The following is a 71,707-nucleotide window of genomic DNA, read 5'->3' on the forward strand; positions in this document are numbered from 1 at the left end:
TTAAGTACAGATTTGCAGTGTTGTGCCAATTTCTGCTGTACAGCAAAGTGACCCAGTCATGCATACACACACATTTCCCTTTCTCAAATCACCCCCATCATGTTCTCGATATATATTTTATTTTACTTATTTTTATTTCTTTTTAGAGCCGTACCCGCGGCACATAGAAGTTCCCAGACTAGGGGCTGAATAGGAGCTGCAGCTGCCAGCCTACACCCCAGCCACAGCAATGCCAGATCTGAGCCGCATCTGCGACCTACACCACAGCTCATGGCAACACCAGATCCTTAACCCACTGAGCGAGGCCAGGGATCAAACCCGCATCCTCATCAATACAGGTCAGGCTCTTAACCCACTGAGCCACGATGGGAACTCCTCAATCTATATCTTAAAGATATTTACGTGTTCATTTTGGTGCCTTTCAAGCCCTGAAAGTCTGGTCTTCTAGCTGCTCTGGAATGCAAAGGAATGAAATGTTTCATTTGCTACCCAAGTTAAGAGCTTGGAGGACAGGGCAACGAAACTGTGGACCCCAGAGAGAATGCGGCCGGGCGCAAAAGCCCCTTTTTCCAGAGAACTTACTCTTAAGCAATCAAAGGAGAGCACCGGGCAGCCTGGCCAGAGGCCGGCCACCTGGCCCCGCATCCTGCCTGAGTCACCAGGTAAACAGCTCAGGTTGCTGCGAGCACTCAGCCCCTGCACGGCTGTCTCACTCCACTGTTCACGGCTCTTAGGTGTAGAGAGTTCCTCCCGGGTTGGGCGTGTTTTCAGCCCCACCTGGGTGCCTCCAGGTGGTCAGGAGGAAACGCTGCGTGGAAGGGAAACAGACCTTCGGCCGATGGGAATGTGGGTGCCCAGGCAGCTTGAGCCGTGCGAGGCGCTCCTCCGAGCCCTTGCAGTGGGTCGGCTTGCTTCCTACCGGGAAAGCGTGATTGAAAGCATCCTGCTGTGTTCAGTTATAGCCTTTGGAGGCTGCCAGCAAAGGGCTCCATCACCAGAGGGACTCCAGAACCGGGGCCAACACGGGAGGACAAGCCCGGGGGAGGCCATCCTGCAAACCCAGGTGGGTGAGGGCGAGACTGAGCTGGAGGCAGATGAGTTTCTTTATGACCCCGTGGCCAAGCTGGACACATGCCCCTGCTCACGGACTCTTCAAAAGGCAGCCACCTTTTGTGAGAAGGAGAGGATGCTTGGCCTGCCTGTGTTTGCAGGGCCAGTGGTCCTGCCCTGATGCCCCGGGAGGGCTGCCCTGGCCCCTGGCCCCTGGCTGCAAGTCCTTGGTCCAGGCCCAGCCGATGAGAACAGGAAGCAGTGCCTGCGAGCCAAGAGCTGAATGCTTTCAAAAATTAGACCAGACAGGAGGCAGGAGCACGGGTCTGCTTCGAGAGCGGCGGCAAACAAAGCCTTGGCTGCCCGCCAGGGAGGAGCTGACATCTCCATGGATCCTGGAAAGCCCGGTGGCTGCTGGGGACCCATGAGGGTTGCCCATGGGAGGCAGGAGGGCGGCTGGTCCAGGGGGTGGGGGTGAGATGGGCAACCCTTCTCCTCCCTCCTCTGCAGGGACGGCCAGGGCCCAGACGAAGAGCCCAGGCTGGGTTTGGTGTTTGGGATAAACCCCATCAGGGCACAGCGCCCCGAAAGGCAGAGGATGGAGGGGAGACCCCGGCAGCAACTCCCGAGCGCTGCCAGCAGGTGCTCCCGGCCAGACAGGGCCTTGCTCACGAGAAGGTTCTCTTACCATGCAGGCCACAGGATCCTTTAGGGAGGGCCTGGCTGAGTCTTAGCCCAAGCTTCCGTTCCTCCTTCGAAGGAGCCAGAGGGGCGTGAACACATCCCAGAGGGTGAAAGGGCTTCGCCACACAGGCCCTTCCCTGGGGCCTGTCGCTTGCCTGATGCCTTTGCAAATTAACTGGCCTCTCTGGCTTTTTTAGGGGAAGCCTGTTCCTGCCCCCCCAGGACCATTCAGCCATAAACCAAATCTCTAATCTTGCGACGTCGCTGTGGGCATGACAGTTTCTGGGCACCCTCTGGCGTCACTGAAGGGTGGGGTGGGGTATCGTGTGAAAACACAGCGAGACATAGCAACTTTATTAAAACTGTATCTTTGATTATTTTAACAGGAGGTGCCAATCTCCTCCTCAGCCTGCCTGGTTGTGCGCGTGCCCCGTGAGGACAAGGACCGCGACTCGTGTGTGTTTTGCTTGCTGTGGACAGCGTGGACATTCATAGCCGCTGTCACTGAGGGTGACCATAACTAAGATCACAGCAACCTGGTGACAAGAATTTTATCCAGGGAGAAGGCACACAGCCTGGCAGTGTCGATGGCATTTCATCAAATGCGCCATCTAAACGTGGGGCGATGATGCGTCGCCATGGAGAACTTAGCGTGGGGCCAGCTCACCCGGCCTGTGCGTCCAGTGGAAGCCCTGTGTGGGAGGGGCCAGCGACCAGGCAGCACCCGCGGCACCCTGCAGCTCAGACACCCGCCAGGTCACGGCAGGGCCCTCGGGCTGCAGACCACAGCATGTCAGCATCTGCTTACGTGGGGTAACCTTGCTCCTGGGCCCGGAGAACCTCAGGCCCCCGTATCTTGTCCCATGAAGGGGACCACTGGAGTTCCCCCAGCAGCTCGTTTGGGTCTCCAAGGAAACCAAGGTTTGAAACAGAACTGAGCAGTTCCCCAAAGAATCCAGGATCTGATCCTTCACTGGCAGCCCGTCCAGGGCTGGTGGGCACGCCCAGGCCCTCTGTTAGGAGATGTGCCAGCTCTGCTGGTGTCTGGTCACCCATATGCTGCCCCTTCCCATGGACTCTGCCTGTCTCCCAGAGGGACAGCCCTGCCATGCCTTTCTGTCACTTAACTGGAGACGCCCTACCAGCATGATCTTCTAAAGCCAGACGGTGGTTGGAATGGACCTGGGAGCCTGACCTTTCTTTCCTTCAAGTTTTTAGCTCTTTCCTTCAAATTCTTGAACATGACTTTGGTGCATACTTTCACCACAAAGTAAACCGGGTCACAGATAACCTTGTGGTCATTCTCTTTCTCCTGCTCACGTCCAGTGGGAAGGCGTGTCCCAGCGCTCAGAGAAGCCAGGACAGGAAACGGGACCAGGACTTACCAGCCTTCAGGCGAGGCAGTCCTGGGTGCTGTTGGCCTGGGCACCGGGGCAGCGACACCTCTGCCACCAGGACGCCCGCGGGAAGGGCTGGTTGACCTTGTGGGACCGACCGACCAACGCACTCCCATCCTCTCCGAGAAAGACAGCCACACAGTTCTGTTGTTTAAGGCTTCCAGAAGAAGCAACCTAAAATTCTTTCCATGACCATATTGGCATTTAATCATTCTCATTTTCATCCCTATTTCTCTCTCTTTCCAACCTAAAGAGTTCTTGCTCTTTTAAGACACCTTCCAAGGTCCAGCTTTCTGTAAGATGGTTTATTATTTCTGAGGAAGAAATGCTGGGCTATAAAAGCCCAGTGTGTGGCCACGGAGAAGGATGAAGACGGAGGAAGAAAGAGAAGTTTTCCGAAGCCAAGTGAATAAAAGGATGAGATGCTGAACCGTCTGCAGACGAGAGAGACCCTTGTGGTCCCTAAGGTGACATGAGGACTGAGGGAGAAGACACCACGAGCCGGGGAAGGAGCTCGAACGTCCTCAAATGACCCAGCAAGAGTTATGCACAGCGCTTTAATTTGTTCTCAGGCGCACATACTGTGTTAGACACCAAGCCTGAGCTTGTGATGCAAAGTAAAACAATCCAATTCCCCCGGCACAATGTATGGAAAAATCTCTTGAATTCGGTTTAAAAGATATCTAGTTCCCGGAGAGAAAATCCAGACTCTTGTGGTTATTTTCCCAATAGATTTAGGCACTGGGCGGTCATCCTGAGTATATGTGAAAATATTATTATTATTGTTCTATTTTGTTCCTATGGCTGCACCTGCAGCAAACAGAAGTTCCCAGGACAGGGGTTGAATCAGACCTGCATTTGCAACCTACAGTCCCACGGCTCAAGGCAACGAGCGATCCTTAACCCAGTGAGCGAAGCCAGGAATCAAACCTGTATCCTCATGGGGACGCGTCAGATCCCTAAACTGCTGAGCCACAACAGGAACTCATCTACGTAGAAACACTATTTCCAGTTGTCATTTTGTTAAATATGCTCCAGAGCACATTCTCATTTTTGAAAAGAATGCTATTTTTCACCCAGCACAGAAAAGGACATGGTGAAAAGGAAAAACCACAACCAACACAAAAACAAAGGTCCAACTTTCTACCCTTTGTATCTCAATCTTTCATCAAGTAGCTCCAAAGCTGCAGAAAACTCACTAACAAAAACAAATACACATGAGGAGTACAGTGGTAGACTTAATTCCGGTCTTGCAAATAATAATTATGTATCTACAGGCCGGCATCACAATCATCGCCCAGTTTTGGTGACTATGAAATGGGGCAGAGCTGGTGGGGGCTGGTGATTCTGGGGCCACCTGCATCATTTCAGCAAGGTACCCAAGGAAGAGAGCGCCTGTCTTTGTTGGCTATTATTACGGCAGGGTATGCTGTTTGGAGCTGTGACTACCATTTTATAAATACCAGGGGCAGGTCTGAGAGAGCACAGCTGAGAGCTTTAGGATGGCTCAGGGGCAAGAGGAAAAGCACTTTTGGGCCCCTGATCATGTCATTTAGCTGCCTAATGAACCTGACCCTGACCTTCCTGTTGCATCAGGTCGTAAATCCCTTTACTGTTGTGGTTCTCAAAGTGTGTTGCCAGACCAGCCATGGCGTCCCCTATGGAATTATTAGAAAGGAAAACTCTTGGGCTTCATCCCAGACCCACTGAAAAGGAAGTCTGAGAGTCGGTGCGGGGGTCTGGGTCTGAGTGCTCACGTGCCTCTGTTATCCCCAGTGTCTGGGAACCACTGGGACAAGCCCAGGAACTGTGTTCTCCATTACTTGCAGCTAAACATGTCTTAACTCCAACAGCCCCTGTGTTGTATTTGATGGGCTTTTTCTGGGAAACTCAATCAATTTGATGTTTTTGTTTTATTATATCGAAGTCATCTGAGAATTTCCAGTGTTGTGGATAGAAGGTCGGACAGATGAGAACATGTAGTATATCCTCTGAAAACGGTTTGGGGCCACTCAAGAGTTAAGGTACCTTTCTTTTCTTCCTTCCTCCCTCTCTTTCTCTCTCTCTCCCCCTTCCTTCCTTCCTTCCTTTTTTTTTTTTTTGGCCACGCCCACTGCACACCTAAGTTCCCTGGCCAGAGATCAAACCCGAGCTGCAGCAGTGACAACACCAGATCCTTAACCGCAAGGCCACCAGGGAGCTCCGGAGGTAAGTTTCTTGACGTATAAGACAAGTGGTAAAATCTGGGAGATTTCAGAATTTCTAGGTGAAAGACGAGGATTCTGAAATAAAAAGAAAACTTAGAAGGCACCGTTCAATGCAGAGGGACCAGCGCCCAGAAGAGAGCCGAACTTTCCCACATGCAGCGGGAAAGCCATGAGGAGCTCAGGGTTCAGGTGGATTCAAGGGAAACAGACGCAGCATGAAATCAAGGAGGTACCGGGGCAAGCAGGAAGGAGGTCCCCAGCTGCTGGGTGGGGTCCTCTGTCGCTGTGGGCTCAGGATGGGGACCAAGCTGGATGAGGCAAAGTATAACTGCAGCCTTTGCCAACTGTCAAAACCACACACAGAGACTTTCCTGCAGAGTTTTATCCTGCCGAGATCCCTGCCGAGCCAGGAATCGTCAACGCCCTGCTCGCTTAGCTGTATAAAGCAAAGAAGTGTGTGTGTGTGTGTGGGGGGGTGATGCGGAGAGTGGATTCGGCACATTTCTAAAGGAGCAAGTACCCCCCCCACCCCGTCTTCCCACTTGTGGGAAGTGGCAATGCCAAGTAAGTCAGATACCAGGACAGTTCAGTTAGATGCACAAAGCAAGGAATGGCCTGCTCACGCCAGCCCGCGGACCTGCCAAGTGGGATTTAACCTGAGACCTAGGGCTTCAGGAGGGCAGTGGGCCCGCAGGTCCCATGAAGATGCTAAAACACCAGGAGCCCACAGGAGCCAAGATGCCGCTTCCAAACTGACACCTGCTCTCCCCAAATCCACGCGGCGGGCGGGGCCTTCAGCCTTCACCTCGGGATACCCTGGAACCCAGCGTGCTCCTCCAAGGGCACAGGCTCGATTGCAGGGCACATTTCCAGCATCTTGGGAACTTTGAAACAACGTGTCTCCTTTGACCATCGACTTTTCTGGGTAAACACACTCGCCGATTCCTGCCCTCTGCGACCCCCCTGGAAGGACAGCCCTTTCATCACTGCAGGTTTCAGGGACATCAAGTGTTGCAGGTCATGCCTCCTGCTGGGGGCCTAACAGGAGCCTCAGAAGCATCCTCTGGGCACCGACGGGCAGACCGTCACCTCCAAGTTCCCAAACGCCACGCAGCACAGGCCGGTCTCACGATTTAAAAGCCATCATCTGAAAACAATCTTCCATGTTGCTGATTTTTTTGGTTCGAAAGAGATGACACCCATTTTTTGCATCGCTCTCATGTTGGGGGAGAGCGGATGCACAGAAAAATTGTCCCTAACAAGGAGGCACAGTCGTCCTTGAAAAAAAATCAATAGACATCATCTTCCTATCTTCTGCCTCCTGAACGGCACCTCTGGGCTCTGAGAACCCAACTGCCACCTGATGTGGGCCTGGCTCTATCCTTCCCAGGCCTGCACCCCGGGAGGCGGCCCCGCAGAGGGCACACGGGGCCACAGGTTCTGGGCTGTGCTTCTGCGTCTGACCCTGGGTCCGCTGCTCGGGGTCCCCGGGCCCTCAGGCAAGGCCATTGAGCTCCCTGGGCCTCAGGGTCCTCGTCTATAGATCGTGGTGGCCGGGCCCCCACTCCCGCCCCCCAGGCTGCTGGGAAGGGATGAGCGCGTGTACCACACAGGGAAGAGCATCGAACACACTGGCACGGAGCTCCGCCTGGTGACGTGAACACGGCACTCCTCTCTGTTTTCTTAACACCTCGACTTCTCTCACCTTCGAGCTTCGGCCGGTGTTGTCTGGTTTCCAGAACCCGCATGCTGAAGGAAGAGGCACCCGCGCTTCGAGAAGCCAGGTATCGACGTCACGACTCCCCGCAAGCAGAGGAGGGGCTGCAGGTGTCAAACTCATCATCCACACAGGAAAAAGCATCCTCTAGGCGGACTTCATTTCATAAATAATGTATTTTATTGTGTTGCATATGGCTATTAAGAAGAGCATGGTGAATACAGACTAAATACAACGCACGACTCTCGCTGTGAGTCTCCTCTCCAGCAGGGCCGTACTGGCCCGTATGTACAGCCAAGACAGTGGAAGACAGCAAAGGAAGTCCATGTCCTGTCATGTCCCAAGAGCCAGAAATATACTTCGCATCTCCATCTCCAGAAACCATACGTACCGAAAAAGAAAACACTGTTTAATAACTGTTAAAGTTTATATAGCAAAAAATATTTTAAATTTAAGGTAAGTCAGGCAAAATGTACAAAGACCCAATATACATTGTGAAGTTCTCACAAACGAAACATTTATACATTTTGGTTTCATTCTGTAAACTAAATTAAGAATGTAAATATTGCATATGCCTTTTTTTTTTTTTTTTTGAAATGTACAGGATAGAAGAAAATTGAGTCTATTACCAACTTTGTATTTCGCTTGTTTTAAAGTTGCAGGAGGACCACGACCCCTGGGGATGGAGGCAGGACCTCGCTGAGGAAGGGGAGCCACTTAAAGAGGAAGCGGCCCCGCCTTCCGCAGGGTCTGCATTCACACCCCAGCTACCCGGTTGGGGGCGGGGCGCCACCATCCCTCCCCCGTCTCCAAACTAAACCAAAACTTTAGGACAGCTTTATACATTTTAATAAAGTCTCTCTATATTACACGCTGAAAATGACCTTCAAACTAACATGGCATGGTCTATGCACTGTTGTGCTGTGTGATTCTAGAAAAGTCAAACTTTAAAAATGTCCCGGGGGGGGAAATCACTTTACATTCAACTTTGTCTTGCGATACAATCCCCTGTTCTAAAAGTTCACCACGGAAGGAGGAAGACGTTTGCATTGCGATTAAATAGATTTTTAAGACATTGAATTTTTTTTTTTTTGGTCTTCCTCTAGAAAAGCCTCATTTTATTAATGCATTCTTCTATAGTGATATATATCTATATATTTATCTATATTTTTCTCTCCAAAAAACAAAAAACCAAAAAGCCCAACTCATATCTCCAATGAATCTGTGTAATAATACCTCCGTAAGACTCTGAGAAGAGGCACTGGAGCCCCCCCACGTGTCAAGGGAGCAGAGATGGTGTGACATTCTGCTGGTCAAGGTCAGCAGTTTGCGGTGACACCTGCAATAATTACACAACACTGCTATTTTCAGAACACTGAAAACACATAAAACCAGGGTAGCCTTGTCGGGAATTTTTTTTTGACAAGTGACATGTACCGTGAGATTGTTTTTCTTCTTGTCTATGAATAACACAGGGGGCCAGGATGCCTCTTTGATCAGTTCCTTTCTTTTCCTTTCTTTTTTTTTTTTGGTTGCTGTTGTCGTTCAGGGCAGCCTCACGGGCCAATACAATGGCGTCAGAGTAAAGAGGACCCAATGTGTTAAAAAAAAATCTGCCAAACCCTTGACCATCCTTGAGCCGCTCGCATGCCTGTGAGAATTTTTGGTTAGAGAAATGCAAGCTCAAAATTAAGGGTAGCAAAGACATTTGAGCTTGTCAATAGGATCAAAGGCTTTTGCAATCGGAAGTACCTACAGAAACATCTACCGAGAGAAGATGAAACAGGTCTGTTAAAGGTAAAAAGAGCTATTCACCCCTTCCCAGGCCCCGCCCCCTCCCCCGCCCCCCCAATACAGTTGATGATTTTCCAAAGAAGGTTGCTTCAGTTACATATAATAATTATTATTTATTCACCCATCTTCAAAGTCCCATCTCAAATTTCATCTCTGTTGAGCAACGTCAGTCCCACACTGGGCTCTGTCTGAGTAAACACGCAGGTACCGAGGCCGGGCTCCGACAAGCAGCAGCGCGCGAGGCCTGTCAGATAAGGCTGATGACCACACCAGAAACCCAGTCGGCAGAGGTACCCCGAGGTCCTGCCGGCCCCCACGCCGATCCGGCTTCAGGCTTCACCTGGCACTGAGGTAGGACTGTGGTAGTTTGGAGCAGATGCCAATAAATACCAGATTTTACCACTTTAATGCGAATCGGGAGAATTTCCTAGCATGCTGAGGGATAACTCTGCTTTGCCAGAATCCAAGTCAGAAGAAATGACGACACTGGCCGCAACCGAGAAGGCCAGTGAAAACACCCAATTTTCCTGTGAATCACTCCTTCCGCTAATTTTGTCGAAAAACAAAAGAAAGCACAACACAAACAGCACGAGGATGAATGCCCCCCACGGGAGCGTGGGAGAGAGGCAGGTGCTTCCACGGCTAATCGTCACAGATGCTTCCAAGCGCAGTAACTGCTCAGATCCAAAAGAAAACTGTAAGCAGCTTCGGATTTGAAAAAAAAAAAAAAAATGCTGAGTGTCTTATTTTAACATTTTTCTCTGATGCCGGACGTCCTGGCGATGAAGTCAGACGGATCTTCACTCTGAAAGAGGAAGGAAAGAAGTCAGTGCACACAGAGCATCTTAGGGGGAGACACGGCCCCTCTTAGCCTGGGCTTATGATCTGTGTCACTTTGGGTAGCAAACTGTATTCATTCTGTTTTCCAGGAACAAGTATGATGGGTAAACTCCCATTCCATTTCCTTGGAAGCAGAGCACCTCGGTGGACAGAGCTGGGAGGTCCATACAGTGAGGTTCCCACTTTCAATGTGAGAAAACCATTCAGGACTCTACCCTGGGAGAGTGGCTGTGGGACCAGGTGCCAGCCACTGGTCCATTCTTCATGTGGACAGAGCGGGGAGGAACCACTGCCTTCCCCACGGGGCTGCCGAGAGAGTGAAACACAACCCGGGCCACAGCGTGCTGCCAACTACACAGATGATGCAAATGAGCTTTATGGTAAGAAAGTGGGAGAAGTAACACGTCCACACTTCGGCCCTCAGAAAGCCCTTCCCATCAGATAAGCTACCCTTTTCCCAAAACCATCCCAGATTTCAAAAGCTCCTGTTACACACCCTCTTCCTGAGCCAACAGGTGCCCTGGTGCTGAGCTGGCAGGACCCTCACCAGCTCCAAAGGCTTCCCGCCTTCCCTGCTGAAAGCTCAAACTTCCTTCACTTTTTCCCAATTCCCAGTGTTTTCAGCACACTTTTACTGGATGTGTTCCTTCCTTCTTCAGGGGACACACCAACTGGAGAGAGTGACATTTCACAGTCCACTGCCTTTTTTCGTTGTTTTCTAAAGGCCTCTGGGCCTTTTCTTTCTTTCTTTTTTTTAACGAAAACGGCAAGTTGCTCATCACTCCTCGCCGTGGTAACTCCTGGGTCTCACAGGTGCCGGGTGGGTCACGCCCGTCAGGGACAAGGACAGTCTCTTCCTTTGCAGTTGCAGTTACTTAACCTGCAATCCTTCAAAATCACTTAGCATCTGACCCAGGCTCTCACCATATTCCTGGGTTTACTTTTTTGTGAATCTATTTTTTTTTTTTTTTCTGTTCTTGAGTTCAGGGGACTAATCCCGGCAAGAGAGAGATTGCCAGCGAGTCCCAGCGCGGAGCGTGAGCTCCTCCTTGGCAGCGCCCAAAACAAGAGCCTGTGTAGACACATGCTGCCAACATGCAACATAAATCCTGCATCTTTTCGTGACTTTTTTCAAAAGTTCCCAACCATGTGACGTTTTGAGACAGTGCCACTTTTAATATTTTTATTTATTTCTATTTAATGATTTTTATTTTTTTTCCATTAAGCAGGTTTACAGTGTTCTGTCCATTTTCTACTGTACAGCAAGGGGACTCAGTCCACTGCTATTATTTTTTAAAAGGCTTATCCTTTAAAAAGGTTAACAGGGTAAACTGCGAAGCAAGGCAAATTCAGTGGGGCGCGGGGCCCAAAGTTCCTCCAGAGGAAAGATGTGTCTCCAGCTACGGCATTCGTGATTGTGATTTTCGGTGCTAAGAGGCACCGGGGAGGCGCTAAATGTCAGCATCCCTTAGATGCAGGCATTTTGCTAAAATCCACCTGGACTTGAGGTGGATCCACTCTGAATAAATCTGCCTCTGGCCACTCGGGCCCTGACGGCCAGAAGAACCCCGTGGCCAGAGGTAGTCAAGGCCCTTGCTGGGGGAGGGGGCGTCCACTTACAGGAAGATTTCTATTCCGAGTTTATTTTTACCCTAACGATGAGCTAAGTGTGGCTGAATGGCCTCACGTTCGCTTTCACCTCCGAGACTCTGAACACAGCTAAGCGGGTTCTTTAACCCTCAAACTCAAACACACGGACGTGTCCAAGGGGGTTTAATTATTGCTGAAAAACTCACTTTCCTTTACCATCTGCAAATTCGTGGGGCCATGGACATTTTTTCCCGTGTTTAAGGGTGTTTTATTGCCATGAAAGAACTCCTATCGTTAGAACTTCATGGGCTCCAATCAAGTTGAAGGTGTAATTTGATTCTTTTCAAGTGCGACGCAGTCTTCCCAACCCGCACTGCCAAGCGTGAGCATCGTGAAAGCAAAGAGCCGCTAAGAGGCGAGGAACCATCCCTCCCTCCATGCCTTTATGCACACGGGGGCCTTCTGCCCCACAACGTCCCATTCTGCTCGGGTGCAGGGCCTCTGCGAGACACCCTGAGAACCAGGACACTTCCAGAGCCGAGTCCCATGCCAGCTGTTTCCCTGGCAGGGAAGGGAAGCGAAGCAACCCTTTCAAACGCATGCTGCATTCTGCAAACACCTGTGTTCTGACGGATGAGCAGCTGTGATGCCAGAGCCACAGCAGTGACAACGCCAGATCCTTAGCCCGCTGAGCCACCGGGGAGCTCCAACAATTTAGTTTATGATCTCTGTTAATTCAACTGGAGCTAAAGAACAAATGATTCATTTTAGGACCCTCCACAGTGAATGTCGTTAGCATGGGAGACTTTCTCTGAACTGAGGAGGTGTCGAGGCAACACAGAGAGGAAATAAGGCCAGAATCAGCGTTGCTTGTGAACGGCGAACACAACACACACACACCTGTTCTGATTCTGCTCCTAGAGATCGTGCCTCTAAAAATAATGTAAACGTACTGATACACAGTGATTTGTCATATAGTTACACCCTGTGCTATCCCATAGCTTAGACAATGCTTTATAGAGAAACCCGTTCCCAGAAGCACCCATCTCGACTTACTTGACTAAAGCAAAAATTGGGCACAAAGACTGGAGTTGTTCCACACGGCATCTCCTGCAGGCCAGCTCTCCCCACCTTCTTCTCCTCGCTCTTGCCACATGTGACAAATGAAGTGCATGTGACAGACGCAGTCCCTCGAGTCCGTCACCTGACTCTCTGGGGACCAGCACTCACTCTGCCCCTTTCTCTTCCATTTAAAAGAGCAAACAGCATGCAAAATGAGCACCAGTGCTGTCGGCAAAGGCCCCGCACCTCTAATTTGTTCTGTTTTACAAAAATAAAGAAAGAAGGAAAGGAAAAAAGAAAGGGAGGGAGGAAAAGAAAAAGAAAACAAACGAATCACTGAAGAACAGTGCCTTTGAGGCAAGTGGGAAACCTCCCTTGCCACGAAGGCACGGCTATCGGAAGGAGGACATGTCACACCGCCGCTGAGCTGGCCTCCAGGATTCCAAACACATTAGTGGAACATGCAGTGAGCCTCAGGTTGAAAAGGTTTAGAAATCAATGGGGTAAATTTGCTCTGGCAAATAAACTCAAGCAGCGTATTCCGGAGGTCCATTCTGACGCACAACTTCTTCACGATTGCTCATCAGGAGAATTTGGGTTTGGATGTAGACAGAGTCCCATGTGGGACTCATGGGGATCCAGGGGGGGTCCACGTGGGCCCCACGTTGAGATCCCGTGGGCCCCCCTGGGGGAGTGTCTATATGGCTCAGGCAGGCCCCCCCCGGCCCCGGAGAAGGGAAGGGGCCGCCCCGCCTTTGGGAAGCAGTAGTGAAGGCAAAGGAGGGCAAACCCACACAGCAGGTGCCAATGACTTAATATGTTCAGGCCACTGTGAACGCGGAGCTCATGACAAAACGACACAGCACGCTTCCTACGGTTAAAATTTATACTCCAGCACCAACAACCAGAGATACAAGAAACAAACCCCTGGTGGGCCCAGACCCGTCCTTTGGGTCCACGGAGACTTTGCGCGTTAGACTCAGAACGACGGGAGAAAATAAACCCTTCAGTGACATGAGAAATTCCTAGAAAAGTAGACCTGATAATTCAGTATCTCCTTACTTGACTGAAAGCAAAAATACTCCTCGCGTATACCAAAGAAAAAAAAAAGGTAAGGTTGGGTGAGATAACAAACAAGCCAGGGATTCTAAGAAAAACGGTTAGTCTAACTCTTCAAGTGGAAGAAAATAACTTAAAAGGAAAACACAGAAGCACAGGCTCCTGAGGGCAAACGGGGCAGTGAGTGACTTTACCCACCCTGCCCGTGAAAGACTGAGAACCTCCTGAGATGAGCTCATCATGTCCACTGCCAATTAAAAGCATTTCGTCCTGGATGCCTGTGATTAAAGACATTGCCCAGCGTCAAGCTGCAACTTGATGTTAATGACACAACATGAAACAGGATGAGACAAGCAAGTCTGCACGGGAGGCGGGGGTTCATAAAAGGTCCCTTTCCTTCTTGAGCTCTTGTCTCATCCTTCACGGAAGACCTTGTCTTCATCACCAAAGAGCAGAGCGGTCAGAGTCCCAGACGACCGGCTCCCCCACCTCCAATCTCCCCCCACGGTCCTCGGTTCGCCCGCAGCGGCGGCGTGACCGTCGAAGAGCCCGCACCTACTTTCTGCTGTAACAAGGAAGCATTTGTTCGGTTTCGCTTTGTTGTTTGAAAGCCTGATGCATCATCCCGTCAGCTCCTCTCCCACAGCCCGAGTCTTCCGCTAGAGCTGCAGCGACCGACGTCGGGGGGCAGCATCAGGGATGGACTAGGCTTCAGCACAGACCCCGGGAGGCAGATTTCTCCTAAATTACGGCACGTGAGAGCATTTCTCGGTAAAAACCAGATGAGGGGGCCTGGGTGACGTGCCCCGTGCCTCGGAGCTGATCAGCAGGAAAGGACAGCCCTTCACATCTTCCAGAACTTTCTTCACCACGGCGCTGGGGCCATCACTGTCCACTTCTGCAGATAAAAGGCGGGAGGAGCTGCAGGCACGGAGAGGAGGCCTGGAACTCGCACTGGGGCCCTGGAGGTTAAACTTTTACGCGGTGCCATCCGCTGTTTATCAACTCCCCAGAGACACCAAACCTTGCAGACGGCGGATTCTGCTGGGAGCGTCCGCCTTCTCCTCTCGGTGGAGGAGCTGGATGGCGTGGGTCCTCAGACCCAGCACACGCCTGTTAGGGCCTTCAGGCAGCTTTGTTGAGTTAAGGTGAAATAAGGACCCACATTTCTCACAGGCAGAATATTGGAACACAGGAGTAGGACGGTCTGAGGCCCGGGAGAAAAGGAGACCTTTCCCCGTCCCCAAGGGAGTGGACTTTTAGGAGACAAACATAGCCAAGTCCAGCCAAATCCAGCCAAATAAAGTTTTATTGGGACACAGCCCTATTCCTGGCTGTTTGTCCCCTGAAGAGCAGGGCTGGGTGAGGGGGACAGACGCAGGTGCGCCCAGGACGCAGAAAGACAAGGAGGAGATGGAAAGCGGGCTGCACGCGTGAAAATGACATTTATTCCCAGGCGTGTGTTACCCTGGGGCTGGACACCCCCTTGGAACATCATCAGCAAGCTCGCGTGCTTCCGAGACGCAATGCCATCCACCTGGAGGCGGGTGCTATCCTGTTGCGGACCCGCCGAGGAGACGCAGGTCTTCCGATCATTCGTGCGGCCAGGGTTCCTTCCTTTTCCAGCGGACGGTGCACACGTAACACAAACGTACCCATGAAACTGAGTATTACGAGATAGATCCCACGGGACGGCTCCTTCAACTTCAACTGAAATACAGTTGTATTCATTAGAGCAGCAATTCAGAGTCGGAATCTTTCTCTTGGACCACTTGGGAATGTGACTCTGAGCCTTGTTTGTTGCCCTCTGAAACGGTATGAATATTTGGGCCAAGTGATACCACCTGTATTAAAACTGCAAATATCCTATGAACAGTATAATTCTTTCCTCAGATTTAACACATTTTTATATTTAAGAGTCTACACGGATAAAAAAATGTATTTATGTCAGCTCTAAAAACGTTTCCACTGCTTCGCTCTGAAGTTCTCACGTCTAATATTGCTGTTTTCCTCTACAGTTAAGGGACTACAGAATAACAATTTATTCAAAATATACCCATTCCCAAATATCCTATTGTTATGCATCATTTGAAATAAATCATTCCTTTGAATATTTAAATATTTGAGTTGCTGTTGGGTTCTTTTCATTTTATAATTTGATTCCTTTTTTTTGTTTTCATTATTGAAACTGAAAGACGTACTTTCTGGAAGTCTGAAATCATGCCAACTACAACTCACAGCCCTCGTAAAACATCACGGAATAGGAACCACACTTACGAGTACGGTTAAAAAGATATACCTGCAGGAATCTGAAATATAGTCTGGCGTTCACGTTTAATGATGACACAGTCATTGGGAAACGTATTAGAAGGAGGTGGCATGCAGTGCCTGTCTGTCATGACAGGAAGAAAAGAAAGAGGGGCACATTCTGAGCCACCACTACCACCAGGGACCTGAGCCGTCAGCTTCCCCTGCCCCGGGGGCCCTCTGACTGCGGGTGACCTCCCTCCCAAGGGTGACACCCCTAACCCGGGTGCCAGCTTCCTTCCTGGGGCTGGGGGGGAAGGATACTCCCTGTGCCAAGGGGCCCCGAGCCTTTGGGTCTGGATGGAGCACGTGCTGGAGGCTGAGGGCTGTGCTCTTCCTGCCGCACAGGCAGCCACCCATCCCCGCCCTCAGGGACAGTCCTGGGAGCTGAGGAGGGACGCAGGGCAATGGTCCCCACAGCTCAGGGACATGGGAGTGCGGACAGCCACTGGCAGCTGTGCCAGTGTGGGGGTCCCAGCCCGGCAGCCAGCACCCGCCAGACTGTCCCCTCTCACGGCAAGGGGAGCATCATTCTCCCGCCCGGATTCCTCACTGGACCGCGGGGAAACCACCCAAAGAGGATTTATGTGCAAAATTGACAAGGAAACAGCACCAACAAAGTGCACACGCACGCACGCACGCACGCAGACTGCTTCTTTGCACACAGAGAAGCACGTGCTGCCGGCGTGACCTGCACCTGCGGACCGAGCCCCGACTTCTTCACACACCTTTTCACGACGTGCGCGTGTCACCACGTGCTGCGCTGCAAACCGCAAAGCCCTAAGCCCGGGGGCCCTGCGCTGCCGGGAACCTCTGAGCACAGCTGCCGTCACGGCCTTGACTTCATTCAAAATTCCACTCGTGAATAACACCACCAAGGACCGCAACTTCAAGCAGCGAATAAACAAGCCCTGGCTGCACAAACACGAGGGCAAACAGCTCCCGGAAAAAGTGAATAAACTTGTTTTCATTGGACAGAGCAGAACAGAAGCCGAATTGTTCTGGGGCTAATTCTGGGCCATTTAAAGCTCACAGTTCTCAGGAGCCGCACAGAGCCGCACAGAGCGTGCCCAGGCCACGCGTGTGTCTGCATCCCCAGCACCAGGACACCCACGTCCCTCCCTTCTCACCCACCCTGCGATCCAATGCCGTCTGCTGGCCGAGCCCTGGCCCATGGGGCGGGCACAGGAGCCCTGATCTTTTGGGGTCACACACAGCAGTGCCCCAAAGTATAGAGGGACATTTTTTTTCTTTTTAGGGCGACACCCACGGCATAAGGAAAGGTCCTGGAGTCCTTCGGGAGTCTAATCAGAGCTGCAGCTGCTGGCCTACACGACAGCCTCAGCCACACCAGATGCTTAACCCACTGAGCGAGGCTACGGATGGAACCTGCATCCTCATGGATGCTCGGCAGGTTCTTAACCCACTGAGCCACAACGGGAACTCCTGGAGGGACATTTAAAATTCTCCAGTGAGAGTGATTTGCAGCCAAATGAAACACCACTGATTGAAATTTCAGAAATGAAAAGCGGAAAGGGCTAAGACCATCTTTATCAAGTTCATTTACTAACGAAATAACAGAAAGTAAGACAGTCCCAGCTGATGGCCGTGCCCTCCCAGGGCAGGGGGCCGGACAGGCGCCAGGCTCTGGGCCCGAGTCTGCAGATGCCCTGGCTCAGCTTCACCTTCCACCTCCAGTCCTTGCAGGCAGCCAGGGGAGGGTACCCTGGTTCAGCCCAAACACCAAAATGTCTTTCTATCGCTCAAATCCTGAGTCTCAGCTGGGTCAGCCTGCAGAAGAGAACTTGGGCGGCCTTGGCAGCAGCGAACCGGGGACTAGACTTCAGCACAAGCCCATCTGCTGGGAGGGAACACAGCCCAGGGGCCCCTCCTTGAGGGTCCAGGGGCCTCCAGGGGTCAGACCCAGAGCAGGGAGGGGGGACGGCTGCTGCCTCCCGGTGGGGAGGGCTTCATGCAGGTGGATGCGGGGGGCACCCAGTCCTGCCCAGCCAGCGACCCACAGGGGACACCACTGAGACCCCCAGGATCACAAACGCATCTCACCCTTCGCGAGAAGGCACAGTGCGGGGACAAAAGAGCCCGCCCCCTAAAGACAGCTCCCCAAACCTCGGCAGGTTGGGGGAGGAGTAATTCGGTGTGAAGACAACACTTCTTATGTTAAAAGGAGGGTGGGCTCCGAGTGCGGGTCACTCGAACCCACGCCCAGCCTCTTCTCAAGATTCGAAGATGAACCGAAGAAGACGGGCTCCCTCATCACCCTTCTAGTAACCCCGAATCCCCATGAGGACCAAGTCCAGGCTGAGCAGGTGACAATGACGCCTGGCACTTCACGCACAGGCCACCCCCAGGAGAGCATCTCGCAGACAGACGTTCCCCCCGCGCCTCCCCCCGACCCTTGTCACCCTCAGCAGCGTTACGATTTTGTGGCACTCGGTACAGAGGAGTTCATATAAAATAACGTCTTTCTCCAGCCTCCTTCGGGGGCGGCTGGCCAGTTTACAATTTCTCCTTGTTTTGAACGGAACATGCATGAGGCGTAGGCTGCAAAGTGACCTCAACACTGAGTAACCAAGACACGGAGTCATCTGGCTCATACGTTACACATTTTGCACAGATATGACAAGACTACGTGTGAATCAAGTTATTGACGAGTCTATGCGAGCCATCTGCTTGCAGGGCGGGGTGGCAGACACGGTGGGGGGGTGGGGGGAGGCAGAGCCCCCAGCTGCGTGTCCCCTCCAAGGCCCTGTGTGCTGGTCACAAGCCTCCCAACACATACACACTGCCTCCCGCCACCTGTCACTTCCTGCAGCAATTCCTTACACACCAAACTCCCAGAAATGACATTACAGCCAGAGAAACCAAGAAACCCACAAGCATAAGCATGGTTCCTAAAATACACACTTGACCGTGAAACCGGAAATTTGACACGGACGGTCTGGAAGAGGGAAGAGCATCCCCGGTGGGAAGGAATCCCCGCTAATACCATCAAGTAAATCCTGCGGACGAGACCGCCGCTTTTCTCTGTTCACATGGATGTGACCTTCTTTAAGAGACGTCGCTTCTACGTATTTCAGAAAAATTAAGTCAAATTAAGTCCATTTAACACATGTGTGTCTTCCTCGCAGACGGGCTGACGGGTGGGGAGGGGTTTTCACACACGATGCCCTGGCTTTTCTGGATTCTTAGACCCTTAGCTCCAACCTCACCGCCACGGCGCTTCCCTGTTGAGACTCAGTCTCCCTAAAATACATAGAGTGATGATGCTTTTCTATTGGGTCTCTTAGCTTCCAGATCAGCAGAAGAAGGAAATCACTTCGCTGCACTAGAGTCAATTACTGACTCTGGCACTCCTCACGAGAAAGCCCTGGGAGGGCGAGGTGGCACGACTGACCCAGTTTTTCAAAGGCAGGTGCTATGGTATGGAGAGGACAGAAGCAGTCAGCAGCAAGCCGACCCGCGCAAAGCTCCCCACGGCCCGGCAGAGGGTCCCCCACAAGGCCCACCGCTAGCCCCCTTCCCCCTTGGGTGGTCCCTTTAAAAAAGAAGGGAAGCAGCAAGAACCTTCCCTCCAAGGAGGTTCTGGGCGTGAAACACCATCTGGACACGTTTTTCAAATTGCAAAAGGTGCTTTACCATTGAGTCGGTGTGCTGAGAACGTAACTACGATGAGCACGTGTGCTCTGACGCCGCTGCCTTTGCTATGACAATGTCCTACTGCTGTCCCCACCTCAGTGACATCTCGGCACTGCCACCCCCCCCCCAAGGAAGCTTGTAAGTCTCTTCACTGCTTCTACATTATTTTTGAGACAGTCAAGAGCTGACATATATCTCACGAAGTAAAAAAAGACACTATGGCAAAATCACATGAAATATTTCAACACTGCATGTGATGCTCCAAAGAAACGGTCTTTTTCTTCTCTTAAATACGAACACAGTCTGCAGCACGGCTGAGCAGGCTCAACGCACCATGGGCACCGTTCATTCCTCCATCACTCACCACCGCCCTCCAGTCAACAACGCGGGTCTCCTGTTTCCAGAATACGCCAGCAACCTCCTGCCCCAGGACCTTTGCATGGCCAGCCAGCCATTCCTTTGTCCACGCGGGTTCTCCCCTAAACATCTACAGGACTTGTCGCCTCTCTCTCCCGGCTTTATCTTTGGAGCACTTGTTCCCACTGCCTCATGCTCTGACACATGTCAACATTACAGCTACTTCCTAGGTTTCAAGATTCAGTCCTTTTCTTGTTGGTTGGTTGGTTGGTTTTTTGTTTATTTGACATGCGCGTGGTTTTTTTGTTTGGGGTTTTTTTTTTTTTTTTTAGCTTGGAAGCCAAACCTCTCTCTCTTTCTAGCTTGTACTTTAATATTTCTCAAAAGGGTGAAAGAGGTTTAAAGTGTGCACATGTCACAGCTGGCCTGTTTCTACAATGAACACACAGGAAAAAAAGTGACCGATATGTTACATGTGAAAGCTGAGCCTGAACATTTTCTGCCTCTGTCCCTCGTGCCTCACAGCCCACCGCCTGCGGTCCTCCTTTAGGGAAAGTTCTTGGCATTTGTTTGTTTCCTCTGGTGGGGGGAATAAAAAACAGATAAAAAAACGCACTTTTGAAAAAGGCTCGGGGCCGCCTAGCATGTAGTAACAGGTGTATCTTAAGAAAACAGAGCCCTCCTTGGAGATGGTTAGGATGCCTGAAAACGAAGCCTACACTAGAAACACAACTGTGGCTCATTTATGAGAAAAATATAAACTAAAATCGAAACGTCCACTTTTCCCGGACGGCACCAGAGTTGTCTCACGTGTGCACCGACCAATGTGGAGGCAGAGGTCAGAGAGCAGGGCTGGGTGCCCAGAAAGCTTCTGGTTGGCAGATGACGGGGCGCATCCTTCCTCAGCAACAGGTGCGGTGCCCGAGGAAGACCAAGGTGCTGGAACAGGGGACCACTAACCTGGCAAGGTGACATTTCTGGAATGCAACAGAGGAGATAAACATAGGACCCCAAGAAATGCTGAGAGTCATGAGGCGAGGCTGCAGAGAGCCCCAGCAAAAGCAAGCCTGCGGTTTCTCAGAGAAGAAAATGACATGGAAATTCCACCTCATCAGGTGTGCCCCAACCGTGTGTGTGTGTGTGTGTGTGTGTGTGTGTGGTGTGTGTGTGTGTGTGTGTGTGTGTGTTGGATGGGGAACCAGGATTTTCCACAAGGGCACCTGTGGTTCCGGTAGGGACAGCCCATCCTGAATTCAAAAATGAATTCTGAGCAGCACAGACTCCAGCACTGCAAAGATGCATGGTTATCACCCAGAGTTATTCTAGGAACTGAATTAAATGCTCCATGCCTGGGAAACTTGGGTATTTTCCTGCAGTGCTTATTTCATTTGGAACCAGAACAACAAATAAATCAGCATGACCCACAAGCTAAACTGCCAATAACAATAACAAGTAAAAGGGAAGAATTAAGGTCAGTCTTTCCAATTGTGATGTGACCCTCTTACCAAAATGGCATTCTATCTGGAAGCTACTTAAATGTTCCATTGAAGATAAAACGTTCGTTCAAAAAATGTGTCAAGAGAAATTAAATTGAAAGAATGTCTCAAATTCACTAATGTTTATATACTTGTAGTTTATTAATATTTTGTATCGATTATTTCCACAGCGTTCATTACCGAAGTTTTAAGTTTTTGTTTACTCAACCAGTTAAAGGGAGTTCTCTGAAACTTAACTGCAATAAACATAAACTCCTGGTTTTATTTTATTTATTTATTTGTCTTTTCTAGGGCCGCACCTGTGGCATGTGGAGGTTCCCAGGCTAGAGGTCCAATCGGAGCCTACACCACAGCCACAGCAACACGGGATCCTTAATCCACTGAGCAAGGCTAGGGATCGAACCCACACCCTCATGGTTCCTAGTCAAATTCGTTAACCACTGAGCCACAGCAGCAACTCCAACTCCCGGTTTTATAATCTAAAGAAAGAGGAAATCTGGCTCTTGCAGTTTTGCAAACAATGCATTTCGTGTAAGCACACCTAAAGATGTTCAGTTACTAAACGTCTACTTGGCGAAGCAACGCCCTTAGTAGGAGTTTCCCCAAACTTATCTGCTACTTTAACGGGAAGAGCTCAGGAGAACTTTATAGATTTGTGCTCTCTTTCATATGCATAATATGAAAAGTGTTACTTTTAGGTCACTTTTATGCTGGAAAACAATTTTTAAAATTCCGACTTCATATAAAGAGTAAAACAGAAGCATGACAACAGCACAAATCACGTTAGTGATTTATTGTTTAACAAATACATCCAGGCTGCGGTGTGAGAAACCCACCAGCAGACTCTCCCTTCCTGGAAACTCGGCAGTTCTGGAGCTCTGGGGTCACCCTCCATCACTGACCTTCATGCAAAATCAAGCTGCACGACACCCTGCACCCCGTGCCCTGTGTGATCCTGCTTATTGCCTGCAGTTTCTAAAGCGCTATTTGCATAGTTTTTAAATTCAGGAAGAACATTCTGCCCTCTTTCCTAAACGTCTCCCCCACCTCACAATTCCCCCCACCCATCCAGCTCCCCATCCATCCATCCCCCATGTACCCCCATCCATCTATCCATCCACCGCCCATCCATCCATCCATCCATCCATCCATCCCCCCACCCATCCATCCACCCACTACTGGCTCCAGAAGCCCTGGAGGAGGAAAGAAGCAGGAGACCCACATGGGGCACTGGGCCTGGCCCGGCAGAGAAGGCGTGTGTCACTCATGTGATGCGTTGAAGTGGGGGCTTCTCCGACAGACCCGGGGATCTGCAGGTGGCAGGTGCTCGCTGACCTCAGTCTCGACTTTCCCAGGCTTCCCACCACCAGCCCGAGGCCAGGCACCAGTGCTCTGGCCCTCGGTCCGCCATGGAAGGCAAGTTTCCACAGAGGGATCCAGACCTCATCTGGGGAAAGACTGCTGGGTTTATGGACCAAGATGCCCTACACAGCACAACGGAGTGTTAATGCCTGCCGGCTTTTCCACGCAGCCGGGTAAGTGCTCCTTCCACAGCCAAAAAATACCCTAAGCCAGGGTTCTCGGCCCTCCGCTTTCCTCTCAACTTGAGAAGCAGTGGCATCGCCCAGTTTAGCCCTGACAGGAGGCAGCATGGGCGCCGTGTGTACCCTGGGCTGCTGGTGGACCGCGATGCTGGCTGGATCAGGGATGCGCACGGCTGGTAGTGGCAGGCGCGTGGCCCCGAGGCTGCCATCTGCTAGGAAGGCAGGACTCTCTCCCCGGATGCCGGAGAGACTGACAGCTCATGTAAACACACAGCTCTGAATCGCTCCCAAGAGCACGGGGCCGCAGAGTCCCAACCGTGCGTGTGTAGCTTGTCAACTGTAACGTGTGTTTACATCTTCCTGATGCCTTTTGAAGCAGGATTCTAGTGCCACCTCGGAAAGGTGGCACCTTCTGAAAAACCACTTCTCATCACAGAACAATGAAGTAACTTTGTTTCACAGGGAAAAAAAAAAAAAAAAAAAAAAAAAGCCCAAACAACCAGAAGGGCACTGGTGAAAGAACAAGAGCAGCTCCCAGCAGCCACTGATCAGTGAGTTATGGCCAGTGGGGCAAATTCTAAAATGGTTCGTTTTCAAATAAGCTCATCGTTAAATAGGATGATGACTCATTTCTTAGGAACCTGCAAATGGTTGAGAGGAGTATGTGCTATTTCACTGACAGAAGAACTGCAAGGCAGCACCCTCCGGCCGCACCTGCAAACACACACTGACGCATTAGATGCTGGAGGCTGACTCACCTCCAAAGAAAAAGGATTTCCATTTTCCCCGATCCTAGAGGCCTATGCGAATTATTCCAAGAATTTTCTTTCCTCTTTTTTTTTTTCTTTTTAACAAGTAAGCACATGATCTCAAACGTTTGCCAAGCCTTCGCTCTTCCATCGCATCCATCACCACAGCCCCCATGGGCGCCAGCAGCCTGTTTTTCTGACTTCCAACATGCTTTCTCGTTTCGGCGTCTGCAGGCCCCCGCTTCCGTCCACCAGCACACACCTCTGAGCCTCGGCACGAAGCCATTTCCTGAGACGCTCCGGAATGGGAAGAGCACAGCACTTCCACACTGAGTAAATCATTCCAGCCGGAACAGGCCGCATCGAGGGACCCAGTGATCCGTCAGAGCACAAAGGCTGCAGAGACAGAGCACGCCCTGTTCCTTCTTGATAATATTTACAAACATCTCCACCAACGAATTAAACCAGTGACCTTGGAAAAGACGCCCAACCTCCCCGGGCCTCTGTTTTCACAACCTTCCAACCAGTTACACGCAGCCCTGGTGTCCAGCTTCTCTCCCTCACAACGACCTTGCATTTTTTTTTTCCTGATTGTCATCACACCATGTGGAGAGAGAGTTCAAGTTTTCATGTTGGAGGGGCGACTCTTGTCACCTGTAATATACGGTTTCCTTTATCCAAACAGAGGTAGCGGGGAGGGGGGGGGAGGTGGGGGGAGCGAAGTGCTCCCCTCGGCGGGTCCCTCGAGGTCCAGGAAGCCAGCCTGGGAGCCCTCAGGACAGACAACCAACCAACACGTTGGGTCTCCTCCCAAACTCGTCAACACCACCAGCGCCCTGAAGACAGGATGGAAACCTGAGCTCTTCCGCCCAGCAGCTCTGGAAACCAGTTCGAACGACGAGGCAGCTTTGGTGGACGGTCCAGGCTTTCTACAGAGCCGTCCCCACCCCAGTCTGCACAAATAATGGGTGGAAGGAAAAAGAGAAATGAAGTCACTGCCACCAAAAGAAATAAAACCCCAGCTGCGAACCTCAGAGTTGCCTGAGGCGGACCTACAGTCAGACCCCAAGGTCCGGACTTTCACAGGAGCTCCCAAAACAGACAGAGAGTAGGGCTTAGAGCAAAAAGGGTCAAAGGTAAAAGAACACTGACCAGGGTCAGGTGGTTAAATAGCCTCTTTGTGTGGTTCAAGCCACCTCTACCCTTTGTGGCTCAGGGATTCCCAGGCAAGTCACTGAAACTCCAAGCTGAGGGTTCCTTATCCCAAAACTGGGGGCCCAGGCAGCCATGCCTCTGCTGCAGGGTTTTGGGGTGTTTTGTGATCCTCTACGTATGAAAACATCTTAACGGTATAAAATGAAGAAAAACACCTTTTGAATGTTGAACGCTTTTTGTGATCGAAAGGGGAGGGGGGTCGCAATTCATTATCTTTCGCTATTAAGCAGAATAATGGCTCTGTTTTCATCATCTCCAACTTTAGTCCTGCCCTTTCAAAATCATTCCCTGTCTGCCAAGTTTGCAGGCAGGTAGTTTACTTACAATGTGGAGTCAAAAGGTGGACAGATTTAAGTGACTCCTTGTGCTTAAACTTGCACAAAGTCCTATGTCACATTCATAAATATTGAAGATTATGCATTGATTCTATACAAAAGTATGTTATTCTGAAGACAGGCATATGAGTTTTAAGGTAACTACTGAAATCGCTAATATAAGGAACACTATCATCGCACTTATTTTTTCACGTTGAAAAAACTGGAATTTAATACGACCACATAAATCACTCAGGTATTTGTACCAATAGCATATGGACAGATTAAAGTAACAGTTAAACCAAGTTACGCTTAAGGTTATAAAGTGTTAACATGGTTGGAAAACACATTTTTATCCAATATTGGAGCCTGGCTTTAATTACGAAAAAAACCCACATAAAGCCTCTTGAAGCTTTTGGCTGGATGAGATGTTACAGAGCTACACGTGTAAACGCATACATGCATCACCCCAAATAGTATTTATTCATTTCTGGGGAATGTAACACCCTTTAAAATTGATACCACAAAGCCTCGTATTAACGAAATGCTATATGCATGTCCTCATTCTCCTTTAAGGTATAATTATGGAGCACACAATTTGACCAAATATTCCAATTTTCAGTAAAAGCGCCAGAAGCAAAGAATAGTTTCTAAACCTCGTCTTTGGGCATCGATTTGACAAACAGCATAAGAAAGTGATGGAAGGCACGTTTCGCCTGATTAACTTTTTACAAAGTCTGTGGACAGGTAAAAGCGACTTTAGACAAACTTCAACTTTCAGTCCCATCAAAAAGAATCAGAACCGCTAACCTGACTACTCTATCATTTGTAAACATGCAGCCTCTGACTTTTTTTTGTTTTTTGTCTTTTTAGGGCTGCACTTCGGCATATGGAGGTTCCCAGGCTAGGGGTCGAATCGAAGCTATAGCTACCAGCCTACACCACAGCCACAGCAATGCCAGATCCAAGCCACATCTGCGACCTACACCACAGCTCACAGCCGGATCCTTAACTCACTGAGCGAGGCCAGGGATCGAACCTGCGTCCTCATAGATACTAGTCAGGTTCGTTTCTGCTGAGCCAAATGAGAATTCCCAGCCTCTAACTTTTAACCCAATTCCATTTCAGCAGAATTCGATGAACTCAGTTCTAAGGCAATGAATGCCATTAAGTAAGAGCGCCAAGCACAGAAGCATCTTGTGTTGTTGGCACCCACGGGCAATGTGGGAATATCCAACATACACACCCAGTCTCTCCACTCAAACTTTCTTCTCCAATCAAATTAAAAAAGAACTTTCTTCTGTGCCTCTTACTTCGACGCACCGTTAATGTCCGTCTCTGCAGCGATCTAGAAAGACCTGGAATGATCTGGAGCAATCATCAACCTTGGCACCTCCTTGGTCTGGACTGAGGACTTCACCCATGCTTTTCAGAAAAAAAATCTACCCCTGATTCTGTCTACAATAACCAACCTTGAGCGACTCAGCCCCAGCCCTGGGGTCTTGAAGAACATGGTCAAATTAAGAAAACAAAACACAGAGAAAGCCCACCCTTTGAAATGCGGGTTCTCACCTGATCAAGAACAAGCTGATACCCAGGAATTTCAGAGGTTCAGGGAATTTTGTTCGGGGGGTGAAAAGGCCACGCCCACCTATGGAAACCCATATTCTGCGCATGTGCGCTGGAGATGAAGTCTGCAGAGTCCACCTGCTCAAGGGCCCCCTCAAAAAACAGGCGGGGAGGGTGGGGGCGCGGGGCTCCGGGGCTTCCTTCCCTCTGGGTTCGCCCCCTCCCCCAACTCAATGTACTTGGCAAAGCAGATAAAAGCTTAAAGGTGCATTTTCCCTTAAAAGTTGCTAAGGTGAAATGGGAACACTTGATTCTGTGCTACCCCGCCCCCAAACAAAACAAAACAAAACACAACAAAACAAAACACCTTTCCACTTGCCAAATCTGATACTAAAATTTAACCAGCTCTTGGAACTCTGCTTCTACAGAAAATGCGTTAGAGGGAATTTTAACAGGAAACCCATTATTCCCGTGCGGACACTTTCGCAAGTTCTTTTCAGTAAAAGAGATTCATTTTAATACTAGGAGTTCTAAAAGAAAATAAAGCATTAATTAGCTCTTAAAATCCCTTTTCTGGGGGTGGGGGCGGGGTGGGGGAATTGGCCTGAGGAAGAACAAAAGAATCAAACCTTTCAGGTTTTCCTACCCAGTCTGACAACCAGACAACTCAAAACAGTGCAGGAGGGACCCCTGTAATTACATCAAAACCTCGAAGAGTGACAACCCAGGCTGAACAATGGCAATTCAACACCACAAAGTTTAAGGGGTCTGTTTTTCTTACAATGCATCCCATATTCAAAGCCAACACTGTTGATTTAAAAAAAAAAAAATCTGCATTCTAGCTACAGATCTGCACTTTGGCAGCATCTCTTAATATATAAGTAAAGCACAAGAGGTGATCAGAAGTGTCGTCCTGATACAGTTTCAGGAATAGAATGTGTTTTCCCCTCTGTTATTTTACTGTGTGACCTCAAATACGACTGCATAACAATTGGTAATTATCTACAGGGAAAAAAAAAACAAAAAAAAAAACCTCAAGGTAAATAAAAAGGGCCAAAAACAGCGGTTCTTGGAGACTGGCGTGGAACCAGCAACCGAAGAGAAAGGGCCTGCATTTCTTAGGAAGGTGTTAGCTCCATTTCCGGTCAACTAGGAGCTTTGGTTTTGTTTTCTAATTTAAGAGCACCTGTTTCCAAAAGCATCTTTTCTGTATCCAGTCGCGGTTTGGGGAAGGGGGGGTATCAACAGCATCCCTGATTTTATCAGCATGTTTTTTAGAAGGGCTTTGCCGCTCCGGATGTTGACAACTCCTGGGCCTCCCCGTGGCCCTGGGACCCAGAAGAAACGGGTTATAATGACCTCACTCCACAGACAGAGAAAGTGACAAAGAGGGATTCAATGGCTTCCCTCCACTGACTTATGACTCAGAAGACCAGCAACTGGAAGCTGCATTCCTGTTCCCCGGGGAAGGGCTCCACAGCCTGGGCTTCCTTCTCCCAAGAACTATTTTTGTAAAGGTTTCTCTTTCAATAAAGGAAACAGAGCCCGTCACGTGACGTTCATTCACCAGCGCCTGTGTGTTTTCCTTAGCACCTTGGCTGCCTGTTCCCGGGCCCAAGATCACCTTGCGATGACAAGAGGCAGCCAACCACAGCGGACAGAAAAGCAGGCACCTCGGAAAACAAAGCGTGTGTGGCTTGTCGAGCGAGCTGACCGGGGTTCCAAAAAAGAGCCGAATCACTGGCTTTCCGACTTCAGCAGACAGTCCTGGGAAACAGCAATCAGGACTGCGCTGTACCTTCTGAGCTCTTTATCTCATCCCGTGACTCTCTCACCACAGGATGTGAAAAAATAGTCCTTTTATCAAACGAAGTTAAATACAGATGCTTTCGGGGGTAATTCTTATCTCCTCTGCCTTGTCCCTGCACACAAAGCAATTTTAGGAGGAAAACCCCACGGAAGAGGAGCCCTGAGACGGCATCTTTCATGGGGTACACCCATCTCCAGCCCTCACAACCCAGGATAGAAAGTCAATTCTAAAGAGCAGTTTGAAAGCACAGCGGCAGAGTTGCAGCCCCCAAACAGAGACACTTTATCAGACTGGTCAGCTTTCTCCATAGCCACACTCACAAAACACCTTCTCGGATCTCCCAAACGAGATGAGGAATCAGACGCACGTTTTCACCTGCTGCGGACTCCCTGCAGACCCGGAGGCGCACATCGGAGTGGAAATCTAAGGCGGGCTCGCTTTTTAATTGGCTCCGCCTCTGACACCCGCCCTCCATCCCAATCCTACTGTAAACAACCATGAAAGGGCTGGAACCAAACCTCCTTCCAAACACCAAACACTACCCCGGCGACCCCCAAGTGACTCCGCTTCAGCACAACTAACGGAGCTTTTCCACGCAGACCCCAAGGAGCTGGCGGTGGAAACGCAGCCACCTCTGAAAGTCAGAGCAGCACCAGTGGGGACCCAGGAAGTTCATTTCCCATGTCATCCTTCAAGAGATGCTTTGCGTCCATCAGTCATGCTCGGAAAGGGCCCTTCCCGCCTGTGAACTCTGTACTTATGGGCATTGGAAACCCACGTCTGCATGTGCCATGAGTTAAATAAAAGTGATGTTCCTTCTGAGTTTCCCCATGGTCCATTTCTGGCTCCACAGAAGATGCTCTTTCAGCTTCCACCTCAATTAAGGCGACCTGCTCGTCTTCCCTGTTTGACTGCTCCTCCCTGTGCTCACGTTCCTTGACCAGAAACCCATTTAGCCTGCGGTCCTTTTTATTTTTTTCTCAAATGTGGTTTTGGCACCATGGATCAATTGGAGGTGTCTATTTTGCTTAAAAAGCCCTTTTCCATCCTAAGAGGGTGTTCACCGTAGCACCCACATCATCTTGGGGAAAAAAACAACAGTGGCCAAGGCCATCTTTCATCTTTGCTCAGCTACCATGGAACATACAACCTGCTGTTTTGGTTCCAGAATCCTGAATCCTACAGGGTGAAAGGAATTTTATTCGGCTGGGAAATCTGAAACAAAACAAGCCAAATCAGGCCTCTTACTAAACTTATCTCTTGCAGTTTAAACTGTTCTCTCCTCTGAAAAGGTCATTCTGTCACACATGGATCACGTTTCTGCACGTATCTGCTTTATCATAAAGGCCTTGATGCCTGCAGGCCTGAAGGCGCAAACTCCAGCTCCTTCCTCCCCCTCCAGCCAGAAACCCACTCCCAGGCCACTCCTCGATCCAGTCCAGGTTTTTGCCGCCTACTCGGTCAGAAGCAGTAAAAGGTGTTATGTTCTCAGGCTGTTTTTCTGATGAGAATCAGATTTCAGCAAAATGTACTTTCATGCTCAGTATGGCACATACCCATTGGTGTGCGTTTGGATTCCTTTCCCACTCAAAGCTGGCGAGGCTGGCGTGTTTGTCTGGTCTGTGTCTCGGATGGCAGCGAACCGGCCTTCAACTCCCAGACACACCAGCAATTTTTCAGAGGCACCTGTAGGGCTCAACGAACTCCAAGCCAAGTGACCTTGAGCTGAGCATCATTGTTTGGGGGACATATTCTGACATCTTCTGATGGACTTAACTAGACGTGCTGAGAGCACACTCCTGACAGGTCTCTGTCACTTTCCATCTTTTGTTCTGTTTCCTCTATACCAGCGTCTCCTCTGTTACACTAAGAATGACAGGGTATTATTCACCCTACGGCTATCACTTTAAACCCCACAGACACTAGGAAACATAGGCTGGATTTCCATGGCATCGGATGGGTCCATTCACTTCCAGAACAAAAGGGATAAGGATCCCCAGGCCAGCTTGGCCATCACCTTGTAAGCCTTGCAGACCGTCGACCTCAGGCCAGCATCTGAGCCCTGCTCCCTCCTCTGTGCCCTGTGTCCCCACAGAACCTCTATCTTACCAGCAACCCTGCACAGAAGCAGCTACACATTAAAGAAGAAACTCTTGAACACCCACCCACCCAGCCCACTTCGACCTCAGCATTCAAACACCCCCAGGTGCAAAGCAAGCACTTCTCTCCTCCGGGATATTGGATGAGAAAGTGAACAGTACGGAGCCCCATCCAACGGGGGTCCCTAAAAAGACGTTATCTTCTCACCGGCTGCTCTGAAGCACAGACTCCCATCACCCGGGCAACCGAAAAATGCCGCTGCCTGGGCTCCGCCCGACCGCTCGGGGCTGACCCCACAGCTCATTTCTCAGACCTCCCTGGGGGCTCCGACTGAGGCAGGTACTGCCACCAGCGGCGCTGGCACGACCTGCGGCTTCTTAGGAACGCACCCAGTGGGCCACACATCCCAGACCCACTGCATCGGAACCGCCCCCAGCCCCGCCATCCCGACCTCAGCAAACGCTCCCGGTGGCTCGAGTTTGAGAAGCACTGCTTTGAAGCACCCTGTTTAAGCAGCGTTACCAGCCCAGCCCCTCGGGAGGAAAAGCACGTCGCCCAAGGAAAGGTCCCGATCTAGTGCAAGTGTAGACTTTAGAAGGTTAACCGTTCCCTGCAGCGACCACCAACATGGACGCCCCTTTCCTAAACAACCTGCAGGCCCTCGGGTTGTTTTGACCAACTTGGAGGCTCAGCGAGAATCAGCCGGCCGGGCTCCAGGAAAACAAAGACAAAAGGCAAGGCTGTAGCCTGGAAGCTGCGGCAACTTCGGGTCCCTGCCCGGCAGAAGTTTGCCGCCTCTCAGATCTGGAAGAGGCCCTGGGCCACCTCACCGGGTGGCCGAGCCAGGAGGCCGCCTGGTGTTACGGGAGGGGAGGAGGCAGGGGCTGTGGCAGAGGAGACACGCGTTGGGCCAAAGCAAACTCAGTCTCCTGAGCCTGAAGATGCACATTCAACTCCAAGACGACCTGAGCGCTCTTGGCAAGGTCTGTGGGGAAAGAGAGCTGACGTCTGGCCAAAGGCAAAACAGCACCAGAAACCTGCGCCAGTACTTTGGCATTTAGGTCAAGGTACCAAAGAAGGTAACAGACGCGAAGCCCAGCGGCCCTCAGCGCCCACCCTCTGCCACCCGCCAGGGGCCTCACCTTTCACAGCCGTGGCCTCTTTCAGGTGATGAGTCAGGAAGTCGATGCTGGCGTAGGTGTTGGCGGAGGACAGGGTGCCGGGGCTGGGCCCCCCGCACACCCCGCCGGTGCTGCCGCCCCCCACGGCGCTGATGAGACCCCCGAGGCTACGGGTCCGGCCCCAGGCGCTCTTGTCTCCGGCCTGCGGGTGCGGATGCTGCGGCGGGGCTGGCGACAGCCCGGGCTCGTCCCTCACGTCGATGGCGATGTAGTTGAGGCCGTTCTGGAAGCCGGCGGAGGTCTCCCGGCGCATGGGCGAGCCGCTGCCCCCCGGGCAGCCGACCAAGGCCCCCCCGGCTGACCCGAGGTCCACGGCCGCGCCTGGTGGGGGAGCGGTGGCTGCAACTGGCGCGGCGACGTGGGGGGCTCGTCGCCCCCACCCAGGACGCCGCCGCTGCCCCCTTCGCTGCTTTTCCTGAGAGAGACGTTTTCCACAGAGGCCGAGTTGTGGCGCTTGGGGTTGTGGGCGAAGGACGGGGACACGGGTGTCACAGTGGTGGTCGACGAGAAGGTCTCGGAGCTGTGGCGGCGGCGGCCCCCCTGTGGGTCCGCGCGGATGACCTTGGCCCCCCGGTGCGGGTCGGGGGGCTGGCTGGCCTGCAGAAAGGCCTCGACCCCGGACACCTGATCCATGAGACTCAGCCTCTTCAGGCCGGACACCGGGCTGGTCACGCGGGCACCTTCGGGCTTCGGGGGCGCCGCGATGGGTTGCGGCGGGGTGGCAGCCACGCCGAAGGCCATCTCGGTGTAGTCACCGTTCTCCGCCGTCTCCGAGGACGAAGCGGAGGCAGCGCTGGGGCCCTGGGGGGTGGGTGCTGGAGGCAGGCGGTACAGCTCCCCGGGCGGGGGTGGCGGGGGCACCGGCTGCAGGGCCGAGGAAGGGGCTGCGGGGCGCGGGGGCAGCGGCGGGTAGGCGGAGGCCTCGGGGGACAGGAGGGCATCCAGGGAGCCCACCGGATGCCCGCCCTGGGGGCCCGGCTGGGGTGACTTGGGCGAGCTGAAGTCGAGGTTCATGTAGTCGGAGAGCGGGGAGCGCTGCCGGCTGTCGCCGCTCGTGCCCGGGGTGCCCGAGCCCAGGGACGAGGCCGGGCTGCTGGCGGACAGCAGCGACGACGACGAGGCGGCCGAGGCCAGCAGCGGGGGCGCGGGCGGCGACAGGCGCGCACCCGCCTCGCCGAAGTCAATGTTGATGTACTCGCCGGGACTCTTGGGCTCCGGCGGCAGCGGGTACTCGTGTGTGCTGGGCAGCGTCTGCAGCCCTTCCAGCGACAGGCGCGTGGGCCGCACGGCCCGGCAGCGCTGGCTCAGGAAGCCCTCCGGGCGCCCGCTGCCCACGCCACTGGGCCTCCCCGGCGAAGGCACGGAGGGATGGGGTGGCTGGGTGTGGCCGCCGCCACCTGCCGCGGCCCCGAAGGCGCCGTCCAGCTGCGTGGACCCTGTGGACCCCGGGCCGGCCGGAGGCTCCAGCCTCTCCTCCTCCAGGATGCGCCCCACGGGGGAGCTCATGAGCACGTACTGGTCGTTGTCCCCGTTGCAGGTGTAGGGGGCCTTGTAGGAGCGGGGCAGGGAGCTGTAGCAGTAGCCGGGGACGCCCCGGAGCATCTCCCCGCCGCCGTGCAGGGCAGCCGCGAAGAAGTCAGGCGGGGTGCCCGGGGCACCCACGTCGCTGGGGGACATGTTGAGATAGTCCCCGTTGGAAAGCAGCTTGCCATCAGCGTTCTCCATGGACAGCTTGGAGCCGCACCACATGCGCATATACCCGCTGTCCTCCGGGGAGCTCTCGGCCGGGGAGCTGGCCTTGTAGCTGCTGCCCCCACTCCCCGGAAAGGCCCTGCTGGCTGCAGAAGTGGGCGTGGGCACCGCCGCCCCTGTGGGGGGCACGGCCGCTGCAGTGGCCCGTGGCTGCAGGATCTGCTTCGGGGCCGACACGCTGGTGGGGCTCATGGGCATGTAGTCGTCACTCTTGCAGCTCCCACTGCCACCACCCATGAGGGCCACGCCAGGGGTCATGGGCATGTAGCCGTCATCCGTGCCCAGGTTACTGCTGGAGCTCCGGTGCGACCCAATCTCGATGTCGCCGTAGTCTTCGGGGTAGGGGTGGTAGGCCACTTTGGGAGAGGACACGGGGCAGGACGGGCAGAGACGGCCCGAGCTGCCAGAGAAGGTGGCCCGCATCAAGGTGTATTCATCCAGGGATGCGGAGGAGGGCTGGGGCACCGGCCGCTGCCGGGCAGGTGTGGTCAGGGAGTAAGTCCTCTTTCTCAGCCCTCTATCCAAGTCCTGGGCCCCGTCCCCGGATACCCTGCGGTAGGGGCGCCCACAGTGGCTCAGAGGCCGGTCCATGGTCATGTACCCGTACAGCTCGCCCCCGCTGACGTCCCTGGCCGGGGGAGTCTCGGCGATGGATTCGGGCGTGTTGCTCCTGTGGCTGCAGAAGGCTCTCAGGTCCCCAGGGCTAGAGCCATACTCATCCAGGGACATAAAGCCAGGGTCGCTGGGGGAGCCCGAAGCCGAGGCGCTGCCGCTGGAGGGTCGCTGAGGGTGCAGGGGATGCTGCAGGTGCGGGTGTGGGCCGGGAGGTGGCGGGTAGGAGCCCGAGCCATGCCCGCTGCTGGACGACAGGCTGCCCGGGCTGGTGGCGGCCGGGGGCGAGTGCGCCACGGGCATGGACATGGAGCGGCTGTGTTGCAGAGCGCCCCCTGCCGGCGCCAGCGTCACTTTGCTGGCGCGGCCGCCGCAGCCGCCGCTCAGGGTGTGCGAGCGGCTCAGGGGCGCGCGCACAGGCCCTGGGCTCAGGGGGCTCCCCGACACCGACACCGGCCTCCCGCCTGCCGCCCCGGCCCCCGCAGCCGCGCCGCCGTCGCCCTCGCTGGCCGTGCGAACCCGGCACGAGCTGCACTTGGCCGCCGGCGGGGTGGCGGCCAGGCTGTCCGTGCGCGAGCGGCGCACCAGGCCAGTCTGGCTGGGGGGCAGGTTGACCAGGTGGTGGTGGCGGCGCGCGCCGGGGACGCTGATGGGGTGCGTGGCTGACGAGCCGGACGACTGGCTCTTGCTGCGCGGCCGGAACTCGAAGAGCTCCTTGAGCGCCTTCATGGCCTCCAGGATGGTCTCGTGGATGTTCTGGGCCACCACCGAGTCGTCCGCCTGCATCCACAGCTCTCCCGGGCCCGTGACGGCCGAGCGGCCCACCTCGATGAAGAAGAAGCTGTCCGAGTGGCCGCAGCGGCGGATGTTCATGAGCTGCAGGGTCACCGACGGCTGCTCGCAGTTGAGCTTCACGAAGCCGATGGTGCGCGCCGACAGGCACAGGCGGTACACGCCCGTCAGGTTCTTGCTCTGGCCCAGGCCCTTGGGCTTCAGGTTCACCTGCCACACCTCGCGGTAGGCGGCCGTGGCGGGCGCCACCAGCCCGTAGCTGTCATCGGCCGCCGCGGCGCCGGCCGAGCCGCCCAGGGCGCCGGGCAGGGAGGCGCTGCAGGACGCGGCGGTGGCGGCGGCGGGGGGCGCGTCGCCGGCGCTCGCGCGGCCCTCGCTGACCAGGTCGGTGAGCGCGCGGTACCAGCCCTCCTGCTCCTGCTCGTTCTCGGCCGCTACGGCAAAGTACTCGTCCTTGGTGTAGAGGGCGATCAGGTACTTGTGCTTGGCGTCAGCGCGCTTGTTGATGTTCAGGCAGCAGTCGAGCGCGATGACCCGCTTCGGGGCGCCCGCCTTGCTCCGCCACTTCTTCTCGCTCTCGTAGTACTCGAGCCGCGGCGGCTGCGGCGCCGACCCCCCACCCGCTGTCGCCGTCGCCTCGTCGCCGCCCGCGCCGGGCCCGCGCAGCACGAAGAAGCGCTTGTGGCCGTGCTTCTGCTTGCGCAGGTAGCCGCACTTGCGCACGCTGTGGTTGTTGTTGTTGTTGTTGTTGTTGAGGTTGGGGCCGTCGCCGCCCGCCGGCCCGGGGGGCCCGTGCAGCGGCGGGCTCGCCATCGCCGGCGATTCAGGCCCCGCCGCCCGGCCGGGCTTGGAGGGGCTGGAGGGAGCGGAGGGGGCGCGGGCGGGAGCGGCTCCCTCCCCCCCCTGCTCGCCCGCCCGAGCCCGCGTCCCTCGGGCCCAGGAGGTGGAGAAGGTTCGGGGAGGCCCGCGGGGGCCGGCACCGCGCGGTGGCGCAGCGCCCTCCGCGCTCCGGGGCCCCAGAGGATGACCAACGCGGGCGGTGGCCGCCCCCTGGCCCGGCTGCCCGCGGCCGCTTCCTCCTGGGCTCTCGGGCGGCGCCTGGGGACTCGCTGGCTGGGCCGAGAGTCGGGGTCCCCGAGCCGTGGGGCCGAGCCTTAAGGCGCGCGCGGCCGCACCGGTCCCGCCGCTGCGCCGCGCTCCGCGGTGCCGGGGTGTGCCCGGGTACTCGGGGTCCGCGCCGCCGCCGGGGTTGGTGCTGCTGCTGCTGCCAACGGCGACCCGGGCTCGTCGCGGTCCCCGCCGCACAGTGAGTAACACATCGCGCACCGAGTGACTGAACTAAGAAGAGCAAAACAACATGTGACTCGGCGTTACGCAGGCACACACTGCGCGGCCGCCCCGCCCCGCCGCCCGCATTGGCGCCGCGCCCCCGGACGGACGGCGCGTGCGGCCAATGGGCGCCGGGCGCGGGGGGGGCGGGCCGCGCGCCCCCGCCCCGCCCCCCTTTCTCCCGGGGCCGCGTTTCCCGCCGTCCCCTCCCCCTCCCGCGGAGGCCGGGGCCCGGGGCGGGGTGGGGGCCGGCCCGAGCCTCATTAATCAGAGGCTCGTTGGGGATGCCGGCGGAGGAGATGCCACCCAGGGCGGGAAAAGGGGCGCGCGGGAGGGGCGGGGGCCGGCCGCCGCGCGGAGGGCCCTGCCCTCCCGCCTTTGACTCAATTAATTGGGCTCGAAGCTTCCGCCGGGGAGGGGACCGGGGGAGGGAACACTGTAGGGGGTGGGCGCCTGCGGAGATCAGGGGCCGAGACCGCGGACCTGGGCTTGGTGCAGGGGAGGCGGAGGTAGCACCCCACTCGGGCCCCGCATCGCCCCGCCGCCGCCCCATTTGCTGGGGGCCAAGAAGGGGCAGTGAACTTGGCTGCCCTCTCGGAACCACCTTCCCCCAACACACACTTCGGCCAGCAGATCCCGCGCCCAGGCTCGGGGTGGGGGCGCGCCTTGGCGGGTTTGCGCCTGGGTGGTTCCCGGGTGCCCGGCCCCGGCTTGTTTACGAGCATCACATTAGTCCGTCACCGGTGAGCTCTGGATCGGCAGCAGCTTCGGTGCCCCTTCCTGGAAGGAGAGTCGGGGTGCGGGAGGGGGCGCGGATGCGGCGCCCTCTACCCCAGGCCGCGCTGGCGGCGGCCGCTGGCGGGATCCCACCCGCTCAGGGGCGCCCTTCCCCCGCACCCGGTCGTGGGCTCTTTCCGGGGCGTCATCAGCGCCATTCACTTGTCAGGTTCTCGGGAAGTTGAAATCGGCTGTTGGGGATGTAATAGGAGAAAGAGAAGGAGGACGAGCGGGCGTGGAGAACTGCAGTTTCCATAGTGCCGGGAAGAGGGCGGGCTCCAGCGAGCACACAGCCCCGGGAGCCGGGTCCCCGCCGCGGGTGCCCTCCTCCCGCCCGACCCTCGGCACCGCGTGGGGGAGGCGCAGGAGCGGGCGGCTGCAGACCTGCGCGCGCTTAGCCCGCAGTCTGCGCCGCGTGGAATACGCCCTTGAAGAAGTGCTTCGAGTGTTTACATCTACGTGGCTTTTGTGACTTTCAAAGTCGATTACAAATGAGGACTCACCCGGTACAATCGCATCTCCCAAATAACAGTGAGGGCTACTGGTGAGAGGGGGAGTTCTTGGGTTCGGATCCAGGCAGGCTCCAGATCCTGCAGAAACTAAGAAGGCTAAACACAAAAGCCCTTACTTTTTTTTTTTTTTTTTAATTATGTGCCTTCATGAAATAGTTTGAAACAACAGTGTTGGTTAATTTTTATAAGTCCTGGAAGTTTGCCTTTAAATGTCCTCTATACTTTATAAAAGTCTTTATGTTAAATGGGATGAAGCCCTACATTAAAAAAAATGATTTAAGATTGTAATTTTTTGAAAGGATGATCTATATATTTAACATGGTTGTAAAAATGGGACTTAAAAATTCTACCAGTTAATTCTATGGGTCAGGAGATCCCTACTTACAGAAAGATCATAGCATTTTTGTTTGTTAGGTATACAAGTTATGATTATTGATGAGTAATATAAGCAGGAATAATCAATGACAAATACCATCATAGAACTATAGAGAGGTATATTTAAACTTGATCCTTCATTTTTAACCACGCTTTAAAAAATACTTTTAGGAGTGCTGCTTTAAGTGTGTGTGTATATCTCTGTGTGTGTTTCTGTGTGTGGGTGTGTATGATTGTGTGTGCGTTGAGGGCACCACCCTTATGATCATTGCACTTTGGTTTTGTATTCTTTTTAGATCTTGTTGCCCTTTGGATGGGAACAGCTGTTGCCTAGCGATCTGTCCAATCAGAGAGGAGAGATGGGGGATTCTTATCTGGGCACTTGAAGAAAATGTGGCCTGGTCTCATCCACTTTGTGACGATTTGCAGTAGGTGGGCCTGCCTACACAGTCAGAAACTCTAACTAGCAGAGGGCGCTGGTAGGGGCGACTTCTCTTCAGCATCATGCCAGAGTAATTTCTTCTGAGAAAGTATTTCTCTTTGATTTGGGCTTTTGATACAAAATTAAGTTTCCAAATAGTCCCTGAATATGTATTTGCTATGCCCATTGGAAGGTAACAAGTCCGTCTTGGGTTTGTTTTTTCCCTTGGAGCTGTTCTGGTGTAGGACGCCAAGGTTCAAGTTCAGGTGTCAAGCCCTCCTGAGGCAGTAGGCATTTCCTCCATGAGCTACAGCCTCAGTCAATGGTTAGGGGGCAGACAGGGTGGGGTGAAGTGTTATCACCTCCATGGGGGCGTCTCATGCATCTAGATCCCAAATCTGCAGCAAAACTGCAAGCTCATTGTCATTCTGAAATCCTAGGACCTCTAACTACAAGTGTGGGAACACAGTTTCCATTCGCATTAGGAAGTCAGTCCATGAAACCAGCAGAAAGGAACTCCGTAGTTAGAAGTACCCCATCCTCTTCCTCAGCAAAGGAACTGGTTCTCTTTCCCCCTGTCGATTGCCAAATACGCTATTTATTTATTTAAAGCTTGTTTCTCACCTTGTGATTTTCCAGCTGTTCTCCCAGACTTTTCCAGCAAGTCAGCCATTAACATCTGCCAACCTGCTCTCCACACAGGGCTGGGTGCTTCTTGTGTGGCCTGTTGCCAACAAGAGCCTGGATGAAATTTTTTCTCATGGTCCAAGATCTTTCTCTTTCCTTTCATGGGTAATAAAATCGTCATCTCTTTCAGCAAGGAGTGTTTTGTGTTTGTTGGTTTTAACACAGAATCTACACAAGGATGCTTTTACTAAAACAGAAAGTTCTTTCTGGAATAATTTAATTACCTCTCGTGATGTTGTCAATTTCATAAAAATGCATCACAAAGTTATAATATAAAAAACAGTCCTACAAATAATAGCAATGATAAGAGGAACCACCATCAAGTCTCTTCTCTGTTTCTGTAAGACTCGTACATTCTGGTGCTTGAGAACCCTTTTTTTTCTCTCTTAACCCTGTAGCTGTTTGAAAATATTTTCTATCTGAATGAACTCTTACCTACAGACCCACTAAGCAGATCTTCAAGTGGAATATTATATGACCAGCCAGAACAGCTTGAATTTAAAATGCATTTTAGGAGTGCACAGTTGAACGTCAGAGGTTTATGGCCGCAGCCTTTAGAAAGATTTCACTGTATTAAGTAATGTATTTCAATTGCTCATTTAATAAAGTTCCCTGTGTGTAATGAAGGAATGCTGCAGACAAGCTTTTCCTCATTTAGGATTCCTACAGCAGCTTCCTGAACTTGAGCAGCTAGTTTTTTCTCACAAATAGATTTGCTAATATGTTTCAACTGAAATTTCACAAGGATTTTGTAACATGTCAGCTCTGTGCAACAGAATGATTTACATGAAAGAATGTAACTGCTGTTTGGGTCATTTACTGTCCATGGATGGCTTTGAGAGTGCTCAAAAAAAAAAAAAATTGGATTTGTTCATATATTGTATTAGTTTTTTGAAAAGTTGTAAAGTATCTATTTTGCTCATTAAAACTACTGATGTATTTTAAATAGCCCTTTTCTTAAATGCTCATTTGAGGAAGAGGGATCTTCTAAAACAAATTTCTTATGAGCATATATGCCAGAGCAAACGGCTATAACACGTAAAATAAGAATTATTCTGAACAGTGTGTGAATTGAATTAATTCAGTTTAGAAAAATTCTCATTTCTGAAGTAGGCAGCAGTACAGCTATTCCAATATTCAAAATATTTTCATTTTAAATAGAATTATGTTGAAGAAATATTTTCACAGAAACAACTAATTGCATAGTGACTGTAGTTAGTAACCCAAAATTCTTAGTTGCCCCTGAATTCTGTTGTATTTGAATTTTGAGAGCATATTTCTACATTAAAACAACAGCAACAACTTCTTCCCCTAAAGACATTCTACAATGAAGTAAAAATGTCACATTCCCAACCGTGTAATATTACTGAATCATTTAAAAAAAAATAGCGTTTCTTCTGAAAACAGCCCTTTTCCTTGGAATTCTTGGCCTTGAAATATAATATCCTCACGTTTTGCATGACTGAATTGATGCCTTGTGTGGGGCTCGCTCTTAATGTTCTAGCTGTGCCTAAAACGTTGTTTGCTGTGTTTGTTTTTTCAAGTCGGAGCAGAACAAAAGTGTCTGCTTCTCAATACGCCGTTCAGGAGCAGATGACATTAAAAAAAAAAAAAAAAAAGCCTCTAAAATGACACAGCTCTATTTTCTGGGAGGGGAGGGGGGATGAGCCGTGAGGCCAGCTGGGAGTGTCCTTGAACAAATGTTACGAAGGGGAAAGATCAGCCACAGTTCATTGATCCCACTGTTTGTTCTCGGAGCAAGCTTGCACCCTGTTTTTGCAAACTGCTCAAGAGGTAAATAGGACTCGAGCGCCCCCCCCCCCCCCGCCCCAGCTTTTTGCCAGATGCTGTGGCGTTTTGTGGAACCGGACAGCAGAGACCTTGCACTTTTCTGCCGTGGTCACGGGCTGTTTCTAGGCTTGCCTTTCAGTCTGTTTTCTAGAGTTGTTTTGAAATCCAACCTAAAGATAAGAGAGGAAATATGACCCACCCTTGTGAATGCTGCCACCAACTGGCAATGCTTCTTCCCAAGGCAGGGCCGGCTCCTGTGCCAGTTGTCACAACCAGGGTGGTGCCTGCTCTTGTAGGAAGCTGGTCCCAACCTCCCCTACCTTTGCTCTGCCCACAGTTTTAAATACGTCGCTAGAAACGATCTGAGATGAAACAAAGAAATAGCAACAGGGAGTGACTAGGGGCAACGTCAGACGACAAATGAGGAATGACTCTCCTCATAAATTTAAGATTTTGGGGGGTGATTATCAAATTAATATGTTCTCATTTTCTGCTACACTTTATGTCTCAATTTGTGTCTTTATTTACCAAGAACAGCCATTGTATAAAAATATATATCCATTTCCATTTAAGATTTTAGAAAAGGACCTAGCCAACACATTAAAAATAAGAATCAGAGCAGGGTTATTTTGGAAATTATCCCAGAGCAAACCTAAGGGTGACAATTGAAATCTCCTTTCCTTACAAGCAAATTTTTGGTTGGATTTCTCCACTAACAAGACCTATCAGTCCCAAATGTTCTTAGAATAAGCCCAAGTCATCTTGAGAGATAGTGAAAAGTAAAACTTGAAAAAGCATAGAGGAAAGAAAATATATTTTCACAATGATAAATAACATTGTTAAAGCTCCAAATAACAAATAACAGGTGTCAAATGTCGCTATCTCGTGGATTAAAATAATTTGAATGTATGAGCTCATGGCTCGTTTATCAGCGCTAAATGTGTAAATGACATCATTTCCGTAATTGTTTTAACCTCGAATTTTAGGATGCCCATGTTGGAGATATTAAAGTTAGTAGTGGTATCTGAGCTAAGTTATCTAAACAGGGTAAAGGCATCAGAAGACATTATTTGCTGCCAACCATGTTCTTCAAGTACTTTTGCTGTGGATGAAAGAGAAAAAAAAAAAAAAAAGCAGGACCTAGACTAGCAATAATAATGCTAATACTACAATAACAAGAACAGCTAGTGAGAGCTGTTTATCAGTATATTTACTTGTTAATGGCATCTGACTCTCATCAATCTATGGGGTAAATAGAAAAAAATGTCCCATGATGCCAAAATTACAAATACATACTTCTGACACACGTGAGAGTCCAGTTAGCTCTGGTAATGCCCCTTCTGGGTAATCTTTGGTAACCTGTCCTATGAGCCCACACACAGTGTGTAAGGATGACGCGCTCTTTATATGTGTGTGCGATACTTTTTGCATCACTTAGAACACACATGATGTCAACTAGACTGAAGTAACGTGAGGAAAGAGGGATTCATGAGGTTCACAAGAAAATAAACCGAGTGACAACACGTGAAATTAAAGTAGATGCCCCTTAGCGCCATTTCCCGCTGGCTGTTGAATGTCCAGTGCAGATTTCAGTTCAGAAAAACACCTTCTGAGAATCACCGGAAGGCGCACACCAGCCTGCACTTCGTGTTTTCTAGTTCTTCATTAAACGTCAGCCTCTGAGCTTGCTGAAAGAGGGAAAAATTAGAGGTACATATTGAAAAATGTTTGAAATTTTACTTTACCCCAAGGATGTCTTTTTAGGGAGTCAGTAGTGAGAATTTCTAATCCATATTTGCACTGCTATTAAACGGCCCAGAGGAAATGAAATATATTGACATTTGGAGATGGCATGATTCTGCTTTTATTTTGACAACTGTGTCCCTGATTTTAAAACTTCTACACACACTACACGGGCACTCCACTTTCAAAATGGCAACCACGTCCCTCACAATATAAAAAGGAAGTTAATATGCAGGCTATCATTAGGCATGGTTACTGAAAGTCACATTATTTTTCAGTTATAGAATAATAGAAAAGGAGGATTATCCCTTATTTTTCAGATGAATTTATATCTTCCTCCATTCAAAATATAAAAAGCACCAAACATCAAATTACTCAGCCTACGTTAAGTATCTGTTTAAGCATCAAGCATTTTAGGAATTATCTAGAACATAGGTTTTTGCCCCTTTGGTTTCCTGTCTAAAGAACTATGTTCCATCAGAGATTTATGTTTGAGAAATATCTTTTCCCTTGTATCTTTTGTTGCAATATGCACACATACAATTCAGAAACAAAATTGTTACGTGTCATTACAACTATCCTTTGGCGTTTTTCCTACTGCTGTATTTTAATTCCTCGTGTTGGCATTTTAGCCTCTTCTTCTTAACGATATGTGGTAGAGACAGTGGTTTTCACCTTATTCCCAGGAAGTTTCACGAAGCATCTCACATCGGGTAACACTCGGGAAAATTCCAGGAAAAGGCACTATGCAGATAGAGTAAGAAAACCAGAGCTGAGCTTCATCTTGGTTGCAGGGAGCTGCTTCACGATTCAAAATGTGTTTGCGCTTCCAAGAAAGAAAGAGAATACACGGGAACACGTAAACGGTAAATTGGGCAACATGAACGTTCGTCTTGTTTTAAATGACATTTTATTTTATTTTCTTGATGTTAGGCGTACGCAGTTCACGCTGACAGCCATTTGCAGGTGATCCTGAGCTGTGGATGGCTTCCCACCTTCTCTCACAAGAACGTCTGTCCTGTCCTCGTTCCATGTTCAGTGAGAGTTAACAACACCTTTTGAAATAAGAGGGAAGCCCCCGTCCTTCATTTCCAAAGGTAAAATGTTTCCTAACGGTAACTACACTATTTGCTGCTGCGCCTCACTTCTACGTTCCATTGTTTTAAAAACATCCTTAAGCAGGTTCCCTTTTCTCTCTTCCAGGGGATGTTTGCGTCCCTAGCTAAGGTCAGAGGGAAGGACCCCATTCTGTCTTCCCCGTTTGCTTCGGATGCAGGTCCCAGCTGCGGCTGGGTTGCAGTGTCAAACGGAACATGATGAAAACATCTCAGCGATGATAACAAAGCGCCCATCTCGCAAACAAGGCGCGTCCATTTAAAAGAGATGCGGGGTGCCTCACCCCTGTGCTTGCCTCTCATGTTATCAGCTAAACACTCCGAGGGGAATGAAAATAGTAAAAAAAAAAAAAAAAAAGTCTCCAAATGTCATTTCATGAAAACGCGTTTTAACTAGTCAGACATTGGTAATCCTATTTAGTCTATTTTTAAGTTAATTTTTAAGTCGATGTTTCAGACAAGGGAGCCTTAAGCGCTATCATGCAGACGGTGTGAGGAACTATTGGCTTGGAGGGGATCTTAGTAGATGGCTCCCAGTTATGTTATCTGTTGATAAATTCGTTCTAATTCAATAACATATTTGCTTCTATCAACTTGATCAACACTTAAGCCTCTTCCTTGTGCTAAGACACGGTGTGTGGTCCTGTTGGCAGCAAAATGCAAACCTAAAGCAGCCGCCCAGCTGTGCCGTCGGACGGACAGCCTCCCGCCAGTGTCTCTGGTCCCACCCCTCTTGCTGGGTAAGTGAAATGTACAAGCCCCTGGCTCCGTTTTACCCAAAAGCCATTTCTAGGTATTGTGTTTGCAGCAACCGCTGAAAGGGATAATGTGGTGGCTGGCTCCCTTCAGGACCAACAGCAGGCTTGCTTATTTCCTGCTACAAAAGAGGTAGCTTCCTGAGCCTGGTGCACCAGCTACGACAGCCCCCCACAGAGACAGCCCTGGGACTCTCCATGTCACCCCCATGGTGCCTGGGGGACCAGAGGGCCAAGGCAGGTCTTGCTGTGGCACAAGTCTCTGACCTCAGAAGCTCACGTCCTTTGCCAGTGAGCACGTCACAGTGACAGGCTAACTGATGAGCTCGTAGGGAAAAGGCATGAACTTTCAGCCCCAGACGGTGTCCCAGGAAGCTCACAGCCTTGAGGAGGATGAGCCAGAATGGCCACAGCCAAAGCCAGTGGTATTCACGGTCAAAGTACATCCAGCTTCGGGTGAAGCTGGTGTTTTCTAAAGTTGGCATTTGATTTCCTTTCTGGAGAAGACAGACGATTCCATAAATGATGTTGGCATAACTGCAAAATATACCTGAAGACCATAAAGCTGAATCCCTGTCTCCCTCCACTAAAATGCCAGGTGAACCAAGGATTTAAATATTAAAACACAAAACCTTAAAACTTAGGAGAAAAGGAAAGGAATATTGACACATTTAGCTTTCGGAAATAGAATTCAGTGGAGAAAAGAAAAGTACAACAAAGTCGGGAATTGCCAGTGTGGCAAAGGGGGTTAAGGATCCAGCGTTGTCCCTGCAGTGGCTCAGGTTACTGCAGAGGCGTGGGTTTCATTCTTGGCCCAGGAACTTCCATGTGCTGTGGCTGTGGCCAAAAAACAAAAACCAAAAATGACAAAATGCAGAGCACAAACTGGGAAGAAATCACAGGCCGGTATCACAGATGAAGTGCTAATATGTATTTATTTAATACCTTAAAGCCTCCGGTAATGTTATAAAGGGGCCACAAAGGTATAAAAATGGTGAAGGGGGAGTTCCTGGTGGCTCAGTGGGCTAAGGATCCAGCTTTGCCATTGCTGTGGCTCAAGTCACTGCTCTGGCATAGGTCGATCCCTGGCCCGGAAACTTCTGCATGCCACCCACACAGCCAAAAAAAAAATGGGTCAAGGATCTGAACACAAAGGTCAGAGTGATGAAAGTAGGTGCAAGAAAGTGGTAAGCCTATAAAAGCTTTTGCTTAACGTTTCTCATAATAAGAAAAACGCAAATTAAAACCACAGAGTGGTACAATCGTTCACGTATCAGATTGGCACCGATTGAGATGTTGGCTAACACAGCGTGTTTGCCAGAATGTCAGGAAAGCTTCTCACACAGGCTGCTGGCCGTACAGATGGAAACGGCATCCTTGCAGGGCCTCTGACGGTCTCTACCAAAGTGACAAATGTCCATGCTCCTTGACTGACAATTAACCCCTAAGAATTACCTGTGTGTATGTGAAATGCAAGGGTGTTTATTGCATTAGTGCTGAGACTAGAACCTGACAGGCATGGGTGGAATAATTTCTATTGGCGCATCTTCACTGCCGTCCTGAATGGAACAGCAAGCAGCTGGAAAAGCCAAATCGAATGCCCACGACTAAGAGCAGATCAAATCACAGACGCATGAAATACGATGCAACTGCGACATGAGCGAGGCAGCTCTATGTATAGGGACAATTCCATCTGAAGATGCAGGGCAGGGGCGGGGGAATAAGTTACAGAGCAGTGTGTAGAGTGCTACTAGTTTTATAAAAAGGGCATGTGCGTGTTCGCGGCTGGATGCTCTGGAAGCCTAGTCACAGAGCTGGCCACGGCACAGGCCTCCCTGGGGTCTTGGGGACCCGGAGTGGCAGGCAAGGACTCACATGTCATTATTTTTGGATTTTCTGAATTGTGTAGCACAAGAACATTCAAAGCTGTAAAAGTAATGTATTTTATTTTACTTCATTTTATTTTATTTTGGCCATACCTGGGGCATCTGGGAATTCCCAGGCTAGTGGTCAAATCAAAGCTACAGCTGCCGGCCTACACCGCAGCCACAGCAACACCAGATCCAGGCCACATCTGTGACCTACACCACAGCTCACGGCAACACCAGTTCCTTAACCCACTGGGCGAGAACCAGGGATCGAACCTGCATCCTCACAGACAGTATGTCAGGTCCTTAACCCCCGGAGCCACAGTGGGAACTCCAAAGCAATGTATTTTAACATTTAGTGGCTCGGAAGACCTTGGTAATGGTGTGGCTGCAAGGGAGGAACAGAGACTCCAGAAGCGCTCCTGAAAAGTCCTGCCCAGGAACAGGTGGGCAGCAGTGCCCTTTCCTGGGCAGGGAGATGGCCGAGGAGAGAGGGCTGGGGGTGGGAGGTGGATTTGGGACTCCCGAGGGTTTCAGCACAGCCATCAGGCAACCGAGGAAGATGTGAGGGCTGGAGGTACCGGGCTGGGAGTCCCGGGGTGGCACTGGCATCTGTGGGACTGGCTAAGACTGCAGGGAGAGAGAGGAGATAAAAGGGAGCCCAGGGAGAGTGTCACCTTCAAGGTCGGGGTGGGAAGAGGAGTGCAGACGACCCTCGATGGAGCCGTCTGGGAGGCAGGAGGAAAGAGCAGGGCGGGATCGCAGGGCGGCGCCGAGGAGAGCATCGCGGGGTGGAGAGGCCGAGTCACCCAAGGAGGGGCTTCCGGCCACTCGGGATCCGCTGTGGATCCAGACGCAGTGGCTTCCTCCCGTGAGGTGTTTGTGAGGACGGGGAGGTTGGAACACGGCCCAGACAAGACAGGAAAGATGAGCGGGAGCCTGAGGATGAGGCGTGAGACACTTCCACTTGGGGTTGGAAGCGCTGTCCCAGCAGAAGTGGGGACCACGAGGAGCCCAGGATTCTCGGGAGAGCTGAGGTTGGAGAACAAGCAGCCTCCTCTCCTCAGGGAGACAAGGGCCCCTCGCATCCTCAGGATGGAGGCAGCGTTCAGATAAGACAGGCTCGGGTTTCCAAACAGGTGGAAGCTGGAAAGAACCCACGAAAGAGTCTGGCGATACTGTAGGGAGAAGAACAGCGCTAGGTAAAGGCAAGGACCAGTGAGGATAACCCCGCCCCCGGGGGCGCAGGTGGATGGCTGAGGGCTCCTGCTGAGAGAGGAGGAGGATGTGGGACCGGCAGGTTTTTATTGTGTCCTGAAGATGCTGGCTGTGCTGCGGTCCAGAAATGAAGCCTGGCCCCCAAGACCCCTTTGGTCTCTGGGCTTGGCCGCCTCCACGGGGTCCCAGACGGAGCTACCAGGGTCTCGTGCGGCACAGGGGTCCTCCATCCAGCCCCTCCCTCTCATGGTCTTGTTGTAAAGCCTAGGTCCCATCACCAGGCTTTCCTCCAGAGCAAACATCACCTTGCCTCCTCTCTGCAGCTTTTGCCTTTTTGGAACCTTGATCAAAATCCACCTCCCCCCTTTTCTGACTCTCCAGCCACTAGCTTGTTAGAACTTGCTCCTGTGAGTTCTGGGAGGGAAGCAACCACCTTTGCTCAGCGATGCCCTTCGAGTGGCTTCCAGTCACTCTTTTCATATTTAGGTAAGTTTGGGAAGACTGGGCATCTTTAAGACATTGAGTTATTCTATCCACAAATATGGCACATGTCCCAAACTGTTCAAAGGACTTAAAAATGTCTTTTCGTAAAGATTTATAATTTTATCTAGAGAGATGTTCTATTAGATTTTTTTGTTAGATTTTCTTCCTAGCATATGTCCATGTATTTTATTGCTATCTTAAATAGCACCTGTATAGAATATTCTATTTTCAGTGTTCCCTCTGTGGTGCAGAGGGTTAAGGATCCAGTGTTGCTGCAGCTGTGGCGGAGGTCACAGCTGCAGGTCGTATTTAACCCCTGGCCCAGGAATTTCCATATGCCACAGGTGCAGCCAGAAAAATATTACATTTTCTCTTCATTGTCCTGGAATATAAATCAAATTGATTTTTCATCAATTATCTTACATCCAATAAACTCTGTTATTAATTTCAATAATTTAAAGATGTTTGCAGGGAGTTTCTTAATTGGTAGTATACAAGTAATGGAGTTTTTGTGTCTTCCTGTCAAATTCCTTGTTCTGTCATTTTTCTCATCTTACCGAACTATCGAGTGCCACCAGGACATGACGTAAGGACAAGCTAGTCTGAATTTTTGAAAGGGAACATTTACACGGGTTGAAAGTTCTTCTATATTCCAATCAGTGTGTGGTTTCAAGCTGAAGGTATGTAAACGTTTATTAAATATTTTTCAGCATCTAGTGAGATGGTCTTAGGATTTTCTAGGTTCCTTTACTAATAGAGTTACTAACATTGATTTTCAAATATTAAACCAAATTTGAATTTCTGGAATAAATCTAGCCTGGCCCTTCTTCACTTTGGGTTTCCCTAAAACCAGGCTTTGGGATAAGAAGTCTGCGCCTGGTAATGCCAGCCTCTGCTCTGTGCCTCCCTTTGTCAGACTCGTCGTGTCTGCTGGCTCCTTTGCCGTCGGCCTTTGTGCCTTGAGGTGTCAGCCGTCTTCTCTTTCTTCGAAGGGCAGATGCTTTTTTTTCCTTCATGTTCAGGCTCTTGGAGCTTCTGGCTACATGAGATGTTTCAACCAGAACCTTTTTCTCCCCTTTCTAGAGCCTTAGGTATTTTCTTCTGCCTCTTTGTGGCTTTTAAAAACCAAAGCACGGGGTACCAGAACACCAGCAGGCACCTGCCTTGAGCCATTGTCCATCGTGCTGGCTCACCACTGCATTCCTGCCTTATTTTGCTTTGTCCTCCGAGGATTTCACTAACTTCCTCGCAAGCTCGTTATCAACTTTTAAAAATGTGGATTTTAAAATTCTCTTTTATAACCAGGTATTTTATAACAGAAAATTTCAGGATATGAAATCCATAAGTTTGCCAGAAAGGGAAAACCAGGGGGTTTCATATTCTTAAATTCAATCTAGAAACACTTCTGATGGTTTATTCCTTTCTTTTTATACTTAGAACTTATAACTATTTTCACACATATTCTTTAAATGGTATTTGATGTGAATACTACAGCACACTGATAGACAACAATACTAAATAAAATGCATATGAGCAAAGTCACTGAACACTTGAAAGATACTGGTCTTTAAAAGGTTCAATGACTAGTTTCCTTAATAACTCATATACGAATGGAAACTTACTTGCAAAGTAACTTGTCCTTTGCAGCGCAGGCCAAGGGCAGGGCAGAAACCTCTCTTCCCTTTCGTGCAGATTTAAGTCACGTTAACACCGTGTCACGAGCTGGCAAAGAACCTAGCTCTGGGGGTCACCTTCTACCATTTCTTCTGGGTGACGGGGGCTACCACATAAGGGCGTGCACGTCGTCACGGCCAGCCGGACACCATGCACAGTGGCCCCTGGATTTGGGCAGAGGATGGCAGATCCCAGCACGTAGTTCCCTAGCTGTGAGATGAGAATGTGACGGTGGGCTTCAGGCCAGGAATACACAGGATAATGTGCGTGAAATTACTCTCATCCTAAAGAGTTATTTGTTTCTTATACCCATAATAAATGCTATTAACTCTGGGTCCATTTGGGAGACAACCTATGAAGTAGTTGCTAGAAATTCTGCTGGACTTTCGACACTCACCCAACACCATACAGAACTTCAAGTTACAAAGTAAAGTCATTCGGACAACTTGGGTCAAGGCAAGAGCACCAGCAAAAGAAATTCCTGGTCGTGGTTTCCCACTCTCATTCCCTTTTAATCTCACAGCAAGTTATTTACAATTATTCTTTTCTATTTTCGCTCCTTCTTGGGTACCTATAACATTTCCTTAGCTCCAGACAATCTCAAGTAAAGGTAGGCTCGAAGGAGCAGTCACGACCCTTCACTCTGCTGCAAATTCTCCAACCTGCCAAAGAACATTTAGCATCTCGCCATATTTGGGCCCATGCATAATTTTTTGGCTCCTAGGGGACTTTCTTTTATGTGTTGGTATCTGCCATTATGGTTCTCCAGCTCTTTCTCGCCCTGAGTCTGGGTTTTCCCGGGGCCCTACACACCTAACTCAACTTGACAAAGCCACAGCCACCTTCACTGCCCAGGAAGTGACGAGAAGTGTCCCTGTCTCCAGTGCCAGGGGTACCATTATTTCCCACTGTTCCCTATGCCACCTGCAAAGTCCCCCCACCCCCACCCCCCAGAATTATCGACCGTCCTAAAGACCCAGGGGTGTTTCCGAGTCTTGTGGTTTAAAGGTTCAGCAGCCACCCTCTGCAGGGGCCGGGCTGCTGCCACTACCAGGGACGTGAGGAACAGTGGGGTTCTGCCCAGTGACTGTGGTTCTGAGTCTTCTCTGTCCAGTGAGAACCGCTCCTGCTGGGTCATTTGTCCTTTGCATGATGGCAGCATGTAATGACTGGACCATATTCCATCTTAAGTCGCACAGTCCTTTCTCTATTTTCTGATTGTTAGGTGTCACTTTTCTGTCTTTTTTTTTTTTTTTTACAAGGATAATCAATCTTTTGATGACTGTATTATACATACAGTTTTGTTTATATTTTGCATTATTCCTTTTTATTTTTTAAGATTTTTATTTTTTCTACTACAGTTGATTTACAGTGTTCCTTCAATTTCTCTGTACAGCAAACTGACCCAGTCATCCATCCATATATATATATATGTGTGTATATGCATACTTCTTTTTCTCACGTGATCCTCTGTCATGCTCCATCGCAAGTGACTAGATACAGTTCCCTGTGCTGCACAGCAGGATCTCATTGCTTACCCATTATTTAAAGGGACAGGTTTCTGAGAGCACAAATATGAGTTCAAAGGTTCTGAATGTTTTCAGTGTTTGTACACATTTTGCTGAATTCCTTCCCAGAAAAGTTGCCCCAACAGCTTATGAGAATGCCTCTCTCTGCCCGTTCACTCTTTTTTTTTTTTTTTTTTTTTCCATTTCTTGGGCCATTCCTGTGGCATATGGAGGTCTAATCGGAGCCGTAGCCGCCAGCCTACGCCAGAGCCACAGCAACTCGGGATCCAAGCCGAGTCTGCGACCTACACCACAGCTCACGGCAACACCGGATCCTTAACCCACTGAGGAAGGCCAGGGATCAAACCGGCAACCTCATGGTTCCTAGTCAGATTCGTTAACCACTGAGCCACGACGGGAAGTCCAGCCCGCTCACTCTTAACAAGTGTCAAGATTGTTAAATATTTGTAATACGTGATTTGTGAAAAATGATGTCCTCGTGCTTTAATTTGCTCTTTGTTCATTACCAGTAAGGTTGACATATTTTTATATTTACTACCAAACGTATCTTATTTTTTATACATCTGTTACACAGATGTGCTTTTTCCATGGGTTGATAGTATTTTCCTCACCAACGTAGTGAGGTTATTAACCCTTTGTGACATATTTGTTATACATATTTTCAAAGTCATTATGTGAATTCTAATTTTGTTAGTTATGTATCTTGACCTGAAGAAATTTTAAATTGCTATATACGCACACCTTCTTTCCTATTGTGATTTACTTAGTAAAATACTCAAAATTCTATAATAAACTATACAGCAAGAGAATCTGAAAAAGAACAGATACAGGCATAACTGAATCACTTGGCTATACATCTGAAACTGATACAACGTTGCAAATCAACTTGACTCCAATATAAAATAAAAATCACAATAATAAAAAGAAAGTCTCTGCCCAGAATTTCCTTGCCCAGACATAAGTATTGCTTATGTTTTCTTATAATTTATCATGGTTTGGTTTCTTTATTTGATTCTTTCATCTTGATAAATGGTGTGAATAGAAGTGAAAATTGACATTTATCCACATCTATAAGTACTAGTTACTAAGACTGCATATTTCATAATCTGTATTTTCCACGATTGTAAACTATATTTTGATGAGCTCTGTTATAAAGTTATCATTACTTAAATTCTCCTACATGCTCGGAGGCACGGGTGAATACACAGGCACTTATTTTCTGAAAAAGACACACACAGGAAGGTTCCTGGCAGCTCCCTGTGCAGGGAGAGGACGTGGTGTCTGGGGGGGTGGGGGGGGGTTCAGAGGAGGCCCTTCTGTGGGGGCACCCGTGGGAGGGGGCGGGGTAGGGACTCCAGAGTCCTGATCCTCATCCTACAACCAGTGACTTGCCTGAAGCAAGTCAGAATCCCGTTTCTCAGTTTCCAGTCTCCACGGCGCAGGCATTCTGTGCGCAGGCGCCAGGCTACCCCAGGGCACAGCAACTCCATCACCTGCTGAGCAGAGCAAGATAGCACATGTCTTTAGGGGTCCGCGGGAGGCTCAGCTTGGCCAGACCACTGGGGGACAGGTGAGTGGAGTCTCTGCCGCCTGAACCTGGTGGCCCTGTTCCTGCCAGCAGCAGGGAGTGGCAGCCCGGTGGGCGATTTCCTGGTCCCTGTGGCCACTGGCACTCGCTGCCCATGGCCCACCAACCTGGAGCTTTGGGGAAGAGCTGGATGCGGCCCGGATCTCCATCACCACCACCGTCTGATGAGCAGCGTCCCCAAGGCGCTTCCAACACAGCAGATGCTGACAGCCGTCTGTTCGGTTCACTGGGCCTTTGCTGCTTCTGCCTGCAGGAGCCCGGGCTCCTGAAACCGAGAGAAAGGACCTCAAACTGAGTCAGGGAAACCCAGGGCCTGGGAGGGATGGTCCTAGATACGGCACGTGTCGTTATTCGCGTAGTATAGGCAGTGAAACTGGAGCAGGAGCAGGGCTTCACCTAATAAAGAGGAGAGGGGAGATTAGGGGCCAGGCTGAGCTTCCCCTGAGGCTGTGTGGTGCCCACGGAGGCGGGCTCAGGATCCCGGCGGCCTGCTGGTTAGGAATGTGGTCAGTTACTTCCGTTTTCACATTCCCACCACTGGCTAAGGGAGAAGTAGAATAAAGGGCCTACTTTGCGCAGTGCCCCCAGCTGCGGGGAGGAGGGGTGTGACCACGCAGCCCCAGGGGTCCTGCCTTCAGATGGAAAACTCCTCATAGTCACCCTTCGAGGATTAGCCTTTTCTTAGGTACCAGCCACCCAGGCTGGGGTCCTGGGCACCCCCTCTTCTTTCCTGCTGGAGAAGTTCTGGGTGAGGAAGCTCAGAGGGAGATGAGAAGGGCAGGGGAGGTCACTAGCAGGCCTGAGCCCACCTGTCGCCCTTTTTAAAGAACCGAGTTTGGTTTGGGAAGTGCTCCGAGGTTCAGAGAATGATCTGAATACTCTTAAGCCAGCAGAGCGGCACACAGACCCCCCGGGGACCCAGAACTGAGACGACCTCTCAGAAGCTCCCATCCACAGGTCGTTGGCTATTTGGAAGCTTCCAGTCAGCACTGGACGAGAGGGGCTCCAGGGATGCCAGTCTGGTACCTTGAGTCCAGTGGCAGACACAGAACTGAACTGTCCTCAGGACGACACCCTGAATGTGCCCTGGCCCCAAACCCTGGGCTCAGTGTGGTGCTTCCAGGGTGACGCTAAAAAGGCTTCCTGGAAGTACCTGGCTGCAAATTTACCAAAAAAAATGAGCCAGGTACAAATGTTTTTGAGCGCTTGTTCTTTGCCTGTAAATCTTTGGAACCGCTGTCAGGTATTTTGCCTCGGGCTATTTGGTAGAACCGGCAGAGGTTGCCATGAGATCCGGGTAGAGCCCCAAACGGGGGAGGGGATCCACCAGGCAGAAAAGTGGGCCGAAGAGTAAAGAGAGAGGACACAACCCCTTTGCACTGAAACCACATCAGCTAAAGACAAGAAAGGGATTCTAGCATCATTGACGGCGTGGCGCTCCCCTTGGGGTGGGGGTGGGGGCCCCAGCCTTAGCGTGACTGTCGAGGCCGCCCTTCCCAAGCCCTCTGCAGACACCTCTGCCGGCTGCTGGGTGGCTCCTGTTTGCTGCTGTTGAGCCTCCCAGCCTTCCTGGCAGCGCAGGTGCTGGCATCCATGACAGGCTACGCATTCCCCATCTCGCTTCCTTTCTTGGCAACTCTGGGGGAAGCACAAGAGCACCGGCTGAAGGTGCTAAGACATCCCCGCTCTCCTCTGGAGCCCAACGTGGGGGAGTCACAGAGAGCCCGCCGTGGGGTGTGACCACCAAGGAGTGGGCATCTGCTCTTTAGCTGTTGCACCTTTGGAACCCCTGGGCACCCAGAGGTGGCAGGTGTGTGTTGATCGTGGCAGAACTGCCCTACGGCTTCTGCACCTCCTGCTTCTGGGTTGGTCTTGAGCCAGTGCAAGACCCCTGCTCTGGATGCGTCTGTGCAATGCCTCCCATCTGGGCTTTTCTGATACTAAAGACACAAGGAAATGGCTTCTCAGCACTCAGGCTTATACTACCTGGGAGTCCTGGGGAGCTCGCGGGTCACACAGCAGCCCTGAAACGATGCAGGGGAAGAGCAGACGCGCCGAGCACCCCCTTCTATAGTGCAGCCTAGACGGGGGATGCTGGTGGGCTGATTCAGTGTGACTTGCGTCCTTGGGAAGAGAAGAGAGGCAGAGACGGACACAAGCGGAGGGAGAATGGTGTCAAGGGACCCGGGGAGGAGCCGCCTGGGGATGGAGGCAGAGTTACATGCCCAGCACCGGGGTGGCCAGCCGTGCCAGAAGCAAGAGAAAGGCAAGGAACAGATTCTCCCCTGGCGCCTTCATGGAGAGCAGGGCCCTGCGGAGGCCGAGACTCCAGACTTCTGGTCTCCAGAACTGGGACAATAAACTTCTGTTGCCCAAAACCACCCGTTTATGGTCCTTTGCTCCAGAAGCCCTAGGAAACTACTACAATGAGCCTAAAACATATTGTAATTCCGGATAATTAAATGCAATAAAAGACCACTAGGCTTATTTCAAAAGAACTTAAAGAGCTAGCTGGACAAATTTCCCACTGGCCAAAAGGGTGCAATTTGAGTTTCAATTAGGGTTGCAATGGCCAAGACTGACAAATATCCCACTGGCTTAAACCGTTGTGATTATGATGATATTTAAAAAAAGACAAAAACAAATTGGTCACATTTTGAGAAGCATGAATAATGAATCCTTTTTTTTTTTTTTTTTTGGCTGCACCTGTGGCATGCAGAAATTCCCAGGCCGTGGACTGAACCTGTGCCACAGCAGCAACTCGAGCCTCAGCAGCGACAAAGCCAGATTCTTAAATGCTCCGTCACCAGGGAACTCCATGAGTCCATTATTTTGAAACCTCAGTAAATAAAAGGAAAAAATCAAGCCCTTTTTATGCCTATCCTACATCAACTGTATACATTTAACTAAAGATTAGGCGAGGGGAAAGCCTTATAAACTCCAAGCTAATAAATGAAACAAAATGATAACACTAGAATGTAACTATTTTTCCATCACTATTGAATCATCCATGGATGGAGGCACCAAAAATGGACAAAAAACAGGCATAAATTACCTCCTGTTGACAGAACACAGTGTGGTCTTGCAGAATCGGACTGAACCTCTGAACCTGATCCAGCTGCCCAGAGCAGGGGCAAGATAACTGCTGTATGCAGTTGGCAGCCATGAGATCTAGTCCTCGGGAAACACTGCAGGACAGATGGCCCACATTCTTCAACAGATAAACCATAAGCTGGGGGGGGGGTGACTGTGGATTTAAAATGTATCAAGTTCAAGTACAATGATAAGGAAAAGCCAGGAAGTGACGTGCAGCAAAGGCAGGATAGCGGTGGCTTTGGAGGGACAGGATCCTGGGACGGGGATAAGGACACAGCCAGGGCTTCTAGGGAGGCTGGCATCATTCAACATGTTGACCTGGCTGCAGGTTCAAATTCACTGGCCTTGTAGCAGTGGCCGTAGTGTGCCAGGGTCCCTGTGTCCTAGGAGCCTGCCCAGAGGATGTGCCTGTTTCCTTTTCAGTGTTTGCAAGCTGGTGGCAACTCACAGCCCTTTCTCTGGGTGTCCCCACCATCTTCGGTCACTGGATAGGGTTTCCCTCTCCGTGGTGGGACATCTGTAGACACACGCAGACTTTTCCACGGGGGCAAGGAAAATGGTCTGACTATTGGGAGCAGCGAACACGGGTCACGAGCTTGCGCAGCAGGGTGATGGCAGGGCAGCAATCTCTGTGCTGACTTGTCCCATGATGCCCTCATCAGGGACTTGATGCTAAGGAGTGGGAAAGGGAGTATGCAGGACCTCTGTGTAAGCAGAGGGGAATTTCTGGAGGATGCCAAGGAAATGAAAAACAGTGGTAGTAAATGTGATATCTAAGGGCTTCCAGTGGAGACGTGAGTTTCTACAGACAGTGGACCCCAAGGCTTCAGGAATGAGTGAGAAATAGGAGGTATGCATGTCAAGACGCCTTGGCTGGCAACGGACCCACCCTAAGCTGAGATCACTGCGATGGAGTATTGAATCAAACTTCCCTCCTGCCTCAGAGATTCAGGTCAACAGGGCAGGAGTGCCCTCGCCACAAATGGGAAAACCACAGACCTGCAGAAGGTCCCTTCTGAGATCCTTTGCCCACTGCTCACCGCCAGCCAAGGTTGAGAAGAGAAGGTCAAGGAGCACGATCACCGAGCTCACCCTCCTTGAAGGGAGGGTGAGTCTCCTTTGGATCTTACGCATTTGTGGCCAAGTCAAGCGATGCAAAGCCCAGGAGAATCTTTGAGCAAAAAAGACCTACTTTCAAGAAGCGGAGACATCCTCTAAAACCTCACAGGACCTGCACTGTGGCAGGTGGGTGCCTCCCAAGGGTCTGACCCGTGCCCCTGGAACTGGTGGGTGTATCTGGACCAAGAGACTGTCCTTGACTCTTACCTGGAGAAGCGGGAAGGCTGGAGTAGCCCCCAGGTTCAGGGCCAAAAGACAGGACAGCAGAGGGAGATATGGGCTCTTCTTGAACTGAGGGAACAAGGCACAAGTGTGCCAAGGGTTCCCACGGGGCAGCAGGTCCCAGAAAAGTCACCGAGCTGGACGGAGCTCGGCTCAGAGATTTCTCCCAAGAACCGCAGGGCGAGAACTGTCCTCAGCAGAGGATGGGACCCCGACTCCAGAATGTAGCCACGCCCAGCGTCTGGCCGGGTGCAAACAAGGAATCAACAGTCAGACCATGCAGTTGTTGTTGAAGGGGGACTCTCTCCCTTCCCCTCTGCAGAAGGCAGCCCATCCAGGGAAAGCCCACCACCGAGAAAGAAAGGGCAAATGCCTTCTCCCCTCTCAGGCTGCTTCCCGAATTTCAGGGAATCCTGAGCTGCAAAGAAGAGCTCCTTGACCAGGAAGTGAGAGTGAGGGTTTGATTTGGATCAGAGCAGAATGTTGAATGTCTGAGAAAGCGAGTGTAAATGACTGGGGGTGAGAAAAGGCACAGGACCTGCTTGAGTATCTCTAGGAGGCAGAAACGTGAAAAGAGGTAGAGGTGTCTGAAGGCAGTGGTGCCCACTGGCTGCACAGAGCTAATTAGAAAAGAATTAGTGACCAACGGCACTAAATCCGGTCTGAATGCACATTTGGACCTGGAGCTTAACGCTGAAATGGTGTAACGTGATTTGCACACACACCCCCTCTCCTCCCACTTCTCAACGTGTTTCTGTTTCACTTCCCTGTTGGCTCTGTTGTCTCTAGCTACAAACAGACTCTCTATGTGGTGGGAAGAGTGGCCACGTCTTTACAGCTATTGGTCCAAAGGCAGAAAGGGTAGCTGGTTGGCACAGAAGGACTCGAACTGGTCCTGCTGGGTGTCGTTTCCACCCCTTGAACCCATCGCTGCACAGGGTGAATGGGACACTGGGATTGCCAGACTGAGCCAGGCGCCCGTCTTGTGGCTGGGGACGTGGGTCCTGAGGGAACCATCTAGCCGGAGTCACATGGATGGGGGAGCGAACACTCTCAGTGGAAAGGAAATCACGCACTGGAGAGTTACGGAAGCACAGAGGCCCCCCAGCAGCCATCAAGCGAGAGCAGAGCACACGAGGCTCTGGCGTCACCTTCAGAAATGATGGTAGGACTTTCACATGTTAGCATCCACTTTACTGCCATCTTAGGTGGAGCAGAAATGGGGTCCTGTCTCCTCTCCAGTCTCTGCTCCTTGGTGTCTGTAGTTTTGAGATGCTCAGTGGAAGGACAGAGGTACTGAAGTTATGCAAACATGTTCAAAATAGGCGCATTGCTGAGAAGAACAGTGGATGGAAGGCAAATGACAGACACAGTGAGCTGTGCTGGAAATTCCATCCCACTCTGTCCCAAGCAGCTTCCTGAACACAAAATCACACATTCACATGGCCCAAACAGCAGCTTTTCCCACATACAACTGATACTATCTTTCAATGTGTGACAACCAGGGGGATACAAGGGACTGCATTGTCCATAAATTGTCACCAGCATCTAGTAAATGTTTTAATGCAAATTGCTACAAGGAATTTCATTTCCCCCACACTCATCCTCCTCCAAGGGTCGCCAGGTGACTGCACCTGCTTATCTTACTAAAAGACACAAAGATAGTTGTACTGTTTTTTTTTTAATGATGTATTTTAGTGGGAAAAGCGACTAGGTTAGAGTAGACCACGTAGGTAACATGCTTCCTTCTCATTCTAAGGTTGTTTGATTCTTAAATGTGTTCCATAAAGCAAACTGTGCTAAATAACCACTAATGGACACCTTAACAGACACGTTAGAGGAACTGAATTTCAAAGTTGTTTCCAGCAGGATGGACTTTTTTTTCTTTTTATGGCCACACCTGCAGCATATGGAATTTCCCAGGCTCGGGGTTGAATCAGAGCTGCAGCCACAGGCTTATGCCACAGCCACAGCAACACCAGATTCCAGCTGCATCTGCAACCTACATCTAAGCTTTGCAGCAATGCAGGATCCTTAGCAAGGCCAGGGATCGAACCCCCATCCTCACGGACACTATGTTGGGTTTTTAACCCACTGAGCCACAATGGGAACTGCATGATGGACGGTTGAGTCAAGTAAGTTATAGATACAGTAGCAACACTAGACCAACGGACCACCCGAATTCTGCTTCTCCTTTTACAATTTAATAACTATTTAATTATGGCCATCACACCCTAAAAATTTCCCACCTAAACACATATGGTGTCTGGCTGGATGCTTGCTGAGGCTCCTTGCTGCTCTAAAAAATTACATTCTTCTACCATGTTTAAACCCAGAGCCCTAATTTTGTAAGCAATACAACTTTGGGGCTGTATTAGTTCAACTCCTCAATTTATTGGGCAGCAATTGGAAAATGGAGACCAGCTTTAGTGGGAGCCAGAATGCAGTGCTTCTACACTTGTGCATCATGTCTCAGCTCTCCCCCAAGCTTCTCCCTGGATACAGATTTGAATTCCAAGGTCAACTTATTAACATCCCTCCCTTGCAAGTACCCCCAGCTGCCGTGCCCCCCACCAGCTGTCACACATCCTCTTGTCCCTAATGCAACTCTCCCCCACTGGGGGCTGCTGCACCAGGCAGCTGAGGGCAGCAAGAGAAGACACACCCCAAGGACCCATCTTCTGGGAAATTCACAAACACAGGCTGCCAATGGGCGCAGGGCGGCAGACCCAGCCCCTCCTCCCCCAGAGTCATGCTCAGCTGATGTGTGTTTCCCAGGGCTGTTGTGACAAAACACTACACACTGGGGGAATTAAGACAACCGAAATTTACTCTCTCACAGTTCAAAGGATGATGGACTAGAACCAAGGGGTTGGCACGGCCATGCTCCTTCTGAAGGCTCCAGAGAACCATCCTTCGTGGCTTCTTCCCAGCTGTTGGGGGGTGGGAGTGGAGGCGGGGCATCCATCCTAGATAAAGATGTGGCAGTCCAGTCTCTGCCTCCATCTTCCCCTGGCCTTTTCCCTGGGGGGGTGTCTCTTCTTGTAAGGTCACCAGTCACACCCTAGTGACTTCACCTTAACCTGGTCACATCCGCAAAGACTCTATCCAAGTAAGGTCACGTTCATAGGACTGGGGGGTGGCACCTTCACCTCTCTTTGGGGTCGCAGTTCAACCCACCACAGACAAGCTGTGCCTTTCTGTTCCCGCTGCCCAGAGGGCTTCCTCTCAGACGCCCCTCGGCTTGCTGTTTCACTCTGGGGAGAAAGGATGGAGCGCTTTCCGAAGTCGAGCCAGGACCTCCATCCAGCACTTGGCACCGTGAACTTGCCCTGGACGTCCTCCTGTCTCCCTCACGGCTTCGCCCACGTGTCCCTTAAATTCTCTCTCCCCTTCTACTTTATTTGTTATAACAAAGGCCCCTTTGTAAGTTGCCCAAAGTAGGTCTATGTATCACTTCTACTGATCGTAGTGCATTTCCCACCGTTAGAATAGAAAGTCCACACGTGGGGTTCCCTGACGTGGTAATTATCTGGAACTTTGTGGGTCTTCAAACACTGTTTCCATTCTGTGTTTGTGACAACTCCTCCCCAACATTTTTTAGGGTTAATCAAGTATTTTGGAGGATATGCCCCCTTGGAAAAAAAAAAATGACTTTCGATGTTTGTTCAAAGGATGTAATGAGCCACAAATTAGGTACAGCGACTAAATAGGCCAGTAAAAGATTTAATATAAAACAAATGTTGAGAGGCCAACATTTGTTTTGGGACTATATTATTTTGGTCAAAAGTAAAAGAGTCGATGCATTTTGTTTAGAAACTTTGTAGGAAAACGTGGGGCTGCTGAAAGGTTTACAAACTCGTCTCTTCCGTGACTGGGGACAACACTTAAGGTTGAAGGGTTATTGCTGTTGGTGTCACTTCAGTTGGGGCGAGTCTTGTGGTGCGTACTTCCTGAGTATGCATAGAATATTTCTGCATCTCAAGACACTTCCTTTTTTTTTTTTTTGTCTTTTTGTCTTTTGTAGGGTTGCACCCATGGTATATGGAGGTTCCCAGGCTAGGGGTCTAATCAGAGCTGTAGCCACCAGCCTACACCACAGCCACAGCCAAGAGGGATCTGAGCTGCCTCTGCAACCTACACCAGGGCTCATGGCAACACGGATCCTGAACCCACTGAGCGAGGCCAGGGATTGAACCCCCAACCTCATGGTTCCTAGTCAGATTCATTTCCGCGGCACCACAACGGGAACTCCTCAAAACACTTTCTTGAAGCCTTTATTGTTTAGCCCAAGTTTCATTGAGACAAGATTCCTGTTTATTAAAACCATTGTTAAGAAAATGTCTGCAGCTCGTTTAATTATAGGAAGTGTCAGTAAAAACGTGTTGATCGATCTGCAAAGAGCAAATAGGGATTGGAAAAAGGATCAGTTATATCGCACAGAAATAATTCCAGCATCCGTAGATTCCTGCAGGGAACTTTTGCCTCTCGTGGGCTATTTGAAGTAAAGAACCAATTTAATAAGAAGGTGGTTAAAAAGAATTAGGAATGACGATATCTTTTAAACAACATTCCATACGCAAAAAATCTTTCATAACGGGGGGATTCATATAAAGTCATTAAGATGATCCGCTTTGGAATGGCTTAACATTATTTGTCGTGATGATACTATGTGAGTGAACTTTTCAACACAGAACACCATATGAATGCGTTCACGTAAAGAGCAGCGTTGGAAAGAAAGGAGAGGCTTGATTAGACAAAATGCCAGCCTAATGCAACACTGAGAAGGGTGAACCGACCCCTCGGTAAGGTCACACCTTAAAATCCACACGTGGGATTTCTTGTCAAATAACAGGGCACGTAGAAAGACTCAGCCTCTATTGACCTTGGAACGCCGCTTCAATTCAAGCATTTACACCCCTTGATAAATCATACAGTAGCCTCCGTGAAAAGAAGTCATCATTTTGTTTATTCTTGGGAAGCCAGCTTATCCACAAAAATACATGGCCTCCTGCATTTCTTATCTGCAACATCCTGCAGTCACATGGCATCAAAACCTGAGCTCCTCATTAGCCAGTGACAGGGTCACCAACATGGTTATTGCTTATTTCCTGCCTTGTGCACAGACCCAGAATCCATCCTTGCACCTAACTGAGTGAACAGATGCTTGTGGAATAAACAGGTAAGGTCTCCTCACCTGATGCTCCGGTGACCAGTGACTGCACCGTGGAAGACAAAGCCTACACGAGTCATTTCCCAACACGTGGTCTGAACGTGGGTGTTTAGGGCCTGGGGTAATTTGCCAGGGCTCAGTAGTGCACATCTTTCCAGCTCTGTGACCTTGAGCGAGTTAATTAATCTCTCACGGCCTCCGTGCCTTCACGTGTAAGATCAGTGTACTAACAAGGTACACTTACAACGTCAAGTGCATGGTTAGCACAGTGCTTAGCGCCTGAGAGTCCTAGCCCTGAGGATTTTATAGACCGAATAAATTCCATTTCTCACGCATATATGCCAGTCATTGCAGCGCTCTGAGGCGCTATCATGATTGCTATGCTGCCCAGTCCCTTAATAGAAGTCCTGATGATTTATATGCATATCGGTCCTTTTCACTGGCAGGGAATGAAGGTAAATCTATGACTGCAGGGTGGTCTATATGGTTTGTAAAATGTTATAAACTATAATATTACACATGTGCAAAGTTCAAAAAAAAAAATCACAATTCTACGTGACATTCTAAACCCGTGAACTTGACCTGCTGCCCAGAGGAGCTGAATGAGGCTAAGCTCAAGGCGGAGGCATTCGTCAGAGGAAAGTCTGTTTCCCTCTCTTGTGGTGTCTTCCTTGACCTCTCAAAACGGAGAAGCCGATGGCGATGATTTTGGTGTTCTTACCGTGAGAACCCAGCGGGGACCCGACTGTGTCCATTTTCAGATGAAAACTTGAAAACAAACGGAGTTGGTCATATTTCCTTGTAGTAAGTATATCATGGGGTTCATGTGAGAACACTGTTTTGTTGAGGTCTGAAAAGGATGTGTTAGATCGGTATTTTGATAATTGGGTCCATATGGATCAAATGAGGTTTGTCAGCATTGGAAAGCAATTTCACACGTTGATTTTGTTTGGATGTAACCTATTATGATTGTCTGAGCCTGGTTTCGACACTTAGGATGTTTTTATCAGTAACACTATTTTTTTTCAAGAAATCTCCCCCCATGACTTCATTAATTGCAGCCTGAGCTTCTAATAAGGCAGCAGACAAGGCCCAAGTCAAACCCAATTGAAGCCTACTTGTCAACAAACATTTTCATTATTGCCAGAGCTCAATTGCTATAACACGACTGAAAAGCTCATAAATTACTTGAAACTGTGTGTTCTGCACTTTCCCCGAGAAATCTCCATGGAAAGCCACAAAAACCATGCGTAGCTTTTGATGAATTATGCTGCTCTCGTTCCTAATATAAGGTTGAGTTTCTCATTATTAAATGGTCATGTGCCAAGATAGTCGGTGGCCTAATGGTCCATTAATTCCAAATGGATTTCAAAGACCAGGATTAGTTATTGCCCCTTACTTTCAATTCTTTAATAATAAGGTACGTAAATCCCTGAGAAAATTTTACATGTGCTTCATTGTTAATCAGGCTTTGAGAATTACAAAATACGGTGTTCCAATTTTTTTTTTTTAACCACTGAACCTATTTCAGAGCAATCAAACAATCATGAGCAGGGATAGAGTTAGAAATGAACAGTGGCAAAATATGACAGAAATGAGCTTATCTACCAAACAGAGACAGACTCGGACGGAGAGAGCAGAGTTGTGGTTGCTAAGGAAGGGGGAGGGAGGGATTGGAAGTTTGGGATTAGTCGGCGCGAACTATTATACATGGAAAGGATAAACAGCCAAGCCCGACAGTCGAGCCCTGAGAACCAAGTACACTCTCCTGTGATAAACCACAACGGGAAAGAATGGAGACATACGTATAACGGAATCGCTCTGCTGTGGAGCAGAAATTGCTACAGTGCGAATCAGCTCTACTTCAAGAAAATGCATTTAAAAATTAGAAATTAACAGGGCTGTGCCAACGTGTCGAAAATGCGGTCTCGTCACAGCACCGTTGACATGATTTCGTGGTGCTCCATGCGTCAGATTTGTGATTGTCTGTCCCCGAGGGAGAAGCCCCCGTACACATTTCCCACTGCAGGCAGTCGTCTTATAAATAACGTGATGATGGTACAGAAATGTTTTCCATAGGAGTCGCATTTGGGAAAACACTTGAAAATTTCTTGTTGGGTTTTCCCGGTGCCCTGGGATATTAGTCATGTTGCAGGGACTTCAGTGCCAGCTGGGAAAAGTACCTAGGTTTCCTCCACCTCCAATCAAACTGACAGAGGAGGAGTTTCGACCCTCACCCACCCACAGCCCCCCAGGAGCCCAGAGAGCACACCCTCTGATGAGCTGTTATCACAGCAGGGACTTGTGTGGGACTCTGAAAAGTACCTAGAAAGCCATGGGTTTTAAAGGCGGAAAGAGGGTGATTTTGTCTTCTAAGGTAATCTTGGTTGAAAAAGAAAAATATCCCTCTCAATAGGCCTGTCATGCACAGCTGTAGACACAGATCCTGAATGCAGAACAGCAAAAGATGGGTTAAGATTCTGGGCGTTCTGGTCCCATGGCTGACGGGTACCAAGAGCCTGGATGTGGGACTGGGTGGCGTGAGGCAGGGAGAAGGGCTGGGGGCCTCTTGGCTTCTCCAGGCTCTGAGCTGTTTCCTCTTCTAGTTCCCCCAGAGCATGGCTCACTGCCACCAGCTGGGCTGGGTTGTGGCGGTGGGGTACCCAGGAGGATGGGAGGGACGGGAGAGATTCTGGGGGCTCTTTTATTAAACTTTTCATAGATTAACAAGTAGCTGCAAATGTCATGCAGACTCTGACACCCACGGGCCAGTGTCCCTCTGGTTCCATGCCATATCACAACCAGGAAAGGTACGTTGCTAATTACTCGATGTGTCTTTCCATCATAGGCGTAGGTTTCTGTATAGGACTATTTCCTCTCCAGAAAGTTCTCCGACTGCCCCTTCTTACCATCACTCAGAGGGCTGTGGCAGGAAGAGAGGTGGTGGCGGTGGTGGTGGGGGGAACAGAGGTGAGAAGGAGCCCCAGAGACTGCCCCTCTTTCAGCTGCAATAGTTTTTACACGGCCATGGCACCTGCCTCTGACAAGCCACAGCCCCATGACTAAATGTAAACTCTGTGCTTACCCTGTGAGAGACAAGGAAGAGCCTAGAAAAGGTTCCTTTTGCTGGACACAATCAGACAGTGTTACCGGAGAGAAATACTGGGAAGTGTGTTGACATGAAGAATAGTACTTTGATTATGAGAAGATTCCAGGGTACCGCCAGGAGAGGCAGGTGACGGCACTGGGGGAGGAGACTGGTTAATGATGTACATTGTTGTTTGTTGTGCCCAGGCCCCAAAAAGTGTGCACATGAACACACACACATGCCTACACGCAAAACAAGAGTAAATTACTTGCATTGCTATCTGCATAAGTGCCAAACCACCTGTTTGTCCAGCGTCACTAAATGACGTTTCCCCTCGTGAGACTACATGGCTAAGATGAGTAGGTAAAGGTGAACCCTTCAACTCCAGGTGCATTCATTTGGCCACTTCATGGAAAGTTTTCCGAACTGAAGTGCAGATCTCTCTGCTTCTTAAACGTAACGCACGCTTCTTGTTGACACACTATGTGCTGGAAAGAGCATCACTCCACTGTGTTTCAAAGGAGCTGGGTTCTGGGAGCTCCTCTGTGTCCATTGAACTGAAATGCTGAAGAGCCAAAGAGAGCTTAGCAATTTCCTTGCTCCCAAAGGTTGCTGTTTTGATCTAGAACTGTAATAGGGAAGAACAAATCTGACCCCACATTGGATCTGTTCTGTTTCCTTTACCTTTAAATTTTGTACTCTACCACTTGGCATTACTGTGACTGTGGTGTAGGCTAGCAGATGCAGCTCCAATTCGATCCCCAGTCTGGGAACTTCCCTAGTCTGGGTAGGGAGCCCAGAGTGGTTCATTCTAGACAGTTCTAGGTGGTTCTGTTACTGAATCCATGCTCCTTCCATACGCTGCAGGTATGGCCCTAAAAAAGCAAAAATGAAAAAAAAAAAGAGTATTACATTTTTAGAGAAAACAGAACAGCGAGTAGCATGTGTTTGGTTGGCGGTTTGCAGGAACACTGTGTGGACCTGACCTGTGTGGACACAGCTGGAAGAACAAAGGGTTTCTGCAGCAAGAAGTCTGTGACAACGAGCCACTCCTCCTCCCTTCTTTGTATAAAGGAGTGTGAATTCTGAATTCTGACTGATGGTTCTTTGAGACATTAGTCAGCCACCTTCTTCGTCTGCTGCCTTTCCGATGAAAATGTCCTGATTCCTGCCCCACCCCCTGCTCTCACCAGAACAGCACCTTCTTTCTCTTTCTTCTTTCCTCTTTATTTTGCGATATTGGAGACCTGCTTGAGACTTTGTTTGCCAATCACCTGCGGATGAGAAATACTTTGAAAACCAGCCGATGAGATGACCTCCTCATGATCCAGGGAATCTAGCCCTAGGTTTGGGTTCACGATAGGAATCCCGAGATTCCCCAGGATTTTAAAGATTTTCCCAGCAGGGATTGCAGCTGCTCGTCATGTGCGGTGCATGGTTTCTCGTGGGAACTGGATTCCAGCCACAGACAGAGGCCCAGTGTTCCCTCATCCTTCCAGACTGCAGACTTTACTGTGAGGCTGGAGACCCATCGATAACCATTTAGCTTCAGTCAATGGAGACGAATGTGAATTGCTTGAATGAACAGTCAGAACGTGTCCAAGAGTTGCTTTTCTGAAAAACGCCCCCATGGGCATGGAGTGGAATGCAGAAGCACCAGGGTTGACTGGTAAGGAAACATCATGTCCTTCTGTGAAATTAAGGAGCGCATTTGCAGGTGACAAAACGTGTGCTCTCTGTCGCTCCCTTCCCGCCGGACAGCACCGACACTCTGCTCCCTCTGTGCCCTTTCACCCAACAGTGATGGACACACCATCAGCCGTGTCTTTCTTCCTTCCTTCTTGTCCTTCCCTCCCTCCCTTCCTCCTTTCTTTTCCTAAATCGCAAATGAAAAACCGGCCCCTCTTCTTGCCACCTGTTTTCCTTCTTTGTTGGCGCAATACAAACGAGCCATATGCCTGGCCACGGAAAGAATATTTTTAAACTACTCTTTTGGGCAGTTTTACTCCAATACCCACACATTTTTTCCATTGTCATCAAAAGCACATCCGACTCCTGAGGACAAAACACCAAAGCACAGTTTAATCCAAATTGCTCTGAATGTTATATTTTAACAGAGTCCCAGGTATATGTAGTATTAAAAATTATATCTTTGATGTTATGAGATTAAAAATCTGGCACGGTCCCTGGATATTGGATCATGTAATTATATTTCCTTTGAAAACTCTCTTGTAATATTTCAGATTCTAAATAACACCCTCACCTGTGGTCTAGATCAATGGAGAAATATTAATGGCTGGGAAAATCGGTAATGGAATCACCCTAAAAAAGTACCCATGGGGTGGTTTTATTTTTGCTGGGTAAGCCTTCGATTCAGGCATGATCTTCAACTGAAAGTAAAATTATGGTATAACCAGTCAGGAAAACAAATTGTCCATCTGTGCTTCTGCTGATCAGCAGGAAGAAGTAGGTTAAGGGGCGACCACCTTGGATGCTCTAAAATAATTAACTTTTTAGACTCACGGAGTTCTTATTTTATGGCTGCCTGCAGACTCAAGACCCGTACGACTCAACACCTGTAAGAGTGGAATTTTGCACACTTGCCTCATTAGCATGCTAAGATGTTATGTCTTTTACCAATATTCTTTCCGTCCACTTTCTAAGCCACTGACAAAACTGTTCTGTGGAGGCTGGGCCTTACACTCTGATCCACTCTGAAGCTATTACACAATATTTTAAAAACCGCATTTATCTTTCTCCTCCCCAGAACCATAAAGAGTGCCTTTGGTACCGTATGGTGGTGTATCACATGCGCAAGTGACAAAATCACTCGAAGAATTTCAGGATGTCCATCAAAGAGTAGGAAGACCACCGCCAAATGTAGCAGGGAAAAGATTACACTGTAACTTGATGAGAGTGGCTGGGACTAGTCCCTGAACTTGACCCTGGAGCACACTGCCCTCCGGGTCTACCCCTGCCCTGTTCTTTTTATTGTCATTTGATATTCTTCGACTGCATCTTCCCTTAGTGTCTGTAACAGAACATGTCCGTGTCTGACAGGGCAGACGCTAAAATAAAACACCCTGGCATGAAATCCTGAGAGATCAAAGTAAAAATTAGTGCCGCTGTCTTGAATGGATTAACTATACTTTGGATCAATTAACCTGAGCAGTGAAGTTTTGCTCTAACGTGAAATTTTAGGGGGGAATGACATGCGAAATTTCCGTTCCTGTTCAGTTTCAAATCATATCTGCTACATAATGTAGTACAATAAACGAACACATATCTCAATCTAAAAAAGGCAGCCTCTTCTTGTAATTAAGGCAACCAATGGAACAAAGGCACAGGAAGTACTTTAAAAATATATAATTATGGAAGACAAGAGCCATTTAAGAGCAAACGGGAAGAGTGTGGAGGAATGATTAGCCGAAGCGTGGAGACAATTAAGCCACCAGGATATGGAGTCAACTTCCTGTGGTCCAGGAGTTGGGTGCTTAATTGAGGGAGCAGGAGAGGGCAAGGGTGGGGGCCGCCCGCTGGCGGCCAGTGTCTCCATCCTGCTGAAGGGGTCCCGGGCTTTCGTTCATGTCAAATACATCTTCGAGAAGAACATTCAAGGAAGTAAGTCACAGAAAGACAAATATATGAAATTGCTAATATGTGGAATCTAATAAAAAAGGATACAAAACAGAAACAGATTCAAAGATTTTGAGCCCAAATTTCTTAATGCCAAAGGGGAAATGAGGGGGAGGGATAAACTGGGGGCTTGGGATGGACGTATGCACACAGGTCTCTGAAGGATGGCGGGTAAGAGGAACGGGCCCTACAGCCCAGGGTAATCTGCCCGACACCGTGTAATACCCACATGGAAAAAGAATCTGAAAAGGAGTGGATATGCGTATGTGGATAATTGATTTACCTTGCTGTATACCCGAAACTAACACGACTTTGGAGGTCAACTACATATATATATATATATTAAGGGCACCATTTTTCCTGGCCATACCCACAGCATGCAGAAGTTCCAGGGCCAGGGATCGAACCCACACCCCAGCTGCAACTGGAGCCACAGCAGTGACAGCGCCGGATCCTTAGCCCGTGGAGCCCGCAGAGAATTCAAAGAATAACCTTTGTCAAGTAGCTGGAATGCGGCATCTCGAGACAGAGACGCAAGGCTGACTTCTGCCTCTAGGACTCCGTGTGGTGGGGCAGACAGGTGACAGACACCTGGCGACTTGGCCATCCTGTATGAAGGGTTCCGGGCTCACAGGGGGCGGAGAGGTAGGGATGTTCTCCCAGATGCGTTATCTGAACCAACTCACAGAAGGAGCTGCACAGCTGGACGAGCCGAAGGACGGCCAGTGACGTCTGAGTTCCAGAGGACGAAGGAACGCAGCACCACTCGTGAGCCTTGCCGGCAGGGTCACCGTGCCACCTTCCCTCTGGCTCGCCATCCCCTTGGCCGAATCTTCCCCCAAGATAATCACAGTCACCACTAGGGCAGGACCCACGGAGGCTGAGAATGGGGTCCGCTGACCCCAGAGGGCCAGGCTACGCTGCACACGCATCTGTCTGCAAATCTGGCCTGAACCCTTCTCACCAGGGACAGTTGCCTGCGGTTTCATCTGCTTCCCTCTTTACTCTGTGCAAAGTCCCTGCTGACCAGGGTGTGATGTCTGCGCTGTGGCCACTCTGCCGCTGTAACTTGGCAGGTGCAGCTGGAAGGGCCCCTGCCACCCAGGCGTCCTGGGTGTGTGAGACACTGGCCCCCACGGCCGTAGCAACACTCCTACGTGGTGGATTTCTTTCCGAAAGTTACTAGAACCAGTATAGATAAAACACTTTTTTGTTTTTTGTCTTTTTGCCTTTTCTAGGGCCGCTCCTGCGGCATATGGAGGTTCCTAGGCTAGGGATCGTATCGGAGCTATAGCCGCCGGCCTACACCAGAGCCACAGCAACTCGGGATCCAAGCCGCGTCTGCGACCCACACCACAGTTCACGGCAACACCGATCCTTAACACACTGAGCAAGGCCAGGGATGGAACCCGCAACCACATGGTTCCTAGTCGGATTCGTTAACCACTGCGCCACAAGGGGAACTCCAAGATAAAACGCTTTGAGCAGCAAGAGCCTGTGGGATTTCCAGACAAAACATTACAGGAGTGACCCCCAAACCGCACATGTCCCCACGCAGCAAAAGAACCTCCGTTTCTCCCAGTTACAAGACCAACTGAAAAGTCTGACATTGTAAAGCTTGTGTTTTAATACAATGGAGGGGTTTGTTGTTGCTGTTGATAGCTGTTTAGACCTGCCCTCTAGAGACGCCTTTGCTTGTAGGTGTCGTCAGTCCTCGGACCCGCCCCATGACAATGACCCTTGCTCCTTGTCAGCTCTGCTTCCGCACCAGCCACATGGCAAAGCCACCGCCTGTCTAGGCTGCCCTTGACTATTTGCTTTTAAGAAAACCAGGAACAGGAGTTCCCGTTGTGGCGGAGGTTAACGAATCCGACTAGGAACCACGAGGTTGTGGGTTTGATCCCTGGCCTCGCTCAGTGGGCTAAGGACTCAGTGTTGCCATGAGCTGTGGTGTAGGTCACAGAGGCACCTGGGATCTGGCATTGCTGTGGCTGTGGCTTAGGCCGTCAGCTGCAGCTCTGATTAGACCCCTAGCCTGGGAACCTCCATATGCTGTGGGTGCAGCCCTAAAAAGACAAAAAAGAAAAAGAAAACCAGAAATGAATAAGTGGATGATGCCTAAGAGGTTAATCAGGAGTGTGGTTCAGGAGGCATGGCTTTCTGTCTGCTGCTGGAGGATCAGGACCCTCCCTGGGAAGCCTGACCAGCACCCCTGCGGCTTACTGCTTCGGACGGGCGACAACCCTCCAGAGGTGTCTTCTGGGGCATGGGGGACGTCACCTGCTGCCAATAGTGAACAGCGGGTCGGGGCCACGCCTGGAGATCCGCGGGCTCATCTCAAAGCAGAGGGAGGCTTGTGGCCTTGATGTGACACACACGCCATCGCTGAGGCTGAGGCGCCCAAGGAGGTGACGGAGCCACGGCTTCTCTGGCCCCCCAGCCCTGCTTCTGAGAAAGGACTCGGCGCTGTGGGGAGAGCCCTTAGCAGACCTGCCCCCCCCGTGGCTTTGGCTCCTCGGGGTTCAGACGGGTGGAGGCTTTCGGAGGCCTCTCCAGCTGTGACACTGGGCCCCAGATGAGTTAGAAGTCTGAGCTGTTGCAGGGGTTATAATGGCTTTGGAAGTGGTGCCTTGAAGAGTAATCCCTGGACGGT

General features: G+C 50.4%; 1 protein-coding gene and 1 long non-coding RNA gene across 2 annotated transcripts; one reads left to right on the forward strand and one right to left on the reverse strand.

The window, feature by feature from the left end:
- IRS2 (insulin receptor substrate 2) lies at nt 7,213–35,694 on the reverse strand. Its single transcript, XM_021065907.1, is given in 3 exon segments — nt 7,213–9,654; nt 31,661–31,985; nt 31,988–35,694. Coding segments are annotated over 3 exon segments (4,011 nt in total). The 5' UTR covers nt 35,669–35,694; the 3' UTR covers nt 7,213–9,649.
- On the forward strand, nt 36,466–43,963 carry LOC110255859. Its single transcript, XR_002336770.1, has 2 exons — nt 36,466–43,587; nt 43,694–43,963. It is a non-coding gene; the product is annotated as an uncharacterized LOC110255859 (long non-coding RNA).

Source organism: Sus scrofa, chromosome 11, assembly GCF_000003025.6.
Source record: "Sus scrofa isolate TJ Tabasco breed Duroc chromosome 11, Sscrofa11.1, whole genome shotgun sequence".
Lineage (NCBI taxonomy): Eukaryota > Metazoa > Chordata > Mammalia > Artiodactyla > Suidae > Sus > Sus scrofa.